The sequence below is a fragment of the Pempheris klunzingeri genome, chromosome 10 (genome assembly GCF_042242105.1).
Source record: "Pempheris klunzingeri isolate RE-2024b chromosome 10, fPemKlu1.hap1, whole genome shotgun sequence".
NCBI classification, from domain to species: domain Eukaryota; kingdom Metazoa; phylum Chordata; class Actinopteri; order Acropomatiformes; family Pempheridae; genus Pempheris; species Pempheris klunzingeri.
Window position 1 is genome coordinate 23,800,778 of NC_092021.1, and position 60,948 is coordinate 23,861,725.

Genomic DNA, 60,948 nt, shown 5'->3' on the forward strand with positions numbered 1-60,948 from the left:
CAGTAATACATGTATCCATAGATCAAACTCTAATCTTGGTGGTCATTATAGTTATTTTTTTTAAAAGAACGTTCTGTTTTTTAAAAACGTACAACACATAATGTACAACTGAATCTGTTGAGGTGTCATGGTCAGGTGTCCAAATCCTTAAACTTTCAGTCATTTGACGATCAAAAATAACTTATTTCAATTTAAGAAAACATAGAACATAGTTTCCATGTTTCCATGTAGATGCCTTGGCATGTCTTTTTTTCTGATATAACGATTACCAAAGATTACCTGGGATCAAATCACATTGCTGATGACAAAAACAGATGTCAATGCTAAGACCTGCAATGTGAATTCAACAGTGCAGTTCAAAGACAGTTGAACAGTGTTTTAACCTGCTGAAGACGTGTGAGTGTGTCCATTCAACCCCAGCACAGACCAGGTGGTGGTGCTAAAGCAGTTTTGCTGCATGACAACCAAAAGTTAGTGAAGAAGAAGGGAAACATTTGGCCAATGTGGATGGTGAACTTTCAGAGTAACCTGCAACTGACATTTAATTAGCATGATTACATTCAGCTGAATGAATTAGATCTGATGTAGCAGACTTAGATACACAGTTGCCAGATTATTAGGTATAAAAGTAAGGTAATCTAACACCATAATCCTGAAATAAACCCTCATGAGGGAGACTGATTATAAAATAAAACATAAGTAGTGGCTAATAATCTGCCTTGTGTGTGTCACTATAGCTACAGTATCTTTGTGGCCAATGCTGCTTTCTGAGTGACAGGGTTTAAATCACATCATTGATTAGATGCTCAGCAGGATTAGTTCATTCACAGTGAACAGATTATTATGTAGCTCGCTTGTTACTTTTCTTTAAAATCATGGAAACAAAAGTGAAATTTCAGGCTCAATATATTCCAGAACTTTTTAAAGGTCTTTTAAAAAAAACTTTTAAAATAATTCCAGCATTTTATTGACAGCATCGCTCCAGTGGATTTTTTTTTGTGTCCACCAGAGTTTGGTCATGGATGCACTATGGACACAAACCGCCAGCTGGCCTGCTTTGGGCAGTGTGCGGCTCAGTCTTGTTTCCGTCTCCCTAAAACAAGCATCTGGAGGCCCAGGGAGTGAATACAAGTGTGAATATATTCATCCTCATGCTGCTTTGTTAAATCTCTGGGCGTAAAGCCGTTGTACCCCCGTGCCCTCCCGGGTGACCCCCGAGGATCAGAGACCAGGTTGTCGAAACATTTGTAACATTTGGCCAAAGCAAATCTCAGGCTGCCTGTTGAATTGAAGCTCAGACCAAAGAGGAGGAAAAAAAAAATCCCTCTGGAACCCTCAAAACACTCCTTACACTGGACCAGGACCCCCCTCTCGTTCCTTATCCCTCACACACACACACACTCACACACACCGAGCATGGAGGCTCAACCCCTCACAACCTCCAGCAAATCCCCTTTATCTTTTCCCAGCCAGATGGGGCCGCTGGAATAATAGCCCAAGCCCAATGAGTTCCATTCAATTTGTCATGCCGTCTAAAGGAGCTTGTAAGCTTCCCATTTGCAGTTATGTTATAGTAACCATGGGAGGCTCTGCAGTGTTAGGACTTAATTACCTCCTAATAGCTGTTGTAGAGATAAAGCCCCCAGCCAGCATAACCTAACACTGTCCAGCCCCTGAGACACAGGGGCGTGAAGACTCCCTCCGCAGCCAGGATCCACATGGTTTATCATGTGTTAGATGGGCTGCACTGCCTAAATTGGCGACCTCTTCCCCCAATATGCACCTGTGCAGGTTAGCAGATGAACCACCGGGCTGGTCTGACTTTGGAAGAACTCCCCAGATGATCACAGCTGCCACTGTTTGTGAATTCCTATTTTAAAAGTACTTTCATTTTTTTTTTCTCGTGTGCCTTCATATGTACTTCTACTCTTCTACCCTGGTCTTTTTCATTTCAATTTCAATTTGTCGGTTTGTTGAGCACCACTTTGGTCCAGACCCAATCACCTTAATTCATCGACTGGAGTCCCATGAGACGCGGTGCAGAGACACTCATGGTTCCCATAGTTTGTGTAATTTGTTGAATATAGACGTGGAGCTCTTGTATGAGCAAACCTAACAGAGAATAAGTGGTGCTATAGTTTTAGGAAAAGAATAATTCTGCACATTACAGACATGACGGCCATGAACAAGGATAGAAGCAGGAAGTGAAGCTGCCTGCACTACATGCCTGTCAGAGCATGAAGATGGCAAAATAATGTACAGGATTCCTCACCAAATATCATAACATGATGACTTATCTGCTGCTATTTTGTTATAAATGTCCCCGTCGTGGGACTAATACAGGAATATCTATTCTCTATTCTCAGTCTAGAGGAGGAAGATGGACGCCCACAAAGAGGATTTAATTTTACACGTTCATTTCATCTCTCAGAGAAGAAACGTTATGCTCTGCTTAACCTCCTCTGATGTTTACTGCGTTACTCTTCTCACTGAATGATGGATGGATTTTCTCTGGTTTTCTTCACTTTTTAAGGTTTTGCAATTCTGCAGTTGTCATCTAAGCAAACTGCCCTCTTTTGGAGAATGGAGAGTCCTTTGTTGTCTTCTCCTTTTCTTTGAACATGAAGGCACCTGAGTTATCTGATTGGTGGGGAACAAGCCATGCAGATATAACGACTTATGAACTCCCAAACAGTATCTCCCACATAAGATGTGTTCAGATCTGCAGCTCTACTTTATAAAGTCTCATCAGATCAGATGCAAATTCAGGGCACGCTTGCAGTGCCACTTTTCTTTATTTAGATTATCACTAACTTCCTGTGCTGACACTCAACTTTGCCACTGAATGTACAGTAAATCTCAAGTGCAGGAGCTCTGTGTGTGAGTCCAACGAGGACACACTGTCTCACACACACACACAGTAACAGCAGTGGTGGTGGTGGCAGGCGGCATCTCGCGTTCCTCACCACAGATTTCAACAAAAGCGAGAATTTTGCTTCATTTCGTTCCAAGATTTCACAGAGAAAGAGATCGAGGGGGAGAGCCAGGACATTATTCATGTCTTTCAGTTCATCTGGCCTCAGCCGATCAGCTCCCCAGACAGAAAGAGAAACCCTCTCTCGTGTTTTTCCACCCTCCTCTCTTTTCTGCTTTTTTTTTTTGTTCCCTTTCTTTTTTATTTTGGAGGCAGATTAGCAGGATTAAGTATGGCTCACATATGCTCCTCCTCACTATTGGTATTCACTACGGCACCGGGCCTACTGCCACCCAGACTGATGGACAGAGAGAGGCAGAAAGAGGGAGATGATGGCAGTGAGGAGTGCGGTGGTGGGAGTCAAAGTTGGAAGGGAAAAGGAAATGTTTAAAAACACCCCAGTCCTCATACTTTGGTTACATTTGGTTCCCAGTTTGCTGGGAAACCAGTTTTCCAATCACTTGAAACTTTAAGAAAACAGCATGAAAGGATATTTTGGACAGTGATTTTTTTTTTTTTTTTTTTCGATAGAGCTTCCAAACTTTGGGAAAGCTCTGTTTCAGCATGACAATGGCCTGTGCACAAAGACGGCTCTGGTTTCTCCCAGTTTGGTGTGGAAGAACTTGACTGACCCTCACAGAGCTCTGACCTCAGCAGCACCTTTAGGGTGAGCCAGACCTTACTGGAGGAGAGCCTGAGACCAGGAGCAGAGGGTGTCCAGTTAATCCTCATGGTGAAGCTGGTTGTAATGAAAATAATCAGATTTTATACCAAATAATTTTAGGTTTTATTCAGGAAATAAACAAATCACACTAGTTTTGTATAATGTGTAACTGAAATAAGGCTGTTTCTGATTTTTCATATTCTTTTAACTCTTATTTTGTGTTTTTTTCTTTATTTTAAGTATCTATTGATTATGTTCAGCGCAGCAGTCTGACCATTCATGATATAACTATACTGCAAACTGCTGGATGGAGGGGTGAAACGCACCCTCCAGCTAACAAGTGCTAACAAGACGAATGAAACAAAGAGAAAATCATGTTTTTTTTTCTAAGATCCACATTTGATTTTCACGTGGGATGGCACAAACCCACTCATGTCAACTGGGTGACAACATTTAACATGAATGATTTGATGCTGCTTTGAATTTTGGAGTTGAAATATCAGTTTTCAGAAAAAATGCTTTAATGCATCACAGGTTAATTTCTAACAACTTTGTTTTGGGACCCCAGTGTGATTTTACAGGACATTTCTAAACCCTGACTGTGTTCTCAAAATAATTTGAGGGTATTTATATTAATTCTATTTATAACAAAAACTTGATGTATGTTTAATAAGCATGATAAGGCTTTTCTATCATGTGACCCCTCCTACACAAAATATTTGAACCTAGAAATAATTCAAAAGGTTTAGAAACTCTGTGGTTTTAGATCAGGAGATTTATTCCTTCACCAGCCTGTGATTGATCAGAGAAACCAATAAGTCCTCCATGATTCCTGATGGATGTCCGTAACTTCAGTGGCTGCTTTTTAAAAACGTGATCTCACCGTGAGACTGTGGGAATGTCTAATGAAGCAAGTGGAGGCTCAGACACAAACCTCCTGATTTAAAATGCCACTTTAAGCGCCCTCATTACCATAATCTTATTTAACGGGAGTAAACACGCAGACGGACAGAGGACGGAGAAAACAAGCAAATAACGGCGTGTGTGTGTGAGAGAGAGTGTGTGTGTGTGTGTGTGTGTGTGTGTGTGTGTGTGTGTGTGTGTGTGTGTGTGTGTGTGTGTGTGTGTGTGTGTGTGTGTGTGTGTGTGTGTCGACCTTGATTTAGTCTCATCCATGTGACACCTGACTGAAGGGGAAAATACCCGTTTCTGATTGGCTGCCAGGTGACACCTAAAAGCCCCTGGCAAACACTTCCGGTCAGCTGTTCTGAGAACTTCGGTAACCATGGCAACGGAGTTTAAAAAATATATATATTTTTTAAAAATGTTTCTTTTTGTTTTTGTTTTTTTTTAAACGTATTTAAATTGTTTTAAGGTTCTTTTTTATGACGAAGACCAACATTTCTTTAACTCCCATATTTGTTTTTGTAAATATAACTGAATGTTGCTGCATTTTCAGTTTTTATTTTATAGATTTTTCTAAATTATTATATAATATTCTGAGCTCAAATTTCAATATTAAAACCCACCTTTTTAATAAATCCATCCTGACTGTGCAGAATGAGCCTGTCAACTCTCCAACTGTTTATTCTCTCAGTGACCTCAGACAGGGAGGATATTCCGGGCTCAGTCTTAGGAAAACACTTGTAGAGGCAATTAGCGCTGATTGCGTCTGACTGCACAATCCAACTTGTCATATTTGCGGACAATGCCGCTGTCAGGTTGAGTTAGGTCCGAGGCTTTGGGCCCTTGTGCCGGCCAGAGGCCGCCGGAGCCTCCAGCAGCAGGCCACACTGCTATCGCTGGCTGCAGACTAATTGAAATGTTACGGATCATAACCGTTAAAAACAATTTTGCACACTTCATTAATTGACGTTAAAGATGCACTTTAACGGCAGCTGCTGGTCGACAGCGGGTAGAAACGGAAAACATCGTATTAACACGACAAACTGCAAGCAGGAAACATATTGCGCTGCTTATGAGGCTTCGACCCGTTTTTACTGTTCATTTGAAGGCGCGACGTGATTTTCTGGTCGGATGGACCGCAGTTTAACAACAAATAAATACATAATGTGAGGAAAAGGAACGAGTTTCCATCAGAATAATGGTGCAAATATTGTATAGATGAATAAAAAAATGCCAGGATATTAAATTTAAAATAATTTTCAGACATTTATTTAAAAAAAAAACAACAATTATTTAGTCACAAAACGAAATTAACTATAATTTCTGCACATCATTAAAACGGTCTGATTTATTGTTTTACTGTTCACGGATCCTGAGCAGCACAAACACATTACCACCCACTACTGAAAGGGAAAATACGGCTTATTCTGTGCGTAATTACGATAAAAATCCATCCAAACGCAGGCCAACATTTTCACAAGAAGGGGCCCTGAAGGAGCGAGTGTGTCTGATTTCACTTAATGCGGTGTGTTGATAATTACATCAGGCTGGAGGACCCTCCGTCGCCCTCCCTCCCTCCCTCTCTGCCTCCCCCTCGCCTCCCTGCACGGAGCTGATTGGTCGCAGGGAGGGAACCGGGACAGAAAGTGCGTTGTCCCGGTGACCCGGCCTCCGTGCGCCTCAGCCCGCTATAAAACCCCGCGGACGCACGCAGGCGTGCCAAATGGACTGTCAGACGCGATTTGGAGTAACAAGTGGATTTGACGTTTAGGTTTTCTCACCATCGCGCTTGGAAACACTCTTGGTAGGTGTTTGATTATTTGTTTTTAGACATTTAGTGACATTTGTGGCTGTTTTCCTTGTGCTTTATATATGCTGAGCCAGACGCAATTAGAAATAGAGGATAGGAAACCTTTATTCCTGATGCATGTTATTCTTTAAGTGATGATTCAATAACAAAATGATGGAGATACTTTTTTTTTTTTTTTACCAGAATAGCCTTTAAACAGGCAGCCAACTCAAAGCAACTTTATGTTTTTGGCTTAGTTTTTTATTAATAACTAAACTGGATCAGCACTCGTTGTGAAACCGCCATAAAGTGGACAGTCTTTTGGTTTTGCTGGTGGCATCACATGTGGATTTTTGGGGGTTCAGTGAATTAATTAAAACGTATTTTTCAGAGCACCGTGCTGGAACAGGATCATGGAGTCAGATACGAGCCGCGTGTCCAGCAGACCGTCATCTCCCGAAGTGGACGACATCTTCATATCCACCCTGAAGAAGTCTGTGCACGGCTTCTCCGGCGCCGTGTCCTCCACACAGAGCGACACTCCGCTAGACATGGCCGGCCTGCACGGCCTCTCCGCCGACGAGGACGACTCCATCTCCCTCAGGCTGGCCAAGAAAGACCGTAAACTGCTGTCAGAGGGCGAGCTGCAGACCATCCGCCTCAAGATCAACAGCCGGGAGAGGAAAAGGATGCACGACCTCAACGTGGCCATGGACGGGCTCCGGGAGGTCATGCCCTATGCGCACGGACCGTCTGTGCGTAAACTCTCCAAAATCGCCACCCTGCTGCTGGCTAGAAACTACATCCTGATGCTGAGCAACTCCCTGGAGGAGATGAAGCGGCTGGTCAGCGAGATCTACGGCAGCAGCGGACACCACGGCGGCTTCCACCCATCAGCCTGTGGGACTATGACACACGCGGGGCCCGTGCCGGGACACCCAGCTGCTTCCCACGCCCACGCCCCGCACCCGGCGGTGCATCACCCGCTCCTCCCGCCGGCTGCAGTCACCACCGCCTCCCTGTCTGCGCCCGGCATCGCCGCTATCACCTCGGTCAGACCCCATCACGGACTCCTCAAAGCGCCCGCTCCCAGCGCGGGGCCGCTGGGCAGCAGTTTCCAGCACTGGGGCGTTGGCACCGGGATGCCCTGTCCGTGCAGCATGTGCCAAGTCCCGCCCCCGCATGTGTCCAGCATGAGCGCCGTCACCATGCCGAGGCTGAGCAGCGACTCCAAGTGACTACAAACTACATGGAGACGAACTTTTGGGGTTGTCACAGACTCTCTCCCCACATTGTTACGCTTTTTATTTATCCTCGTCGCTGAATCCGTCCCGTCGACGGAGCCAGCAGAGACCAACACGTTGATTCTCCTCACTGGGACTTTGGGGTTTGCAACTAACTTAGTGTTTTATGGTAATAACCTCAGTTGTAACAGGTGTTTCCTCCCAGAGCTCCTCCAGCACAACGAGGCGTCCGCGTATTACTGGAAACCTTTGACGGCCCCGCGCCTCTCTGCAGCTGTTTTAAGATCAACTTTAGTGGCTGCTGGTTAATTGCCTTTCCCTCTGTGAGCCTGCAGGGGAAAAGGAACCAAAATCAAACCACATATATAGAGTGTAAATATGTAGATGGATTCCTCTGTTTAAATAGTCGCAGATATTATATATTAGAGTCTTGTTAATGTGTGGGAAGCCCCCCACCCCTCACATGTTGCACCTGCTTTATTCTGTCCATCTTATTCAATGCTTCTCTCCTTCTTTTCTCCCAAGTAGGCTGTCGCTCTCTGTCCGACGCAAACAATGACCACTTCTTTATTTTTTTAATAAAAAAAAAACTGAAAATGATATTTATTTACTTATTTTGGACGGGAATTTCAGATGACTCTCGGATTCTGTTGGGTTTTGAAATGTAAAATAAAGACGATTAATTGAAAAATGGAGAAAGTTTGGTGATTTTTTTTCTTCTCCTCTTGTGTGTGTGTGTGTAGCTTAAACAATAAAAGGATGAACCTGCCTGACTGAGCTCTGAAGCAGCACTGACACCCAGCAGATCACAGACACACTGAACACCAGCACTATTGCAGACAATAAACCACATCAAACAAACAGTAGTTTATATGCTGGATGGGTTAAAAGACGTTTTAGTCTTTAACAAATCCACAATTTCACCTAAAAACTGACTTTTATTATAATTTTGATGTTGAAACATAGGAGTTGGAGATGACGATGATGATATGTAGGACAGGTGAAAACACAATGACCTTCACTGAGCTTTGCTTCCATTAAAAGAAAACTGGAAAATTGTTTCATTTCAGGATTCTTTGCTAAAATGAGACATTTTTGTGATTATGAGCTTTATGAGTAAAATAGATTTAATAGAAAATCATTCTAGCAGCTTTTAGGTAAACAGAGATTCAGGTGTTTAGTTCTTCTGAGAAGCTTTTGACTTTTCAATAACTTTAATCTCAATTAGTCCCATATACACTCATGATGTTCATTTAATAAAAACAGACATTTATGTTTTATGTTGTGTAATATTGTGGCCCTGGAGGAACAAACTTGCTCAGAGCTCCTCTCTCCTGCTGGATCGTATTCAAATATCGCCAAAATCAGTGTTTGCGCTCCTTCACAGCTGCACACAAGGTGACTTCAGCTGGTTGGGAATCAGCTTGATGTCAAACACAAACCCAACAGTGTCACCAAACGCTGGTGATTTTTACAGGCACCTGTGCTCTCGTCCTGTGGTAAAGAGCCGAGAGACTGATACAATACAAATGCTGAATGCTTTTTTTTTTTTTATTTCCTGACCTGTAGGAGAAGAGAATGAGGGTGAAAAACTGGATTTGAAACCATCAGCTTTGTAAAATATGCGTGTAAACAGCCGCCAAAGACGCACACAAAAAGCTCTGCTGGCAAAAAGAAGCCAGTGATGAGTAAAGGCTGGTACACTTTAGGAAAAGGTAGCAGCTGCATAGCAGATTGTGCATGCTGTTGCAATGTTTTCCGAAGGCTTTTGAAGCTGGAACGATATGAACTAAATCTCTGAATATTCATGCACGCATTTGTTTATTCGTCTCATTACTGGAATTGAATTATTCAAAGTCCTTCAGCGTTTTGTAGGACGTTTCAGAGAGGAAGAGGTCATTTGGTGCAATTCGACAAAGCATACAGTCTATTTACAGGTGAACTATGAGGCAACCGTTCTTTAAAAATGTCTCCGCATGTGGAAACATAACATCTCAAAGTAATGGAGCAAAAAGATCAAATTCATACTTTATATTCTGAATTTTACTATTTGTTGCCAGTGATTTCTTCCTCTCCTGCACAGTCAGATGGATCCACATCAAGGAGATACTTTGAGCCATCACTGCTGTTCGTTTGTCCATTTGTTCTCAAGGCAGATGTGGCTCAAACTGTGCAAAAATACCACTGACTTCTGTTCGAGACAAAGCTTATGAGGCGGTTCTAATGTTAAACACTCATCAGCAGCCTATTGATTCAGCCTTCATGTCACACTGTACACGTTCTTGTCAAATGGCTTGTCGGCCCTCAGGTGTGTTTGGCTGAACAGACTTGGCCATGAAAAAAAAAAAGAAAAGCTAAACAATAGAATTTTTCTTGTTTTGATGAATTAAAGAGAGAGGGAGTGAGAGACTTTAATGCTCTGCACACACAGATGTTTCCAGTTGTTTTAAACAGATGTCGGCTCAGGTTGAAGCAAAGTAAAGAGGTTTGTGCATCCAGATCCCTTTTTAGAGCCTCTTTGTCAGTGTGAGGACATTTGCTCCTGTGATAAGTCCAGGTAGGCTACGGTGCCTCTCCTCAAGGTGTCAGGTGTCCCACACAGTCCAGAGAAGAGGTGCAATCAGGCACAATAAGTGGACACACCTGTGTGAGTGGACTCTAAAGGTGACAGCGGCAGAACCAGGACCCTGAAACAGAAGCAGAATAATTCATTTTAACATTCATGACTGTGTTTTCCTTACTGTGACATGTCGCGGTGTCTTCTGTGCCCACAAAATCTCGACACACCCAACACACACCTGGCTGTTGGTGTTAACGTGCCCACTTATTGGTTCCTCATATACCATAATGATGAACACCAGGCCAAGCATACAGCTGTGTTGAGAGTTAGCAACACATGTAGATGGTACATAAAAGCATAATCTGTAGGATAATTTGTTTTAGGACATCTGCTTTACCTCGGGGGTCTTAACCCCCACGGGTGTCACGTGGTGCAAATGTGTCTGTGCAGCACTCAGTTAACATCGATTACCAAGTATCATATTGAAGAAATAATTAGACCTCCCCCCTTCCTCCATGATTCACTTTCTTTAGTCTGAATTTCAACATCGTACTCTTAATAATTGGACTCTATGTAACTGTAAATTCCAAACTTCTCTGGTCAGGAAGTCCAGAAAAGCACGTTGTAGAAATGAGTTGCCAGTGAAAGTTGTTGCCATTGTTTTTCTCCTGTGCCGCCTCGTGGTTTTTAGATGCATAAAAGTTGAAATATCCTCTCTTTTCTCAGCACAAGGCCGGAGGCACACCACTCATCAACGCCACGCTTTGGCCCAGGCAGCCCGTTAAATCAGCCAAGAAGCTGGCTTCACTACCTTCACACGTCTGTCCCGGTAAGTGTGGTGGGAACTGTGGGACGATTGGAAGTTTCAGGCAAAAGTTTGATATTAGCAAGATTTAATCACAATGACCTACATAATCCAAGGTCATCCCATTGTTCAGATACTAATGGGTGAGCACAGGCCTGGAGTTGTTGTGACTCTCTCTTGTGGGCACGATGCCAATTACTCTGCCGATAAACAGGCTAGCTGGGTAGTTAGCTGAGAGAAGAGAGCTACGGAGTCCGTGTCTCCAGTTTTCCTCCTGTTAATCACATTTAATCGTCTGGTTGTGCACACAAACCCTCTCCACAGGTTCACCACGCTGTTTCGTGCTTTGCCAAGACAAATTTGAAGCAGTTTATCCGAGCTGAGGAGCACGTGTCCCAGCAGATACTTGATTTCTAGGATTTGTACAGTTTTACAGTATGTTTTATTTCTTTAGAATACGTGGTTATTATCACTTTATCTTATAAGTCAAACTTATTCTTCTTATTCTGTCTTAGATCAGCCCACAAAGACTCACACTCCCTCTTTCACTATGCTGGTACTGGCGAACAGCAGGTCACACACACACACACAGCACTCTGAGATGAAGGCTGCAGCTTAACAATGTTTTGCTGTTGTGTTTAGTTGTTATCAGCCCCTTTTTGAAACATGTGAACATGCACATTTAACTGCATTTGAGAAATATAGGGGTAGTTTCTTTAGTGGGCTAGTTCCATCTGAAGTTGTTAGCAAACCCTCGATCCGGTTGTTAAACCTTCTGGCTCACTAGCTGCTAGTCAGGAGTCATAGCATCCTGTTTGAGACGGATGAGGAGGAGCCCTGTGTAGCTTATGGCTGGAGTGACCTGGTGTCACTTTTTATGAGGGCCTGCACGGCATTTTGTCTCATCTCTCTCAAGCTGCTAATTGTGGCTTTCTCCCACTGTTTCCTTGCTGTTAGGCTGTTTAATCCAAGAACAATAATCTACAGAACTGCTCCAAAAACTGAAACTGACATTCTTCTTACCTTTTCTTTACACTTTAGAATAATAGGCTGCACATCATAGTGTGTTTATCATTATCATTAAGCATCATCATTATAATATCTTATGACTCCTCTTTTTTTTTTTGTCTTGGTTTGTTTTTGATGTCGTGTCGTTTTCGTACAAAAACCTGCGTGTGTGTGTGTGTGTGAGGCGTGCATGTGTACCTGCTTGCATGAACCCAAGTCAAAATGAAGTGTATTTTTCTAACTGAGAGTATATTATTGGTGTATACGTGCGTTAAACACTTGAACACTTTATGCACAGGTGCAATATCGGCCAACTGGACTACCTCACACTCACACATATTTATATTTAGCTAAGCTGAATTCGGCTGCTTGTTTCATCTCTATTATTTCATTATGTTAATTGTTTATATTTTGTTCTCCTAGATGTGTACATTTTATTTTATTCTGCTCTTTTTCTTTTAGTACTTCTATTTTATATAATACCTACATTTTTTAATATTTTATTCTATATATTTATTGTGGCTTAAACCGGGACCTGAGAGCATAATTTCGTACTACCCCATGTGTAAATGTGTGTTCCTTGAATCCTTAAAGGTATAATTCTGCACATATACTTGCTCCTCTGAAGGCGTATTGTATCTTTGAAGTTTCATTGATGAGTTTTAAATGTAAAAGTTATTAAACTCAAAATAACACAGTGATTAATAGATAGTAGTTACATTCATCCAGACAGCGAAGGTCTTTGTCTTTTGGAGACATTTTGGAGGATTTGACGCTCATGAGAAGGATTTTCTTCCGTACGATCACATAAACATGGTGCTAAAGTTAAAAGAGAAACTGACTGAGTGGCATCTTTTAAGCTCTGCCTGAACACTGTGGCCAGTAGCAGCTGGGCTTCACATGCCTGTGGCTGGATTTGAATAAACAGCTCCTTATACACTGTTGGTGGCATGCTGACTTATCCATTGATGCTGAGAGTCTGGGGTTGATTCTGTGACAGTTTAAATATTCATAACTTTGGACAGAAGGGGAGCATCAGTCTTACACTGTTGTAACTGGATTTAAACCTTCCCGAAAACACTGCACAGATGTACACTCTTTCACGTCTGCGCATGGTGTTGTGTTAGCTGAAAGGATTAAAGATTGGTGGGATGCTTCAAAGGTGGCGGAATAACAGAAAGAGAAACAGAGTCTATGATGGAGCAAAGGAGGAATAAGGGAGAGAAGATAAACAAACAGAGAAGCTGTCAGAGACAAAGGCAGGATTTAGCACTTACAAGGGAATAGATGGAGCTCTAAGGTGAATATGAGACCCCAGAGGTCACTCTTTCTCATGGGACTAATGTTTATTTCAGCACAGCCTCATCTGCTCACCCTTAGCCACCATTAAAAAGACTGTGATGGACTCTAACCCGCACAAAGAAACACTGACTGTATGGGTTCGACGAGCAACAAGTGGCTTTCGCTTTGTATCATATCTAAAGTAATTCTTTGACATTTTGGGAAATGCACATATTTCACTTTCTTGCCAGAAGTTAGATGAGACTGAGATCGATCCCGCAACTGCACATGTTTTACTTGTTTTTGCTCTTAAGTTGCACAAATCCAACAAACAAGATATAACGTGCTAATTCATGAGCTTCAGCGGTGCCGGTAGGTGGATGATGTCACTGTCAGACAAAGCTGTGCTCACAGTTCATCCATGTCCTCAGGCTTCATGCTAACTGACTGCTAGCTGTAGCTTCAGATTCATCCAACAGATATAAGAGCGGCACAGATCAACTGTTCCAGATACTTTTTACTTTAAGGAGCACTTTAGTGTTGTGGCTCAAAAGTCTGTTTACCGTTCCATCATTCGGATGCAGTGCCACGAAATTTTTACAGACAATCATGGTCCACAGAGGAGGAATCCTCAGGATTATTCATCAGTATTCATCAGGATCATTATAACTTTGATGATATCGTGACTTTTCAGACTCAGCTGGACGTGTTTAGATAAGACGGGGAACACAGGAAACTGTAGACTGCTGTAAACACTTTAGTTGTCAATGGTATAATACATGTAACATTAATATATATGTGTATGTGTGATGATATATGTATGGTAACATGATCCATTCACAACATGGAGGGCGCTTTTGCCTCTGCAATTTGAAGCGATTTGTCTTTTTTATACAATTATTTATTTCCAAGTTAGCAGCAGCAGACAGCTCTGATCCTGAGGTCTGGAACAGTCCACTGAGTCTGACATTAACAGGCTGGGAGATCATTGCTGGTAATGGGTCAATCATAGGTTTACAAATTGGACCAATACAGACCACCTATAGGCTTGGTTTGATTTGTAATACAGCAAAGTTTGGGACAGGGCAGTTTTGTCTGGTTTTCTGAATCCTTTTCAGTAAAGGATTGTTTTTATTTTGACGATTTGTGCGCGCTGACTTCACCATGTGAGGTCACGTTAAGAGGTGCAAAAATCTGAGGGGCTGGTTCTCCATATTTTATACCATTTTTAAATTCATCAGGATATTTCTGCAACACTAGATACTTCACCACCTAACAATGCTTTTGTGTGTGTCTGTGTGTGTCTGTGTGTCTGTCCAACAATCTATGGACAGCAGCAGATGAACTCCTCGATCGGGTGGATCAATGTGTTTAGTAAAAGCCCAGAGGGACAAAGACAGAAGGGAGTGAGAGAGAGAGTAAAGGAAAGCGAGAGAAACAAAGCGAGAGAGCAGAAGATCTATTGAGTGTGTTTTTTGTGGCTGAAGAATCGTCCCCAGTGGCTTTGAAAAGAGGGATAATCCTGTCAAGTAAGCAGACCTTTGGATATTCATGACTGGCCGAGCGGCTCCGCGGACTGAAGGAGGACACAGTCAGGATGGGATTAAACATCAAAGTGAATCTGAGGAGTAGAGGACTGGGACATGAATCAACCAATGCAGAAACACAGAGGTCTCAGAGGGGTGTGCTGGGGGCCAGTGGGGGCCAGTTGTCTGGTGTGTGGACAGCACTTTGATAAGGGCCTCCCTAAATGCCATTCAGTGGAGTGATATGATGTGGTGTGTGCACCTGCCCCCCAATCTGAGAAACACATACATAAGCATCAAATGTACCAACAAAATAAGTTCTCATTACCGTCGTCCTTCGGTCTGTTGGGGGGCTGACGAGGAGAGTTGTGGTGCCAAAACTGAGCATGCAATGATATTCAAGGTTTTTCCAGTTTGGTGTGGAAGAACTTGCCCGGTCTGCACAGAGCTGTGCCAAACCCCATCCAGCACCTTCGGGGTGACCTGGAATGCAGACTGTGAGCCAGACCTTATCACCCAACATCAGCGGTGCACCTCACTAATGCTCTTGTGGCTGAAAGGCAGTCAGGTTTAAAATCTGGTGGAAAACCTGAAAGTGGAGGCTGGTGCGTGGTTGTATGGCATTTCCTGCATGATAAATATCCAGGGAATAGAGTGTAAAACAACCCAGCTCAACATGCAGATCCAGATTTTACGGGACCATAGGAAAACGAGGAACATTGGCAAACTGTGCAGTGTTGAAATCAAAGTCCATTTCCCAGCTCCAGCTAATTTGACTTACTAACTAGTCTCACCCCTATTGTTCAGACAGATACTTGTGGGTACTTATGCACCAAATGGTGCCACTGGAGCCTAAAAGGAAAAAACAGAAATCGGCAAACCTCTGGGAAAACCAGGGAAATGCTCCCAAGACTCGTCTCCACACTAAAGTGATAGCTGGTCTCCTGTTGTGATGAACCACTTACTACAAAGGGGGCTTTATTTCTTGTAATACTGGCTCAAGGAATGCGACAGGGAGGGAGTCCACACAAGAGATTTACTTTAAAAAAGCACTGAGGTTAACACGAACAAACAGTGGAGCGTGTAGATCAGTACCGTCAGCAGTGAAAGCCACACGTGGATGTGTGGTTAATGTGGTGTGGAGGCGGTGGAGGTGCCCACCAGAAGGACAGTGATGCAGGGTGGACGTCAGCTGTAGGATGGGAGAGACGGAGTGAACACATGGACCAGCTTTCACAGCCTGAGAGCCTCGCTCAGCGTGATCAGCTGATCAGCTGATCAGCGTCCCATGTCAGCCAACTGCCTGCTCTGTGTGTGTGTGTGTGTGTGTTCTTACTAAGGGTACCTTTGGGGGACACATTATAATTGGGGACGACATGTCCAATTTCCGACAAAAACTGTCTCCAATTAGGGGAAAGCTGATTTTTGGGCCAGTGATTGAGGTTACAGTTAGACAAGTAGCAGTTATGGTTACAGTTAGGGTCAGTCTCCGCGAAATAAAGTCTGTGAGTCTGTGTAATGTCCCCAAAAATGACCTAATTAATCGACAGTGTGTGTATGTTGTGCTGATGACGTCCCATATGGTTTATTGACCACCTCACGCTCATGTCCCTTGGTCCTGCCAACACTGACTGCTGCTGGCAGCTGGGACGTTTGGACAAAGAAGCTCAACGTGACAGGATTCAGGGAACCTAGAGTGCTGTTGGGAAACACACACACAGGGTGTCCTACAGTTGGCTGAAGGAGTTTGAATTTATGCAAAGACCTTGACAGTTTCGCTTCTATTGAGGGAAATGGATGGATCTGTGCTTGCACCGTCACAAAAAGTCGATTCAGACAAGATCTGTATTCATATCTCTTAGATTCACCAAGAGCTGAAAACCAAAGATAAAAACAGGATGTGACTACATCTCTTCAGTACATTTTATAACAGAACATATCCATCTATAATAGATACATAAAAGAGCAAATAAAGACATATACATAGATTAAATAAGCTTGTCATCACTGGTTAAACTACTTTGGTCCTATAAGAGACCATCACCCCTTCAGCAGCCTTCATCTCCAAACCTAAAGCTGTTTCTGGTGACGAGAATTCAATTCACTTTACTTGTTTTGCTTTTATTCGTCCCTCAATGGGGCAATTTAATGCAAGTGAGCGTGTAAACGGAGATACACATGAATCTAAAAACACAAATCTATTATATTTACACCAGAATTACTTTACACATACACAAGAATTAAGAGCAGTGGCCAATCAATCCATGGCTTCACACCTCAAAGCTATTCTAGCTTAAGTCTGCTGACACAGTACAGAAATAATTATGTTCAATAAGTTCTCCAGATTAAACAGACAAAAAAAAAAACAGTGTTTCTAATTGGTGTCAGTGGTGACTATGTTAAGCATGAGTGACTGTTAGGTTTGGACAGTTAGGTTTATAGTTAGCAGAAACTGATGCTGACACACTAAACTAAGCTGGCGACCATTATAAACATTAAAGCTGCTGAACATTAACAAGTCAACATTGTAATTGTGAGCACGTCAGCATGTCGACGTCACTGCTGCGCTGACGTACAGCCAAGGTGTCTTCTTATCGCCAACATAGCCTGACTTATGTCTTACCACGTCAGTCTGACGTACTCAAGTCAGAAAATAACTTTTTGGGTTTGAGGTTAAGCCAGTTTGGTGTGATGGTAACTATCTCTGCCTCCACAGCAGCCATGTCACCATGAGATGTTTTAATAACTACAACCTCAATTTGTCAAGTTACTGAAGCCTGCTATCATGTTGCTCCGCAGCATATGTCTGCTCTCCGAGTTGTTGCTTCCCCAGGGGTGTTTCATAAATCAAATTAGCACCCCACTCAGAACGGCTGTCATCTGCTCTACAAGTAAACTGCACAGAAGTAAACCCAAAGTCTTTTCATTTTTACATCTGCATTTAATCATTTTATCGATAGAATCGTAGGAATTTGTGAGTCACGTCCACTCTCAGTGGTTAACAGCCCTCAGTGGGAGGCCAGTCATGAGTTTGAACAACATCTGTGATAAACCTGCTGCAGTTTAATCAGAGTGGAGGCTGAATAGAGAGGGAGAGCGGAGCCTGCTTCAGGCTGATCTCTCAGGTCTTAGTGGGGATTTTAATGTGCTGAGAGGCTGTGAGGAGCAGGAGCACAGTGGGAGGTGAATGAGCTGCAGTAGGAGCACGTTGTAAGGCATAGCAGAGAGATTCTGGGCTATCTCAAGGACAGGGGTGGTTGGGGGGGTTAAATGGGTGCGTATTTGTGTGTGTGATACGGGGTGTAGGCTGACAGATGTGTCCATCAACGCCTGAAAGAATCATCTTACATCCACTGCATCCATCTGCCAGCCTGGCGGAGCAAGATTTTGTGAAATCAGAACAATGTCTTCTTCTCTATTCATGAAACAAGTGGGAGAAAAGGTTTCCCACCATGAACTGATCACTTTAATCATTTAAACTCTGCCAGTGGGTGAAAACTCTTGTTGTGAAATTCAGCAAAAGAAAAAGACCCCAAAGAATCAAAACATAGAAAACAATGTTAACATACAGTTATTGTTGTTTTGTCATTCAAAGAAAATTCATGGTGAAATTGGGTGTTTAGGATTTTAAAGAGACATAGAAACAGGTCAAAGTTTAGCATTAAAAATCTGTGGTAGAAAGAGTGGTGGTCAATGGGTGAATGCGCCAAAGTCTGACAGCCCCAAAACTTTGCCAAAGAGGAGCAATTAGAGCCTTTTTCCTGGAAGTATCTTTCATCTCCTGGTGGATCCCTCGACACTCCCCAGTCAGCTGGGAGATGTGATCCCCGCAGCATGTCCAGGTTCTGCCTCGTGGTGTCTTCCCAGCCGGCCGAGCACGAAACATGTCCACAGGGAGGCCTCCAGGGACAATCCAGCCGGGCCGTGTCCACACCAAACGTGGATGAATTTGAGAACGCTGTTACATGCTGGGTTTTTAATTGTGGCTGATACACAGAACTACCGAGCCACGTCTGCCGAGGCTTAATTCATTCACCCGCATTTTCAAAGTGCAACTCGATTTTCAAACTAAGCACATCTCAGTATTTATTCAGAGATGTGAGAAAATACCACCTTTGGATGGATGACAAGAGACAAACATGCATTTTGAAATAGAGCCACATTGTGTGGATTCATTTGGGGAAAAGGACGAACACTCACACCTTCACAGATATCTGAACGTCTCACTGTATCCTGCAATGTAAGACCAGACACCCTGGACCAGATCCTTATTTTAGCTGCTAAATACCACAATCAGACCTTAAAGCATAATTCCTGATTATTATAACTTGTGTCATATGATTTTATAAGTTTTGGACATCATTTCTACAGCTAGAGGTGACGAGGTATTCTTGAAATCAATTGCAGAGACCTCAGTCCATCAGTTGTAAACAAGCAAAATATTTATTTGAAGGTTGAACAGAAAATGAGTGCAGAGAATTATCGTAAGTACGTCAAAGTTAAATCTTTAGAACAGATAGTTTATTGTTCGCTTTACTTTTCTCTCTTGTTTTTAGTGACGTGATAGATCTATGCTACTATACTGAAGTAAAATCTGTCGATAAAACATCCAACTTGAGACGATCCAATGTTAGATTTTCTATTGCTTGAATACTTTTTTGCCAATGGATCACAAAAACAAACCCCAGATTTTTTTTGCTGCGTTCTCTTTTCTATTTGGCAGAGACACATTCAGTGTCTGCTCTCCCTTCCCTCGCTAAATGGCATCACTTGCAGAAGTCTAATTTCTGGGACGCGTATCCTCATCCATCATACTGCTATCAGCTTTCACTTTAACAGTGACTTCAGTCTCGCTGCACCGCCCTCCATACAGACGGGGATAACCTCTGAAAACCCTCCCTTGGCCTTGTACTGCCAATAAAACCCAAAAAGAAACATCTCGACCCGCCCCCACAACATTTAGACTTTAACTGGGGTGCTCATGCCCTCGATCTCTCGGTGAGAAGAAGAAGGAGCTCTGTGTTTGACTTTGGACAAGGATTCCTGTGGAAGTTTAGTGTCTGTGAATCCATCATTGTCACGGTTAAATAGGATCGGGGGTTTTAAGGATACTTTGTGGGGGGACGGGTTAACTAACACTTTCCTATTAGCTGCCACCCTACAAATCCCTGGTGGCATTGTTTCAGAGAGGGACATCTGCTATAACAATAGACAGTCACTCTTGTTGTGTTTAGAGTCACTTTGTCTTGACTGCTGCAAAAGAAATCAATGTAAAACTTCACGGGAAACGTTTAAAGAAATATTCGATTGTCACCATATTTTCAGGCTTTTAATGTAAAAGTAACGACACATCTAGATTTTCCAGGAATACAGCTATCAGACACAACAAGAAGCAAGTAAACTGTCACTGGAGCACTTAGCAACATGAAATATGAATGTGGCAAATGTCCATCTGTATTTAAACAACCGTGAGCAACTGAGCGTGTGCAGCTATTGAGAGTGAAGCATTTAGGCTCTCTTTCACAAAGGGCCCGAGGGCTCAAACCTTACACCCCTCCCACCTTCATTATCCCCGCCGCACTATGATCAGCACCAAATGCCGACTATCCCAGGCCAGCGCTCACAAAGCATGCTGGGAAGGACAAAAGCAGACCTTCAGCCGATTGGTTCCACCTTATTAACAGCTTGTAATCTTCTCATGTCTTTGGCCAGGCCTCACAGAGCAGGAGTTAGGGCGAATAGACGAGTGTGTCCGCCGTCCCCGCTTTGATGCAGAGCAGCCTTTTCCCTCTGAAAAGTCCTGCTCTGTTATATTTCCATTGTTGCTGTTGCACCTGTTTGCCCGCAGGGACACATGGAGAAAATCAGTCACTGACAACTGTTTATTTCTCATTAGACTCTCTGCTCACTGGAGACAGGAGACGGTTTGGGATGTAAAGCCTGTCTGATTAGCAACTCTGCAAAAACTTGAACCAGAAATGTTGTCAATCTAAACAGGATCTTTGTGCACAATATGATAATATTTTTTTAAAAAACAGGTAGAAGTGGCATCTTATTAACATCTAGAGTCCCAGAAACCCGTCATTACTCCTATTGGCACACTTGGATCCACGGTTGTGATGTCAATTAGCTTTAGACGCTAGCCGTGGACTCAAGGTTAGGCAGTAATTCAGGACCTGCTCTTACGCCCCATGATTTCAGATCAATTCACTGGGCTTAAGTTGTCCACATTCATTCATTAATTTCACATGAAACAAATTGTTATCAGGAAGTAGCCCACAGAAAATTAACCTTGTGGCTTTTGCAGCCTGTGTGGCCTGGAGGCCTCGGAGCAGTTTCCCAGTTGGTGATTCTGCCTTGTTTGGTGTCCCGAAACAAGAAAATAATGGAGGAGGTTGAGGCATCCGCAGTAGTAGATCCTTTACATCCACCCGTTTATTGATTTATACAGCAGTACGCCTCTGGGCCGGATGCCAAAGGATACAAGGCTTGTTTAAACCACATTTCTAGAAGTTGCTCAGCTGTACTGCAACAAAGCTCGTTTCACCTTCATCATGTGGTTATTTCCAACTTCTTTATGTTTATTCCATCAACTAATCAAAGCACTTAAAAATCACCATATTTAACATTGTTACCATTAAATTTAACATTATAAATATATATTATATTACATACTAACATTACAAAAAAATTTTTAAAGAATGAAGTCTTTTCACTCATTTATAAGAAAACTATAAATTTGACTACACACAGGTTATTAGCCAAACAAGGACCTGCTAGCCAACCAGAGAAAAACGTCTTTTTTATGACTTCGTTTCATTCAGGCGCTTTTGAACAACAAAGCGAGACAGTCAGTGAAAAACAGATAAGGACCCAGAAAATAGCTGTGTAATCTTGCCAATTTGGAGAGCCTCCTTCAGACACTAACAACATGAGCAGTCCTCCCGCCGAGGCAGCAAACACATCGACACGCCATCAAGTGACGCACAAAGGAGCTCAATCAGACAGCTGATATAAATTGACTCCATTAAGACAAGATTGTGTCTGGACCAACAGCAGCAGCTTGTGGCTTGACTTAATTTGTGAAACCGTCTCTTTATATCCAGTGAGGTGGATTTATAATTATGCCAATTTGTTCTTGGCTGATGAGCCAATATTGCTTCCAAAAGGCAGCGTCTGCTCTGCCCTGGTGGTCCAAGCTGAGGATTCAATGTTTTCTGGGAAAAAATAATATGTGAACTTATCTGTGATTATTTATTCATATAAAAAAAACATATGGAAAATCAATAATACCAAATTAAAATGAATGAATATGTTGAAATGTAACATTTTTATTCATTTAGAGTGAATCTGGTGGACTCATTTTCTGGTAGGTGTAAAATCCAAGCTAAAAATATTAAGAAATAATCTACTGCTTTTAAAAAAGTCTGGTATTAATCAAGTAAAATTGATAAAAAGCACAAAACAATCGGCCTTATTTGTGGATTCAAAATCGTAAATACAAAGAAATCCAAGAAAGCGCACAAGGAAGTAAAGAAAAAGGCAAAATAAGAATGTAGTTTTTAAACCTTGTGTTTATTTCAGTCCTTTTGATGAATCCCAAAAGAGAAAAGCATTTATACCCATTTTTTCGCTGGTATCACTTCGGGTGTACTTTTCACCCTGTATTGGGGGATAAATTGACCCAGGAGTTTGGCCGAGGTGTCTTCCTGTCTGTCAGCAGCAGGAAACGTCTCCACACAGACGAGGCATTTAGCCCCCAGGTGCAGACCCACCATTAGACGGCCTTGCCCAGATGGATAGTACTCCTTCCACCATAAAGACACTAGTCTTCCTCCTGCCCTGAAGCCACCGGTGCTCCTGCCCTGGTCCAGCCTCATCAAAAGGAGCCTGGAAGCTGAGAGGCGGATATGCTGAGCTGCAGCCCCAAATCAAGCTCACTTTTCTTTCCCTTGTAAGTGGCAGATAAAAAAAAAAGTGGGGGAGGTGCACTTTTCTGGTAGACACCAGCTTCTTTCTTTCTCCTCTTTTCTGACTTCTGTATGTGTGGCTCCATGCAGGTGTCCTTTTTTTCCTCATGACATTGAAACCAGATCCCAAAATACAGTCAAAACCATCACAGCTTGTTTTCTTTCATTTCTCAGTTTATTACCTCTCATTGTTCGACAGGCACTAGAAATCAAATTGAGCTCACAGGCACGCACACAAACACACACACACACACACACATGCACACACACATTCATCCTGGCTGCCTGCACTCTGTTCTCCTGCAGGTGCGAGGGCCATCCGCCTGGCCCCTTTCATGAGGCCCTCCCTTTCCTGTCCGTCTGCAGCCGTCCATTCAGCTTCAATCACAGCACCAGCCGGACGCCACCGGACCACTGGCAGGGAAGGGAAGCGCCTCCACACACATCTTTCACTTGTTGAGCGACAAGAGAAGAGCGGCTGGGGAAAAAAGAAAGGGTCTTCCTCCCCTGCATCTCCTTCTGCTTTCATCGTAAACAACTTGCTTTCTGTTTGTAACGGTGCTGTCCTTCCCCTCTCCCCCCTGCCTTCCTTTTCTCCCGCTCAGATGGGCTTTACAAGGAGGGAGGGAGGGGAGGGGGGAGAAGGAGTGCAGAAAGAGGACGGCCAGGCTCACTTTGCAATGGGGTGATGCTGAGGTCTTTTTGTCGCTCATGAATGGCACATTTGAGGTTTCCAGCCTTGCTCGGTGCCCCAAGCCAGCTTCACCTGTGGTTGGAGTCAATTGGCCTGTTGTCTGCCGGGCTGGAAACGTGCCCAGCTCTCTGCCAGCCAATTTGGTTAGCATAGCTAATCAGAAATGAGCAACAATAACCACCTCAAAACCATCAATTAACTCCCACCGCACAATGATGCATCCATTCACTGTTTGCCAAAACTGTTCTCTGACACGATTAATACCCAAGTTAGTCCTGCTAATACCTGCCCTCACTTACATAACAAAGTACTGGTGGTTTTCATGGCTTCCAACTTGTTGAGTGACTGCAGCAGGACAATACATTCAGCTCGAAATGTTGTGCTTTCAATTAATGTCACACAAAGAAAAAGTGAAAGCAGTGTTTCTCGCGTTGTCGGGTACTAACGAGGGTCGACAGCTTCGCCGGCGGCTCTATGAGGCTGCGGTGTTCATTTGTTGGCATGTTTGGCAGTTAATGTTCACAGTTTTATTCTGTTGTGTTAGCACGCTAACCTGAAAACTTCAGTCAGTCATTAGGATTCATCCTCTGGGGATTGTATGTATAGTTTTTCATGGCTGGGAAGATATTTAAATCGATGACCAACATTACCATTATTTTATCTAGTCATGCAAATAACTTGTCAGAGCTTTGATAATGTTGTTTTTTGCCTTTATTTAATAACTAGTTGTACCCACTTAAGTCATTTTTCATTCAATACAATCTACAGTGGATGGATTGTTCTCTTTTGTGCTTGGAAACTGCTTGTTGCATTTACTTTTATTCTGATTATGTATAGAAAAAACAGCAAATATGGCGTTAGGGCACATGCCTTTTTAACCAGATGATCCACGTGTTCAATCTGAATTAGTAATTTAATAATAGATAATAAAACTAATTTAAAGATTTTAAAATATTTTGCTCAGATTTTCCAAAGTGTAATTGTAGCATTTTGACTTCATAGCAAAATGTGAACTTGAATTACTTATTTGATTAACTAAATACTCAAGTTCTTTTTCTTACTTTTAGTCTTCTCGCTCTTTATTTTCAGTGAAAGTCATTCTGCTGGTGTTGTCACCATCCACCAGTCGTTTCTTATTTAAGTGTCAAGTCAGACGTGCATGTGTGTGCTTCTAAAGAGCACATCATGCGTCAGGGAGGAGTTCAGCTGAGGTGGGGGTATGTGAGGGGAGCATTTATCTCACTTTTCCACTGTGTGAGCTGTCGTTCTCACCACGTGCAGCTGTGAAAATGAGATAAAACTGCGCTGCCGCTTTAGGAAGCTCTCACTCACTCCCTTGTGCAGCCAGAAACCTCTGAAGCGCAAAGGTAAAAACATTTGGTGACTCGTTATTGTGCTGGATGGCGTCTGTTTTCTGCAAGTGGAAGGGGGATCAACAGGTGGATGGAATGAAGATTTGATTTTTGCTGTTTGTGGATTTTTTTAAAAAGCAGAAGTGAAGTGTTTTTGCTTTGACTTCTAGACAATTTTGTCAAGTTTGACAAGTTTGTCTCTCAAACTTTATCTTTTGCTGAAATCTTTTAATAAAACTACACTGAGCTACAACTCTGAAGACCATCACACTTCTGAAGAGACTATGAATGTGCTGTCAAACCCAGTGATCAGGGCCCAGGAGCAGTCTCTAGCTCTATGTGGACCCGGCTCAGTCCAGGATTTACAGCACTGCCCACCAGGGTTCAACCTAAGCTCCCGCCTAAACCCTGTGCCCATGCTTGGCTTCCAGAGCGGCCAAAGATCGACCAAACCTCAGAGAGAGCTGAGCCCCGAGGAGCAGCAGGAGCTCCGGAGGAAGATCAACAGTAGGGAGAGGAAGCGGATGCAGGACTTGAACATCGCCATGGATGCCCTGAGAGAGGTCATGGTGCCTTACGCCTCCTCGCCATCTTCTGCCTCGTCCTCTCAGGCCCAGCAGCCCGGGGCTCCTCCAGGCCGCAGGCTCTCCAAAATCTCCACTCTGGTTCTGGCCAGGAACTACATCCTCCTCCTGGGTTCGTCTCTGCAGGAGATGCGGCGACTGCTGGGGGAGGTGAGCGTCGGGATGGGGGTGAACACTGGACCCGTTCCCCGGCTGCTGCTTGCAGGAGGGTGGCCCCTCATTTCGGGGCCCAGTCAGCTTCTCCTCACCCAGGAGTCCCTCCTCACCTCAGCAGCCTCCTCTTCCTCCTCTTCCTCCACTTCATCGTCCTCTGCTGCTAAATGCCCCCTCTTGTCTCCGGGCCCCATGGAGGCCTCACTGGCCCCTGTGCAGTGGAGCCCTGCAGGGGCAGCAGGAGGGCCCGTGTGCCCCTGTGGAGTCTGCAGACTGCCCAGGTTTAACCACTCAGCTCCGGCTCCAAGATTCCCAAAGTGAGGATTTCTGAAGAACAGACTTGATGACTTTTACATGTACGCAACATTTTTATATGAATTGTTATTTTTAACATGTTTATAATTATTTACTGTGATTATAGTTTGATTTTTTTACACCCACTGAATCTCTTCTCTATTTGATAAAGCAGTTAATCTAATAATGCCCTTTTTGTTTAAGAAACAATTTGCATTTTATCAGAACCTCCTTTGTCCCAAACAGAGAAACAATTGATCACTTTGATTCTTAGGAAGTAGAAAGTGTAAACTGTACTGACTGTAATCATGGTGTGTTTGATTGGGCCCAAATCACCTCTTATGAAATAACAATCAGAGCATCTTAAAGCTCTGAAAACCTCCTCACTTCCTTGCTATGACTGATGGGGTCCTACAGGCACTCACTGTTAATTACTAAAAGTAGTTTCTATGACGTGAGATCTGAAATATTTCTGTGTTTGTCTTTTTGTCTGTGCTCTTCTCTCTGGTTTTGAAGTGATGATGTATTTTCATGCACTAATTCCAATTCAGCAATATACTGTAAGAATCTGACGGCGGTTCTTCGATTCTTTGCTTGTTTCCGGTCTTGTAGTTTAACTAAATAATCAGTAGCTGAAAGCTTTTCATTGATTTGATCTTCACACCAGTGAGATAAATGAGTGAGTGATATTTCAACGCCACGATTTATTGATCCATTTATTGTTTTTATGCTGAACGGTGAGAGAAAACGACGCCGTACGCACCCTTTAAGTGGTGATGACGTGGAACATGGTGGAATTGCATCACGGAGAATCCACATGTGTGTTTATTGTCCAACATGCAGCTGTGTGTGTGCAGCATGTGAGTCAGACGTCCGTCCTCTCAGCAGGCAGCCTCCTCCTCCTCTCTCTGCAGCGAGTGCTCTTAACTGAGCGTTGTGTGAATAAACAGTCTGCTGGTTTTTTTACGTCACGACAATTATGACAGCGCAAAGTGTCACACATTTGTTTTTACTTGGAACTGTGGTGGCGAGTGTCATGTAAGAGAGGAATCCTAGAAGCTACGAACACGATGCTCTCCCAGAAATTACATCAGTATACTGAAAAATCATAGTTTGGATGAAATTAAATGAAATGCTCTCATCACTGAGCATTTCCCTGATACTTAATAATTTTGTGAGGTGCCAGTTATATTAATTTAACAACATTTCCTCATTCTCTTGTTAAAAATCATAATCTGGACATTATTTTATCTCTAAAATGTGTTTTCTGTTGCAAATGAGTCGTATATAAACAGAATTTCTGGGCGACTAAGATGAGCATGTAAAGACTAAACCACCACACCACTGATGTTTGTCAGTTTTGAACAAATCACAAATCACTGGAGCGTTCTGTGTTCATCTTGTGACCATCTCTTTCGCTTGCTGTCCCACAACGTACCAAGCAGCGATTCACTCATATAAGATGAATAGAGGAGCGTCTCTTTAACTTAATACGTCCATTGGGTCTTAACTGTTGACGCTGACCACATGCTGAGCTGAAGGGCTTCTTCCACCCTCCACGCCAACCGAAAATAGTGAAACAGTCCTCATCTCTTCACCTATTCATCGCCCCAACAAGCAAAAGATCAAAACCCACCCGTGTAATTACTGCTCCGCAGAAATAAGGCCTTTTGATTATTAGCCCCCTTTCTCTCCCCCAGCCTCAAATTCTTGATGTTTCTCTGTGTTGAGGAGCCGGGATGGGTGATTTGGCGCTACTCATTACACTCACTCCACAATATGTTCAAACGCCCAGAAAATGTGTCTCGCTGAATGGGGTTCACTCCTGCAAACTTGCCACCCCTCTGGAAGAAAGCAGGCAGCCTCATTCTGAGCGAGAATAAGAGGCGCCGGTAGGAGGGAGGATATTCTCGGCCATTAGCACGGCCTGCATGAATAATAATAATGAAAATAATCATAATCATAATGCTGATAAAATACTCAAAATAATTGCTACCCTGGAATAAGAGGATTATAGAGGGTAGATATGTGAATAGTGGCGAGTGAAAGGACAGGAATCTATTAGCATCAGGGAGGACAAAAGAGGAGCTGGATGCCATTAAGTGAGATTAAGCTAAATAAGGCTTGATTTTCTTCCAAGGAAAATGGAGGAAAGGAGAAGAGGGTGAGAGTGAAGGAGGAGAGGAGGGCGAGGGAGGGAGAGCCCGATTCATAGATCAAAGTAAGATGGCCAAACTTCACGTCTTTCATTTACATATAGCTGCTTTATCTCTGGAGGGATTAGCTACCTTGCTATTTTCTCCGGGTTGCTCTCTATTGTGGCACCTTTGCCCACCATCCATTTCCTCCTGCTCTCAGGATGGTCCAGCCCTTCTTCTTTTCTTTCTTTCTTTAAGTTTGGCTCCTTAATTTCTCCCTCTTCTCATTCTCTGCTCTGTCTCTCTGTTTCTCCAAGAGGCTCTCACTTTCTCGTGTTTGGTGGTTTCATTGTCGTGGCGACGCAGGGGTCTGGTCACTCTTTGTGTTAGCACTTTAACTCATCTCCATTTCATCACTGTTGTTCAATGGGGCGAGGAGAGCTTGTAAGACAATGCACGCGCACACACACACACGCACACACACACACTTCATGCTTCTTCCCCTCGTTAAAGGCATAGCACATCCAAAACCTGTGCTGTTGTATTCTGGGAATTCAGCTTTTTTCCTCTATAAAACCAGTTTAAAATTCCCTTTTAGCATAACAACACTGTGATAATGATCATTTTAACGATGGCACAAAAGAGCATGTGATTCCCAGTTAACATTCATTCAAGTTTCTACAGTAATATAAAGTAAATATGAATGAAAACACAATGAATCAAAATGCTCTTTTCCACTTATGTGACAAATTTAGGAATAAAAAGAAAGAAAAGTTTAACTGCTCAGCATGTATCTCGGTTTAATTTGATTCTCTTTCATTAATGGTGTTTGAAATTTGCACGTATTTGTTATGTTATATCCCAGATTGTGCACCAATGATCTGTTACAAGAAATAAGAAATATAACCCTATTAAGACTCTTTCTATCTGCCCGATGTTGACGGAGTAGAGTGTTCCAGTTGTTTAATTTAAAGGTAAAGGTTGTGCTTTTTTACCACGACTGTCTTGCCTGCAGCTCATGATCAAACAAAGCTCTTTTGCCTTTTTCAGATTCTAGATTAAACACATAAAGACAAATCACCTAAAGCTAATTTGAACATATCTAACTTAAAACAAAGTTGCCCTCAGCTAATAGTTTGAAACAAATCTTATAGCAAAGAAATTAACTTAAGTTCTGTTACATCTATGTGTTCATGCTCATGTGACCCCTCTGCTGAGAACAACTTTGTACTTTTGTACTACATTTGTTGAAGTTGTGTAACGAGTCGATCCTCCCTGATGTCTGAATTACTGCTCAAACTGGGATTTTTTTTCCCAGCGAATCAAATTAAAGGACCATTCAACCTGATCATCAGGCTATAACGGGACCCCTGAACAGTTAGCAGTGCACCTACTGTACAGTAGGTATGTTGTAGGAGTCAGCTCTTTTTGGTTAAACTTACCATAAGAATGGGTTAAACTGAAAAGTATGTATGAATATGTGAGAGCAGCTTTGATTTTCACTTCTGGAGAGTCTGGAAACTCTTGCTGTGTTTATTTTCCGGCACCAAAATGACCAGACTAATTCCTTGTATGTGTAAACTTACACTTTCACGCAAACCTTTCTGATATTTTTTACTTTCAAGTGCCAAAGCCCTGCAGTGGTCATGGGAATAATGACTCTCGGTAGGATGTCGGAAGACGGGTGACGATATTATATTACAGCTATAGAGGGAACAGGTTTGGGTGGATGGACAAGCTCAACGAAACATGACGCTGCAACACTAAAGACCACTAATCCAACTCATTTTAGCCCAAACCAAGATGTTTTTCGAAGTCATGGCTGTGTCTAAACCTAACTCAACCTTAACCATAGTAATGTCATATCATAAAACTGATTCATCTTTCCACAAATAACTTAGGGAAGTCCCCAAAAAAGCAGGTTGTCCTGCTGACAGAAGCATCAGCTCAGAAATTGTGTGTGTGATATTGGGGATAAACATCGGCCTTTTAATGAACCATGAACACAATCTTGTCTCTAACCTCAACCCTGCTGCCTCGTAGAAAGAAAATAAGTTTGCACAATTTGCAGATTCACTCGGTATCAACTTTCTTATTTCTCGTATGAGCGTATGAAGAAGAAAACACTCTGCTTTTGTATTCTTTGCTTCTACCTTCTATCTTTTTTTATGCATTGAGCACTTTTCTTTGAGATATATTGTAAGTCCTCGCATATACAGATTTCTCCCATTCAGTAAATCAGCTGTGCAGAACCAGCTGGGTGGACCTTTGTTCGAACACTTGCTGCCAAACTGCCTTCACGTGCAGCTGAAGTGCAGAAGTCGCTGCACATTTTGCGGTTAAGTCTTCTCGTCTATTTGGATTTCAGTTGCAGTTCAGTTTGTACCTTACCAGTCACTTTATATTCAAACATGTGTCTCTAATGTGGATCGTACGCATTGTCTTCCACTGTCCCCTCTCCTACAGCCTCTCATCTCAGAGTGTTGTTTGCCTCCGGCCTTTGTCGCACTGTTTCATAGCACTTAACCAGTCAACGTGGGGAGTCCTTGGCTTAGGAAGTCCTGAGCCATAAATTTCATCTTCACAATGAGCGGAGCACAGGGGCTGGTCAGGACCCCCATTTACTTTCTAACCCAGCTTTTATTCATTCCCTCCCTAAATAACATCAGGCCCTCCTGTGCTGTCCCACCCTGAAATTCCCGATCCCCTCTGTCACCCCTTCTTTCTCAGACCGAGCCGATACAACAGGGTTACTGCTGAGCCCGCCGGCCCGCTCATTAAGCATCGTGTTCTCTCCCACCCATTCCAGCCCTCTGTCCCATTCACGCCACAGTCCTCATTACAACTTTACAGGCCACCATCAGCCGTCACCTCATTACCCCTATCAACCGGCTAAAAGACGGGCCGAGATGGTGTGTGGTCACAGGAGACGTATTGTCTTTACAAAATCTGAAATTATCTATAAAGCTTTGCAAGCTTTTTGGCTTAAGGATGACATGAGGCCGGGTTTGAGTTGAATAAGTTGAATATTTTGTTTTCCGTGTTTACATTGCAGACAGTAAGAGTAAAATAATCATTAAAACACTGAGACGCATTACTGATAGAAATCAAGCTCTTGTTTCCCGGTACTCCATCACTATTAAATGTATTTATACATATATATAAGAGGAAGTGACAATCATTAGTTTATCAAAAATTCACTATGATGAAACTGTTTGGGGCCAGTTCGGTCTTTTTAGGTCCCTGAGAGTCCTTAGAGTAGGGTATCCCAAATATAGATTTGGTACTGCAACTCCAAAATGAGTCACTTGTCATCATTCCAGAAATAAATTCCCAAATCAAGCTCCCAAAAATTCAAACTTTAAGGTGCTATCGAGCAAATTAGTGAATGTAGCTTTAAGTAACCCCCAAAATCACCATTTTAATTAATTTTCGGGCCCCTTTGGCCACTGAATTAAGTCACTATAAACATCATGCATCTGCTCTTGTTTTTTCAGACGGATGTGTCATTAATGCTCAACAGATAATACAGGTGTCAGCACTGTTTGATGTAAAAAAAAAAAAAAGTCTGTACTGAGGGTGAGTTCTTCTGATTATCCACTTGGACCCTGGAAACCTGATTTTCTCCAAGCTAGTTTTGGGTGCTGGGGGATAAAAGCCTATCATTTTGAGATAATGATAAAATGGGGTTCATCATACGTTTGTGTTATTATAAAGTGTCTAATTATATGGTGATACATACGTGTTACTACAACAGTTGTTTTATTTCTCAGAATCTAAATTCAGTGCTGTTTTGAATCACATTATAGCTTTTACTGTACTAGTCTGTCCTAAACTTTGTCTGAAGACTTGATGACTCATTTATCAGGGTGATTGGGTATATTTCCAATCTATAGAGCACAAGCGAGCTCCTTACTCTGCGGATTGTATCGTGTGATGCGATGCCACACACTGTGTTCTTCTTTGTTGTTTGCGTCCATGACCTCACACTGCATCTGTAACCTCTCACATGTGCTAAATGCTGACCAGCTGGATTTCACCACCTTCAAAATAATAGATAGTTAATATTTGTTTTAGTGCTTTTTAAGTGCGTTTTAGTTTTTTTTTAGTTTTAGTTTTGGAGGAATACGTTTCAGTTTTACAGAATGGATTGGTTTGGTTTGGTTTTAATTGACAAAGTGAAGCTATAATAACCTTGATTATCATTCAGCGATAATGTAACTTGCCTCTCTGTGAAATGGACAGCAGTTATAGAAAGTCATTAATGCAGTTTGAAAGTAAGCTAGAATGAGTGAAAACGTGGGTATGGTCCTCTCAAATGTGTGTGTGCGAGTGTGTGTCGCTGTGGTAATGAACCCCTGGCCCTCGGTTTGCCCTCTGAACCCTCGGTGGCCTTGGAAGCAGGAATTCCAGTTAACACATCACAGATCAGTTTTCTTTTCTTCTTGTTTTGTGTTTCTGTTGCTTCTCGCCAATCGTCGGCTGGGTGTCGACGAGGCCTGACAGCTACCGGCCCTCTGCCTCCTCTGTTTTCCTGTCTTCTTTCTTCCCTTCCTTTCTCTCGCGCCTCTGTTTGGGCTCCTCTTTCTTGCCTCCTTTTCTGCTTAATTGAGTTGTTTGGCAGGCGGGCTTGTCAGACAGCGCCGTCTATGTGGGGAGTCTGAGGGGCAGGGGGGCACCCGCCATTGTGCACCCGGAGACGGGTTAGTTTTTCACCGTTACTGCTGCATGAGTGCACATGGCCCAGATAAGGACGGGGGAGATGGAGCAAAATTTTGGAAATATCATCAATGTCTTCTCTATTTTTCCTAATATTTGATCATTTAAAAGGAAAACTGCGTCTGTTTCAGTCTCATTTTACTACAAATGTTGTTACAAATCACGTGGCACAGCAATGCCATGTCATTAAAATTACAATTTGAATTTATTTCAAGTCTGCATCCGTCATAGAGATCTGGACCATCGAGAGACAAGAGAGTGTCCTCAGTTTTAAGTGCTCAGCAAACCCATAAATATCTCCTCCATACGAGAGTGTAGAGTGGTCTGAAGAAGGCAAACACTGACTGTGTGTGGAGTCATCAATCATCAGGACAGAGGAGAGGAGGAGAGACGCAGAGGAGGATTCTCATGACACTGTTTTTTTAGGTTGACGACCATGTTAGTTATGTGATCCTGTGGCGCTAAAGTGACAATATAACACAATATAAACAAAGTAACTCATCCTAGCAGCTGGTTGCAGCCATAGCGTGTTTATTCTGTAGGGTTTGTTCATATAACGCACTCACAATTCAGTTTATTGCCAAGTAAAAGTATTTTACCAGTGATTTCGCATGTTGTAACCTGTTTACATGCCTGCAGCCATGTGCTTCATTCATGTCAGTGTAAAAATAATTGAGTTCTGAAGAAGCACCAGGTTTATTTCATTAAGTTTATTTTAATGTATTACAATCCACTGAACTGAATTGAATTTAATATCTTTGATATTTACAATATAAATAAGGTGTAATGCATCTTGTTTCAGGCTTTAAGTTATTATATTAGTATGTAGCCTGGTGTGTTCTTCTCTCTGCTCGCATGTTTAAAATGAAGTTCACTCTAAAACACAGCACTGAAGTATACCTGAAGTATACACAGGAATAAATCAGGATTAAAACTGGAAATATTTCAGTATCTAACAAATAATTCTAATAAACACATCATCAATCAGTACGTCACTGAAGGTAACATGGTGTAATATTACATTCATCTCTGTGCTAAACTTAAAAAGACTCTGGTGCTGAAACGTAACATCACTTCTATTGTTTTAATTGTTTTGTTATACTTTAATATTCTTGTTGTGTGTATTGTTTGTATTTTGGGACGGCAGGAGAAGCACAGTTCTTCTCCTCCCTCAGGGTCGATGAACCTGTCCATCTGCTCACACACACACCAAAACAGACAGCTAAGGGCAAAGGGGAGTCTTTATGTGTGTGTGTGTGTGTGTGTGTGTGTGTGTTATAAATATGAGGTTTTTGAAAGGTTGGTTGTGTAGTCAGTTTACATGGTACAAGGTCTGGACCAGAGCCACTAGACTTCAGCTCCCTCCCTGAGGCTGCCACACCTCTCCTTACTTTAACACACACACACACACACACACACACACACACACACACACACACACACACACACACACACACACACACACACACACACACAGGGCTGATCTGACAGCTACACCCCAGCCAACACACACACACACACACACACACACACACACACACACACACACACACACACACACAGACACACTTGTGCCATCACACAGCCGTTCTCTTTCTGCTGACCAGCAGAAACCCTGGACACCTCAACCCAAGGACAGTGTGTGTGTGTGTGTGTGTGTGTGTGTGTGTACGTCTGTGTATGTGTGTGTGTGTGTGTGTGTGCGTGCAGGGGTTTCTGGGAGCCACAGCTCACTCCTCCTCTCCTCCAGCCTGCTGGAATGCCAAAACCAGCCGGCAGGGTCAACACAGGAGTCAAAACACTTCAGAGGAACGAGGAGAGGCCAAGCAGCGTCGTGCATTTTTATCACACAGGTACATGATTTTGACCCATTGAACAATAAACCGAAATGACTTTACTTTGAAGCCCGGAGAAAGCTCCACCGTAAGTTAAACGGGGGAGAACGTGTGTTGGCTGCGCCGCCTTAGAGGTCAGTAATGACGGAAAAACTCACCTGGATGCACTTGAACACTGATAAACAGTGTGTTCGTCTTATGACTGAACAGAGTTTTCAACAATCATACGAGGAAAGCTCCTTTACAGAGGAGCATATTTCAACCATGATGCAATGCAGGCACAGTTTACAACTTTGTAAACAGCGTCCTTGAAATTGAAATGAATCCCACCCTGATCTGATGAACTGGACTGGACCCAAACTGAGGGAACAGGTGCATGTGATTCGTTTCTTCGAGTGTCTTGTCAGTCTGGACTCATTCTGACAAAACAAGAGCAGCGTGGACACTGATTCTAGTTCAATACATAAAACATGGACAGAGTTCTGGGGTTTGTTTGTGCAGGTTTTAAGTTACACTTGCACCATGGCTCTGAGGATGGCAGGTTATGCAGTCGGTCTGTTGTTCAGTCTGACGGTCTGTTGATTCGACCTTTTCGTCTAGTAAAACATCTCAAGACAAATCCTGACTCCACTGGTCAAAAAGTCCACTTGTTCAATACATCAGTTAATGATAGGCCACCTCTAAAAGTCAGAATCAGCTCTTAAGCTGCTGATGTAAAATAATGAAACTCCTTGGTTAAGACGAGGGAACGATTGTCTTGCAGTTGAAAGAATCCAAAGGTTGACTGTCAGTAAGAGACGGGACCTGATCTCCAGTTTCAACAGAAATCCTCCTACTCTAGCCTCAGAATTGCATTTATAATATGAGCATTTTGGATCAAAATCAGTTCATTTCATTTTGAATTGTGGATTCATGCAAGCAGGAAATAAAATGGCTGCAGAGCATTCACATACTTTGACACAAACTTTGACAGTGCTGACCTTTGAGGTGGCCCGTAGAACCCAAGGAGCCCAAAAGGAGGAAAACTATTATTTTGGCTGTGTTTTACCTGCATGACCTCATCAACTATTGACCACAAGGACACTCAAATAAATCTTAATCTGCCATTTTCTGGTGTGACCAGGCTGAGAAGAGCTTTTTTGCAGCGTTATACCGAAGTCATGTGTCCTACTTTGCTACTTGTAGTTTTAATACATATAAATAAGACATTTTTATTTGTTCAGAAAAAAGAAAGGTAGCATGTGGTGTGTTTTGATCGCACATGTTCATCTGTGTTTATGCCCTTTGGATGTTGGATTTGCGTTCTGTTTCTATGAGTTTATACGAATGTGATTGAAAAATAGAAACACAACTAATGGGTGCTGAAGGATTGCAGGGCGTGTGTGTGTGTGTGTTTGTGTGTATGAATGTGTGTGTGTGTGTGTGTGTGTGTGTGTGTTGGGCAGTGTACCCACCATCCTGAGTCCTCTGTTGGGAAGGGCACGGTCCATTCCTCCTGTGTGCAGGTGTCATGGCTGGACCTCTTCATTTGCATACATTTGCATGCTGTCAAACAGAGCTGCTGCTGACAGCTTCCAGAGCCGACTGTCTTCCTGGACCCCGGCCCAATCCTGTCGGCATGGTTACACGGCACGGTAAAGCGTGGCGCGGCAGGCTTGCGGCCAGGCCGACCAGCCTCCATGAGAGCTTCAGGGAGACGTCTTTCAGCAGACAGACATCAACTCACACCAACGACCTCCAAATGTCACTGAGTGAGGGCACGTATGCTGATATACAGCAATACAGCAAATAACAGGAGCTACACTGGCAACTAAAAGTCCTTTTTGCATCACATGCGTGTCAGAAACAGGAGGAAATGCCTTTTTTTTTAACAGCTCACATTCTTTTCTGTTGACTTCTCTGAAATTCAAATGGATGCTCGAATGAGAAGGAGGTGCAGAGGTGGAAAAGGGAAACTGTGTCTGTCTGCACAACCCTTTCTCTTAGAAATGAGATCGCACTAGATTGTTTTCCCAATTACTTTGTTAGGTACCAGAGTCATATGAAGGTTGTTGGCATTTTTCTACCTCGTACCAGATGGTCTTTAACCTTAACCATGCGCTGAGTGTCTAAACATAACCATCAAAAAATGTTTTAACATTTTGCTGCTGCTACAAGCGGATAGCGTCAGAAAACAAATGAAGTGCATTTGAACATTTTAACTGATATGTTGAACATTTTGCGACTTTCCAGATAACAAAAAAAAAAACATTTCCTCATTATGTCAGTAGAAAGCACAGTCTGGGCGGCATTAAGCGTCTTGCAAATAGTAATATGTGAACATGATTTATGGGAGAAAGGGTTGAATTGCAGGAACAGCGAGCAGGCAACTTATTGAGGGATGTTTTAGACAAAGATTACTGCTAAATAAACATAATGTGATGTAATAAATGTGCTGACGTAACACTCAAACTGCTTCCTGTGGGTGGGAACTATAATTCCCATATATGGAGTAATGCAATGTAGATACAGTAAGAATCCTGACTCTTAAAAATGTTCTCAGGTTTCTAATAAAGCTACATCTGTCTGTCAAAACAAGTTTTTTATTCTAAACCGGCAAACAAGAACAGCCAAACTCGCTCAGAGCCGTCCTGATATATAGAAAATAATAAAGATGGTGGATATGCAGTTCTATCGTCGTATAACCCCGATCAACACAAATCATTCAATGCAAAGAGTAACGTCTTCGTTAAGACGTCTACTGGAAGAGGAGCGGCAGGATTTGGTCTTTCTTTCTTGGACTCTTTCATCAGCGCTTTCTCTCCCGTGTCCGCCCTCCCCCTCCCGCCAACCTTAAAAATTAAAAAAACAAACTGAAGGTGAGTCCACTGTCCAGTCTCCCCCTCTAAAATAAACTGCCCTTTACCCCCCTCCTCCCTCTTCCTTCTGTCTCCATCCATTCTGCTTTTTGGCAGTCGTGCCGGGACCTTTCAGAATGACTTGTTTGGCCCCAGATTTCTGGACATTAGGCGCCAAGAGACACAGAAGCCAAAGAGTCAAAACGGGCTCTCTCTTCAGTTCCTCCCGCCCTCTCATCTCTGCCTCCTCGGCGGGTGTTTGTCATCCCCTGCTGAGCCAAACAGACGTGTGTTTACCAGTTTACTGTAGCTGGCCGGGGAGGCTTGTCGGTGTGTAGGCCAGCGCTTTGTCTCTCACACTGTGAAACACAACAGCAGTTAGACTTCTCCCTGACAGCATGCTAATCGTCTGATTTAACTCTCCCATGTTTAATCATGAGGGGAAACGAAGGCAGAGAGAGGGAAAGAGAGAGATTATGATAATTGGTTGAAAGTTCTTTTGTGTTGGATCCCATCTGTACACTTTTAGAATGAGGTGTCACTTTCAACATGTCTGTTTCTTTTCAGTGCAAACAAACACAGAAGACTGTAGCTTGATATGTTCAGATGTGGAAAACAATGGAGGCGATTTTCACTCTTGTATTTTTGTCTGAAATATAATGATGTGTTCGTCCTTGTGAGATGCTGCTGTGCAAGTAAATCTATCAAGAAGTTATTATTATTGAGTATTGTTGAGCATTCAAATACAGTATATTTGTATGGAAGCTGATGAGGGACTAGATTAAAATAATAAAAATGAAAATTTGATTACTGTCCTCGTATACGTGTTCTATGACCATATTAAAATCAAAATATTTTCAAACTGAGTACATTATTTAAAGGTAATTCAGTTTGAAAATTAAAATGCAATATAAGCAATCCTGATTTTCCACTAATGCAAACAATATGTAAGTCACAATTAAAAAATAAAATGCAATTTCCTGACAATTTGAAAATGAAAATGAAAAGGGCATTTTAACTGACCTTGACCAGCTGCACAGTGGAGAACAGTCAAATGCAATAAGGGACACAGCGCCCCCAGTCTATTGCATTTACATTTACATGTCATCACACTATTTTGGTGTCATAATAAACAAGAAAATGTCATCTGTTAATCCTCTCACCGAGGCGGATCTTAATTTCCATCTTCCTCTGTGGGCGGTGCACCGTAGGCTACATACCATGAACCTTACTTCTGCACTTATTGTGTGATGTGGCTGCGTAGGCCTCCTCCGAGAGGCTGCAGAGGCTTTGGAGCAGCAAAATTCACCCCATCGTGACAAAAACAAAGCTTCTCCCTCCTTCCACCGCTAACTCTACCAGGAGTCAGCACTCTGACTGTGATTTGTAACTGTCAAGGTAGTTCAAGAGTAACCTGCAAATGTTAATAAACCAAATCACAAGGAAGTGATGTCCTAACTGAAGGCCCACCTCAGTGCATATTGAATAGTATCCACTCAGTTTTTTCCATTTTCATGTTAATATGGTCACAGAATAACACATAAATATGTGGAAAATTATAAAGCTTTGTGGAATTGCCTTTTCATTTTCAAGTTTACATGATTATTTCAATATAGTCTCCTAAATTCTTGCGTGGAGTTGCACATATAGCTACTTGTTTATTAATCAAAATAATACGTTTCTATGGCTATTTTCTGTGTACTGAGTACACAAGAGTCTGGTTATAGCCGGTGGCAGCAGAGACGGCGTAGTGGCAGTCTAGTGGTAGAGCTTGGCATCGTCGGCATAGAAGTAGAAAACGAGGATGTGGAAAAAGAGGCATGAGTCATGTTTCACTGCTTATTTAAAAAAATATGTAACCTCCTAAATATATTTAACAGGAATGCATGTTTCTTAAGGTGTGTTTCCACCAAACGCATAGCCAGATTATTTTCATTTATTCGCATTATTCACACGAGTAAGCACAAAGACAGGAGAGCTGGAGCTAATGCTTGTGCTGCTTGTGCTAACTGGAGCTAGTGCGTAAGCTAACTTGCGTGTGGTGAGTGGTATCATTGAGCTCCATGTTTGATTCAGTTACTGACATGTTTGACAGCGTCATTCACGCCTGCCTACCGTGATTTCACGTCTTCTTGCGTCTCTTTGCCTCTTTGCATTGACTTTGTATGTAATTTGCTCGAGCGTTTGGCGGAAACACACCATCACAGGAAGACTGGAGTTGTTTGCTTTTTGTTTATAATTTTCACACAAACTGTAAGATCTGGTTTTAAATTAGTCATGTTACCCGTCTGGTTGTTGTGAAAACATTACAAAGCCCTAAATAATGTACTCGGGTTATGTTAACCTTGTATTCATGTTTAATGTAACCTAAAGTGAAAAATAGAGTTTGGTCAAAAATAGGGATCCTGAATTTAGAATGAACGTCAGGTTTGGAGATAAATTATCTTTCGGGATGCTGCATCCTTTAGTGGTTGACGTGATTGTTGAGGAGGCAGCAGCACCAGTATGGGAGTCAGAGGGAGTTTTAGTGCAGAACATGTGAGATTTACAGACACTACAGTGTGACGGGCCGCCACAACAATCCACTCTCTCTGTGACACAAACAATGGTGGGACTGTTCAACCACAGACGTACAAGTGTCCTGGCCATCTGTCTGCATACCCCCACAGTACAAACATTGTGCTGCACACACACACACACACACACACTGATGCCACCCCCAAAACGCACAGCCACTCCACTGTCATACATGTGCAAACTCATAGTGTAGAAATATCCATCCTGCCGAGTGATTTACATACTAAAAACTTCATCACTTTGTGTGAGCGTTTCATAGTATCAAGTCTTTGGTATTTATTTATTAGTGTATTTATTTCTAACCATTATCAGCCCATACTGTGTGTAAGGCTAATGCTTTTCACTTTTCTAAACATTCAGTCGATTATAATAATCAATTCAACAATAACAATAATTAGTTGATAATAATTAGTTTCATATTATTGTAATTTGAATATCTTTTGGATTTTTTTTTTTTTTTTTTACTGTTGGTCGAGCAAAACAAGCAATTTAGACTCTGATGGGAACTTTTATCGACAATTGGTAAAGAATAATCAATAGATTGATTGATTTAGTTGTTGCTTTATCTCGTTCATAGAGAAGTTGACATTATAACAATGACCAATTGGCCCATTGCAGCACAAAGTAATTCTCTCTTCTCTCCTCCAATAGCAATGACGTCATGAAGATCAACTAAAAGCACACTCAGGGGGCATCCCTGAACACACACACACACACACACACACACACACACACACACACACAAAATACACAAAGCTTTAAATCTAAAGGGACTATATATGTTGTAGGGACAAAGGGTGTGTGTGTTTGTGTATGCACACGTGTGGGGACCAGCAGAATAAGATCGGGTCACCATACAGTCTCAGTGACAGTTGAGTACTGAAAGGCTTCTGCAGAAAAGAGATGCCTCTGTGTGTGTGTGTGTGTGTGTGTGTGTGTGTGAGAGAGAGAGAGAGAGAGAGAGAGAGAGAGAGAGGGAGAGAGAGGGACCACAAAAAGAGAGAAAGAATAAAGAAAGTCTGTGGCTTTCAGACACATCCTAATTCTCTGTCTGAGGCTTCACATTGTGTGTGTGTGTGTGTGTGTGTGTGTGTGTGTTTCTGTCTACATGCATGTTATTCTCTTTACTTTCTTCAGCCTGAGCAGCTACCAGAGGAACATTTCAGGCACTCCTAAGATTTATTCATTATGTGTGTTGAAAATATGAATAATTGGAAAGGAGGGCTTCTTCTTCACAACTTATTACTGTACCTATGGCTGAAGACAGACACAACACACACTCTTCATCTTTTCAGTAACAAACAAAGAGCAAAAATCATCTCCTCTGCAAACTTTCTGTTCAAAATAACTTCATAAGTGACCTGGATGTAATTCCAGTTTTATACGGGTGTTTGTAGTTTGTAGTAATGGAAATAACGTAAATGCAGACAGTGTTGTGAATATGATTAAGGCACAATACAGCCCAATCATGTCCGATACATGAGTCTCGTGCCGTGGTTTGTGAAATCAGCAGGTGAGATCAGCAGCTGGACTCTTGCTAGTTTAAAGGTGGCATCAGATTTCTTTCTCCCTCAGTGACTGGAGTGATGATCGATAGCGCTGTGTCCTGTGCAGTCACAGGTAGCTGAAAGTTCAATTCCAATAATCACTGATAAACGTGTTGACCACGTTTGGTGCACTATGGGCTGTACTGAGTTGTATTGTTGTCAGTGGAAATCTGCAGAATCATTCAAATCAAATGCATAAGCAGCCGTACATATGAGGAGTGAAACACTTTTGTAGCCTCCTCCTGAACTTACGTATAAACTCAAATAAAAGTACGTCTTCGTCAGTGGGACACACAGAAAGTGTCATTCATGCTGGTTTTGACTAGTGAACACAGGCTGGTTTTGTGTGTGTTTGTGCGCGCATGTGTGTGTTTTGTCCTTATTCAGTGCGTCACACAAAGACAAAGACAACACAGCCCGGGAGACGAAACACACACCTGCATCCAACGCCACAGAGGACACACTCATGTGACAGTCTGAATGGTGTCACTTCTTTCTTTCTGTCGTCTTTCTCTTTCTGTGTTTATTTCTTTATTTCTTTACTTGTGTGTGGGACTGTGAGCGAGAGGCTCGCCACTATAATCTGTGCAGCAGCATACTGTATACAGAGATGTCCCTGTGTTCAGTATGAGAGACAGTTGGCGGTAACAGTGTAATTCACAGAGAGTGCTGTCACAGTGAAGGAAGCAGAGGCACATTCACTGTCTAACAGATGGCTCATACATGCTGCTGAGTCTGAAGACCCTCTATTCTCACACTCAGACGTTTCAAGGAGCAGCAACTGTTTAAATGCTTGTTTGTTTTACACAGAAGTGACAGAAAACACGTTTCCAGTCGGAACATTTAGTTTAATTAGCACTAGATAATAAATAAAAATCTACAGAAACAGCTGGCTTTGGGAGACATAACCACAAAAAAGTATTGAAAATCATAAATCATGTGTCTGTCAATTTGTTTTTTTTTTTGTTTGACAGTGAATTTTATCGGTCCTGCCCAAATCTATATAACATCACGTTCAAACATTTCCTGCAGCTACAAGGCCATAAAGGAAAATGGCTGAAAGCAGCTTCAACACTAAACGTCACTCTGTTTTCTTACAGAGATTTATTTTTAGGCATCTGAAAGCACTCAGTTAAGGTTAGAGCCATATTGTGGTCATCAAAACAGGTAGTAAAGCCTTTTGCTTGATATACTCGGCCGCCTGGGTGCTGCTCCTGTGGTTAAAGATATTTGAACATTTGAAGTTTTACGACCACACAGCACAAAAGAGCAAATGTGACATCCCCGAGGAAAACAATGATTTAGCTGACAAGGTATTTCTGGCAATGCTTCTCTGTCCAATCGGCCCTTTTGTTAATTTCACACGTTGGTCTCTGGATAAACAGCCAGTAAAAACAGTCACAATGGTGATTTTACATACATTTCAGAAACAAGTCTCAGTTGAGTTCTGTCAGATTAATGCAAAGGCTGCGACAGCACAAGGCTGAACAGACAGAGAGATGCCTGCCTTCTGTGATCACTGTAATAGACCAGTAATCATCTCAGTGCACAACTCGCTTTAATAAGCTAGAAAACACTGTAGAAGAGCCAGTTTGAACCTGTTGAGGGGATCGATCTCCTCGTGGCAGAACAGATGGAATTCGCTATCAGATAAAGTGAAACTGCATCAGAGGATTCAGTGAGAGAAGCATTCAGTTTGGCACCACACCTGGTGCCAAACATCGCAGGCTCACAGCTCTTCCCATAAATGTGCCATAAGGAGCATTAACATAAAAGTTACCTGAATCTGAATGACAAAAAGCAATCACTTAGATAGATGTATGAAGCCAGCTATGTCGTGTTTGGTCTCTTTTTGCTGTGTTTCTGTATTTTCATCATTCAGGTGCTCTCTCTCTCCCTCTCTCTCTCCCTCTCTCTCTCTCTCTCTCTCTGCTGAGGAATGAATAAATCTCCTAGCAGCTCTACATTTACATCTTCAGAGAGGTAAACAACAGACTAAAGTTCACAGAGTGCCGTGCAGAGCGGCGCTGAGCTCCGTGTGAGCTCTCTCGAAGTGATGCTGGTCCAGGGGAAAGGCTGCAGCTCCGTTCAGTCACTGATCTGAATAATGTTTTGTGAATGAGCTGAAAAATAATCGTGCATAGTTACACATACTGGGGATGCCGGTAAAGCATCCCCATCACTTGACCGGCAAACCACGTTCTAAAACTCCAACCACAAAACAAATACTCCTTCAAGAGTTGAGAGCTTTTAGATTTATTTTGCTTCCCCGGCCGAAAGGAACAGCTCATAGTTACATAACGGACTCATCAGCCAATACAAATACATTTACGGTGGGACAAAGCAGCGGACTGGTTTGAGAAAGATGGACCTGGACCTGAAAGTGATACCTGGATCACCTCTCAGTGCTTTTTTCAGCCACACATGGCTCTGCGGATGGCACTGCTAGCTAGCTTGGTCGGTCCACCAATTTGGTCCAGATTGAAGTATCCTGGTTCCCAGAGGATGAATCCTACTGACTGTGGCGATCCCCTTGAGGTTTATATTTTTGGCTGTCTGTGAAATGTCTCAACAACTTTTGGATGGAGCCATGGTGGTGCGAGCACGGTGACCCAGGCCGCACTCGTTCTGCACACTAAGCTGAAGAAGAAGCCAGAGTAAGACCAAGTGAGGTTTGTGTGATCCTCTGACCTTGGAGCTGACAGATCAGCACTTGCTCTGTGAAAGACAGAATAAGACTATAGAGACCCATGTCTGGATATTGTTTCCCAATTAGCCAGAACGGCAGTCATTTCTACAGAGACTGTTGCCAACATCTGAAACAACAGCCAGTGTATTTAGCAATTAGCTGCAGCGCGGCCCAATGGGAGTGGGAGTGTCCTGGCAGGGGGAGAAAACATCAGGGAAGGACCAGGAGACAGAGCAGGGTAGAGACGACTAATTTCCCTCAGGACTCAGATGCACACACAGGCACAAATGCATGAATACAAAATATATACGCACATACGGACACACACACACAGACATACACACTCCACCTCTTTGCATCTTTGATAAAATCCCAGAGGAGTTCAGGGTTGGAGCTACTAGCTGCAGACTGAGTGTTGACCAGTATGTTGTTCTCAGTGTGTCGTGTATCTCTTGTCTAATGAGGAGGTGCCAGTCCCACCAGTTAATTTACCAGAAGACAATCACACACTGACTCACACTGACATTTATAGGCAATTAGGACCTGCCTGAGAAAAGTGTGTGTGTGTTTGTGTCTGTTTGTCTTTGTGCATCTGTGCATGTTTGTGTTGGTGTGTGTGTGTGTGTGTGTGTGTGTGTGTGTGTGTGGTAAGTGCAGCGATTAGGACAACATTTTTATCAGTTCAAAACTGACAGAAGAGCCCTGCAGCTCATTTTGTTTGCATACAGATAATGGGGAGACATTATTTTAATTGCATCTTAACTTGTAAACATTAAATTATGTGTATTTAACAAGGCTTGTAACCAGCACAAGTATCTATGGGATCATTTTCACACCCAGAGACACACTGAAATGACATTTTATCTCACTGACATGGAGTTGGCTTGTGTATTCATGTAAGATATGTACATCTGATAATATGATAGTTTTGGGAAGAATTGCTGCAGAGCATGTCAGTGATAAAAATGCAATTGCAGGTGAAGTTGTGCAGAAAAATGCTGCTGTTCATTAGTGATCTTCATTCCTATCTCCTAGAAAAGTCTACATTTCCTCAAAAGCTGCTTATCATCAACATTAGTTTCATTTCATAAAGACTATAAGTTCAATCTCATATCAAATTCCCATTCACAGTTTCTCAGAATTGTCCTGTTCAATAAAGTTTTGAGGGTGAAATAGAACAAGTGGTTTGTACCTTCAGTCCTCAGATGAACCCATAGAGTCTCTTACAGCCAGTCAAACAGTGCTGAGCGCCGGAGAAGCGATTGCTTGGAGGATCATATGTGATGTAATGCTGCTTGCATCATACTGTATCTCCCCCAGCTGATGACAGTCAGGCCTGTTTCCCCTGCCAGCACATCCCAGCTGCTATGAGGCAATGTAGTCTGCCAGGCACAATACGGCGTGTCAGCCCTCAACAATGGAGAGCTTGTGCTCCCTGGATGGCATCATTGTCACAGCTTTTTTTTCTTTTCTTTTTTTGGAGGGAGGGCTTTGTGAGTTGTTGTTGTTGTTTTTTTATTATTGTTGTTTTTAGCTACATGTCTCCAGCCAGTTATTAACCCTTGCATTGTTGGCTGGGAGACAATAGATGCAGTGCGTGATGATGCACGGCTCATGCACACACTGGATGTGGGTCACGGGAAGGAGAAGGGGTCGGATGCTGTCGTGGGATTGCTGCAGAGAATCTGCACTTCCAGTGATGCCAAACCAGGTCACAAGAGTCAGACACTGTATGCCAAGATGAAGTTTACTAAACCGGAGCTGGAGACCTCAGCTGGGCTTAAGGCCATAACTTATAATTCTAGCTAGCTTACAACTTTTAAAACACAGTCATCCTCTCACAAATGAAAAATTAAGTTCATAAGAAAAAAATCTTGTAGCATATCCACACGTTTTTTAGCTTTTAGAAAACTTTGCTGACTATTTTCCTATTTATGTTACAGGTACACTAATTTAGTCTGAAACGTGGCTTGACACAACTTATTTTCAAAGTTTGGGTCTACCAATAAAAACAGTGTACTCGTAAATTGGCACAATCTGAAACATGCCAGCATTGCTAAAAAAAAAAGGGACAGAAAACCCACACAGTGAGACAGTAAGCTGTGTGATATCATAGCAGATAGAAACGAGAGTGAACACTACAAGAAATGAGCTTGGTCACCAGGGAGGATCATGTGGTGGGAGGAACAAATGTCTCAATAGGTAACAAACATGTTAGATGAGTTGTGCCTTAATGGAGCTGGATCTGGATCTGTTGGATAATTATGGGCGTGTTACTTTGAGTAATGAGCCTCTCTGCTACATAAACAGGTGATCGCCTCAGGCCAGAGTGTGTGCAGCCTCTTCCCCTAAATGATTCATTAAAACTTGAGAGAAACAGTCGTACAAGTGTGGATTTAAACTCATTTAAGTTTAATGATGCAAGCACACAGGCCGAAACCTGATACTAAACTTGTTTATTTATATTTTTGTGTCTCTGTATATCTCAGTACATCTTACAAACGTCAGTTGTGAGATGAAGATTACGGTTAAAACAAAGCCTGAATTATTTATCAAAGAAACCTCTGAATTTCCTCAATCAAAGTGTTTCAACAATCAAAAGATGCCACGGCTTTGCTTTAACGGAAGTATGCATTGTTTTCAGCATGAGTTTCTCTTTTCTAATAGATAAATCATATGCTAATAGACTAACAACAAGCTGAGCCGTCTCTCTCACTGACTCATGATATGGCAGCCTGAGGCTACGTTCACTCTGCAAGTCTCAGGGTTAGTGCAGATTTATTGCTCAGGTCTGATTTTTTTTTTTGTTTTGCTGTTCAAATTATTTCTAAATGTGGCCAATATCAGTGTGAACTGGTCACAGTCCTGAACTCACCTGCAAAAGAGCTTTAAGAAACTGTGTCACTCATACAGCTGAGAGGCCACCGAAGTGTCAGGGTTCATGGTTCTTAGTTATAAATGATGAGGATGAGGATGAGGATGAGGAGAAAGAGAGCCAAATTTCCTCATGGAGGTGTGTGTGCATGTGGAAAAGGTGAGGGGGGAAATGACAGTAAGGGGACCTTCGTCATCATAGTGACAATAATAGATAAATGGTTAAGATAAAGGAACCATCATTGTCACGTACCATCATAAAACAGGACGTTTTGCTGACTTTGTTGATGATAATATCACCTGACATCCTCTCAACATGATTACTGTGGCTGCTAGAGGGCTTTAAACAGATGCTGATTTGGGCCACTGGATGAAACAACCTAAGGCATTCTTCCTGGAGAGCAGTCATGATCAGATCCACATCGGTACAGACACACTGATACCGACCTGCACCAGTACGATCGGCCCAGTTGGACTGAATATGATTTGGACCCGATGGATCTGGTCCGACTGGAGACGCCCTGCAGACCCATGAAGAAGAAGATGTGTCCTTACTTAGTCTTTCAACCTCACACAAGTGTTGTCAAAAAGTAACTCCTGTTCTGCCCCCCCACCCTCTGCTCCCCTGATGTAGAGTTAAAGTCATAATCCCTCCCCCCCTCCCCTCCCCTCTCACCCCTCCATCTCACCAGGTCCCCTGAGCCTTTGCCCGTCCTCATTAGCGGGTATTTTTCCCATGTTTGTTAATTGTGTCCTGCTTTTTGCACCACCTGCCCCTCCCCCCTCCTTCGCCCTCTCTCTTCCTCCTCCCCTCTCTCTCTCTCCCTCTCTCTCTCTCCCTTGCCTCCCCTGCTCATCTGTGCTCTCTAACAGCCACTAATTGTCATCATAAGGATGCATTCGCTGTCACAACTGGAGAACAGACTGCAGACCGACAGTGTGCAGCCTGGCTCCTCTGGCCCCCGGAGGCCTCTGCGCTGGTGTCTGGGGGCCCGGAGGACCTTTGTCAGGCAGGAAACCTTCCTTTGCAACTGTAGTTAATGAAGACAGGGTGAGAATTTTACCTGGCGGAGAGAGAGAGACAGAGAAATAGAGATCTCAGCATAGGAAAACTGAGAATTAGCTGGAAATGAGAGGACTTTATAAATTATGTTTCTAAAAGACAAGACTACAGCAACAGAGCATTAACACATAAGTTCACTACTCAGACTCTGACCACAACTTCTGAAGAGCCCCATATGTTTCTTCTATTTTCCTCCAGGCATTTTCATTAGTATTCAATTTAAAACACCTCTAAACGACGTCCCACCCCTGATCAAACCTCTGTGTCTGTTTGCATCCCCTCAGTTTTCTGCACTCACGCTTCTTCACATGTGTGTAAAGTTAGAAAATCATGGTTCCACTCGCTCCCTGTCTGAAGTATCTCCATGTTTCAAGGCTTCACTTATACATGATGCCATGTTTTAATGACCTAAACATCAAATGGAAATATTCTCAAAGTCTTGTGCATTATTTCATGCACATCTCCCCCAAATCCCACCTGATGTAGTTTTTTGGAAACTTTTCTGGTAGAATTTTACATGAATTGAGATTTGTTTTTCTAAGAATTGAGCATCTTCTGAAGGCAAATATTAATGCACATTCAACCAATTCCTGCAGTAGTTATTAATCTGTAAAACACTTTTCATTTTTATCACCACAGTTGGATTTTAAAAAGGTCAAAAAAAATTTAAATCAAACACAAACTTCTGTGTAACTACGGTGGGAAGGACACGTTTTGCCCAACGGGTCGCAGGGCTTTAAGAACAGATCCTAAAGTTATTTTTACTGTCACCTGGAACTTAAAGCAGACTTTATATTTAAAAAGAAAATCTGTGGCATAGTCATTCACATTTGACTTGAACAGTATTTCTAACCATATTTTTTACTTTGTGTAAAGCTGACATTTAAGATGGTGCAGGATTTTTCTTTAAACTTCATCTAATAAGTGAGTCCACAGATCTGTGTTTGTGTGTCTGCATGCATGTTTGTGTCTATGTGTGCAGGCGAGCATGTGTCTCCACACACACACATCTTAGCGCATGTGTGCGTGTTTGTGTGCAAGTGGGAATATGCGCTTTGTGGCATGTGTGCCCTCAGCATGGGGCCATGGCGGCCCCGTGCCGGCCAGCTGGAGGCACAATCTGTTGAGGGGGTCCGCTGCTCAGTGGTGGGAGGTCGGCCGGACCCACAACGACGCCCCGACCATTTGCCCCAGCCTCCCCTCTGACCAGGACGTGCAGTTTGGCAGGCCCAGCCAGGGACTGACAGCTCTGCACAACCCAATCCACAAGACACCGTGGAGGAGGAGGAGGTGGAGGTGGAGGAGGAAGAGGAAGAGGAGAGAGGAGAGGAAATGGAGGTGGTGGCAACTTTTCGGGAGGGAGGGAATGGGAGACTGCTCACAGCAAGGCAGCAAAAGCAGCAGCAGAGCAAAGTGCAGGCACGCCGCCAACTGCAGAGCGAAGTAGATTAAGACGGACAGGAAGGCAGAGAAAAAGTTTACAGTACAGACAGACGAAGGAGGGTGGAGTGGAAGAGAGGAAGGTGAAGAGAAAAGGGCAGAGAGGGAGGTAACGAGAGACAAAGGAGAGAGGAGGCAGAGTGGGAGCAAAGAGGATGCATTTGGGGAGGTGGATGAGAACAGAGAGAACAAGGAAGTGTGTTTGTTGTGTTCGGACATCTGTTTGAAAGCTAAAATTAAGAAGAGATATTTTCTGCCTTCCATCTTTCTGCAGTAAACTAATCCTGATGTATATATATATATATATTTTCTAAGTTACAGACAGCTTGAAGTCACACACAGCGCCCTGACATGGGCCTCTGTGGGCTTTTATAGAAAACTAACAAAATATGGGACAAACTGCTTCCCGCCCCCCAAACAGGTTGTGGGTGTGGTGTTGATGAGACACTTCTAACGTTGCAGTCACTAATATAAGAGAAACAGCGCTCTCAGCATGCCTTGTTTTTCTAATTAATTCTGGGTTCAAGCAGGATAGAAATATAAATTCAATTAACAGCAAATACACAGTTAGATATGGAGGAAAAGGTTTTGGCTGTCCGGTAAATGCAGCTGTGCATTGATTCCCTCTGAACGAACATGATGACACATTGATGAGCTTTTGCAGAATACTGCTAACTTTAGCTTTTACTGCTAGCTGGAGTTTGGCTCCACCTCAACCGAGTCTTAATCCTATGAAGATGTGAACCACGGCTAACGTCAAGTCTAGTCAGGTCTATTAAGCCATATGAATTCTAAACAAAGATGTGATAGATAGATAGATATTTGTTATTTTAACGTCATCTGACAAAATCAGAAAGTTAGAGACGACTAAAGGTCGTCTTCTAAACTTTACTGGCACGGAGCCGCAGACTCTCAGCGGGCAGCTTAGGCTGTTGTTTTACTACATACACACACTGAAACATCACGCTGGAGTTTTAACATTACGCTGCTTTGGAAAAACTCCATTTTGGACGGAGGAAAAACTTTTTGATACAGATGTCTTATTATTAGTTATTCTAACTCCTTAGTTATCAGGTCAAACTAGTCAACTCAAGTTAATTTTACTTACATATATATTAAAAGGGCTTTACAATCTGCACAGCATACAACAACCTCTAAGAAAAACTCCTCCTAAAAACATGTTCATGGGTGAGACTAACGCCCATTTAGCAACCAAAGAAAACTAAAATAAAAGAAATTGCAAGTAGTGTTAAACCCAATAAAACTGTGTTTTTTCTAGCTGCCACACTGAAATGATTTTTCCAATTATTTGCTAAATGTCAAAATAAAGTTGTTTTATTTAGTTATGATAATAAACAAAAGTTATTGTCACAGACAAACAGCCCAACAGTTGGGAACCATTATGCTTAACGTTCCTGTGAGGATCATTTGCAGGCAGGATGTTTTAAATTCATAGTTGGATCACAAAGTTAGAATTTAAGAAAAAACAAAGACTCTCAGTCAGATTGTTGTTTAGAGTCATGTTTTGCCGATAGCATCTTCAACGCTAATGTTCTCATCAACAAGTCATGTCTTCACCTACTGTGCTGGAATACTTTAAGAAGAAGTGGCCTAAAGGGCCTTTTCCCTGAGCTGTGTGTGTGTGTGTGTGTGTGTGTGTGTGTGTGTGTGTGTGTGTGTGTGTGTGTGTGTGTCTTTGCCAGCCTGGTTCGCTGCTCTCTCTGACAGTTTGATGCAGGGCACCGAGGTTACATCTGAGGGAGTGTTTTTAGCGGTCACCAGCCTACAGAGGGGACGCTAGCTGGCACCATCTGGTCATGAGATCCAACGTTTATCTGGCACAGTCTTGGCCAATGTCCATACCTGCTTGTTCTACACACACACACACACACACACACACACACACACACACACACACACACACACACACACACACACACACACTAGCTGGGGGTCAAGCTACCCTAAACGACAGGCTGAGAGCAGATGTCCGTCAACCCTCCCAGTCCAGTTAATTAAGCAGCATCACAAACAGCAATGAGACAGCACACACACACACACACACACACACACACACACACACACACACACACATACATGCACAAGCATACCGTACATGCCCACAGACAATCTAACGGCTGTTTGTCCTTAGAGGAGGCATAGATAGCAACAAAGGCAGCGTATACTGTGTGTGTGTGTGTGTGTGTGTGTGTGTGTGATATGAAACATTTTGTCACTTAAAGGCTGCAAACAAAGATGAAAGTGAGAGTTACTGGAGCTTGTTAGAGCAGGTCTGAGCCGTCAGCCGTGACTGTGTGAAGCTGGTTTCTCTGTAATATACTGTTGTGTTATATAGTTGTTACACTTTCACAGACTGACTGCGGCGGCTTTGCAAAAGGTTTTAAAGGTTTTAAAGGTTTTAAATGGAGGATTTTGATCACTGCCTAGCTATTAGCTCTTTTGCAAACTCAGGACAGAGGTAGAAAGAGCACAGTATGGTTTTTTATTATCATTATTCACTCTGTCTTTGATGAAACATGATAGTTCAGACACCAGCAAGCAGATTAAGTTTGGCTTTTTTAAGTTTTGCCATTTCATGTAGTCAGTAGAAACCATTTCCATCCACCTGTGCATGTTCAAGGGGGATGTGGTGGCGCTTGTAGGCAACTTCACAGTTTTGATTACCAACATGGGGCCCTGCTCCATGTTCCTCTCTCTTCACAACAACAGAATGAGTGCGAGAGGACATGATCTCATATTGCAAATGTGGTAAAACAGATGATTCACATTCAGTTTTGCTGAAATTTCAGAACTCCACGTAAAAGATTTGAACTGAAACGAATCTGTCATCATCTCTCAAGAACGCTGTACACATTATTACCTGGCTGAAACTAATGCAGACTAACACGACAGTCCTGTAATGAATTCCCCTTCGTGAAGGTTATTATGTCTTGTGGAGGTGCTGATCCAACTGTATGGTGATTTAGTCTGTGCTGCTTTTGAACTGTGCTGCAGTTTTGATTTAGTCTATTAGTCTATATTTAGAGTAGACTGGACACTTAGGGACACTAAGACTAAAACATTATATTAATATTAAAGAAGCTACCGCTGTCACACTTTTCTCATTAGACTCATCGCCCACATTTGATGTATGAGTGCTGTTGCGCTGGCAGCCTGGACTATAGTGGACTGTGGCATCATATCAAGACTGGTGAAGGGCCTCAGTGTTTCTCCCGCTATTGTCATCCCAGCAAGCGGTGGGGTGAAGTGAGGGATTGTGTGATCCAATGAAGCGTGTTGTTATCAAAGACTTCAGCTCTGGTCATGAAGCTGACATCACCCGATTGCCTCAGTTTGGAGCTGCGCAATGAACAGCAGGTCACTGAGGACGGGAGGGAGAACCCCGAAACCACCGCAAAGCCTTGTTTTGTTAATGACCGAAGCCTTCGTCCTCTGTTTATCAGGCCAGTGGTTGCTAGAAAGCCATTTCTTTGTAGCAAAAGAAGGCAGTTAAGCCACCGCTTCGTACTGAATGAAAGGGGTTTTGTTGATTTCAGATCTGTTACCCTGTGAGCAGAGCCGTACACTGAACCCTTCGTGTTTGGACTCAGAGTCAGATTTAAGTCACAAAAATGAGGATTTGAGACTGGACTCAGACACGACCCTCTAAAGACTTGACTCGGAAGGCAAATAATCCCAGTCAAGTCAAGTTCTGACCTGGTAAAAACCTGGAACAATATGATAGTAAGACAGCAGCAAACAGGCCTCACGTGGCTACAAAGGCTGAATGTCTATCAGGCCTGTGCACTGGAAGCACCACAGTTTAGAGATTTACTTGCAATTTGAACCATACCGATCTTTTTAGTCATAAATGCATGACCCGTTTGGAGAAGTGTAAGTTGAGTTGTGTAGTTTTAAACAATCCCTGATCCTACAGCAGTGTTGAAAAGATGGATCCACTGGCAGGTACCTGAGAGCTGATGCATTAAAATCAGTATCATTTTGCAAGTACAGTCTTTTGGGGCTTCACATGAAAAAGAATTGCTCCCTGTGGTTTTCTCTAATCTGTCTCGGCGTACGCCTCAAAGGAATATAATGATATCACACCTGCACTGACTTATCTTTGCCGCTCTGCTGGAGAGAAACAAGGCAGCCACAAACACACAGGCTGAGCGAAACACAAGTTTCACTGTGGATCAAGCTGCTTCCTGAAGTGGGACTCTGCCCTCTACTGGTGAAAACCCCAAACTTCTATCAAAGTAAAAAGCTGCTAAAGGTCCCGTTCACTTTTCAGAGGAGCTGCATGACGGAGACAAGGTTCACTTAATGAATTACTAACTTGACCTACAGAGTCTTTTAGTCAGCGCTCAGTAAGTCAGCAGGAAATTAACAGAATGCAATTCAACCAATATGGGCGATAACATTTCTGACAGTAAATGAATGAACTCGACTCCAATTTGGCTGTTACTGTATTTCAGAGAAGTTCCTCTTGTCTTTTGCAAGTGTGTCTCTTTTGTTAGTTCTCACTGCACACGGCAACCAAAACTAGTTTACCCTCAAGTCTAATTTTAACCGTGTCAAATCAAGACTCTGTTTTCTGTGTGATTGAAATTATTAGGAGATGAAATTCGAGAAAAACACTGTTGTTTCCCTTCTTTATTCACAACAACAACGTGCAAAATGAATCACAGAAAAACAACTAGATTGATTATGAAGAGTAAGAACCTTCCAAAAGGAAAAATAACAGACGACGACGACGAGACTCTGTCTGTAAGCATGTGTAGTCGAAAGCTTAGCAGCTTGTTGTTCTTGTTGGTCTTTCTGCATGATGTTTTTGTTGCTGTTGTTTTTCCATGTTTCACCACGTTGTATGTGACATTATGCACAATCCATTCAGTCCTATAACACAAGCCTCCTAGTGATCACAGCCAAATATCTCCAGAGAGACCTTGTGCTGCTCAGGCAGAGACCTGCCAGCAACGAGCAGCATCGGGCTGGCGAAATGGTAGAAGTGGTTCCCTTTGATCACTTTGATTCCTTCAGAGTTGCACAAGGCAGCGTCAACAGATTTGAAGAGGGAAATCGGTCGCTCGTTGCCTGCAACATGAGGGCTGGCCTTCATATCCACATCATACATGGTGTGACCTGGAGGAGAGCAGGCAGCAAGAGAGTTGTGATCAGTTGTGGAGAGCACAAGAAGGGTCATTTTTACAGAGATGAAGCTCTGACCTGGACTTTTGTGATTAAAGTGAAGTCATTTCCCAGTATGCATCGTTTGCTGGTCTGGACTTCAGACATCTCGATCAAAACTGGGCTGATTTCGATTGACAAGTGACGCTTTTTTTTACGCCTTAGGGTTACGTGTAGCTATCGCTCCAGCAGAACAGCAACACATGTGAACAAGAGTCTGCAGCCACGCTAGCTTCTCTGTGCCAACATCATCAGGACTGTGTGCACCAAATTACATCGCAAATCATGCAGCAGTTGTTGATTTCACTCAACACACCAAATTTGGTGAGATTTGAGATATTTAAACGATTCGCCCTTTGGAGATTGTGAATTTAAAGACAATCCACCCAAACGTTTATAGCACAAGATCCAAAGTGGTGGTTTAAACTGGTTTTGATGACCTCTTTGGACCAGTTTTGCTAATAATATATATATATATACTTTCCCACTATTACTCTGCTCACATTACTCATGTGGATGCTGTTTGCTGCAGCAGCTCCCTCCGCCCTCCTAACTTCTTCCTCATTTAATATACTTTTGGTTTTCTTCATTTAACCCAGATTTAACACTGAATAACATTTACTTATTAAGGGAGGATGAGTTCTCTCAGCAGAATTGCTGCTTTTCCGGCTCTGATGTTTTGAGAGCAGAGACCAGTTGCTTCACTGTCGTGTCTCTGCCTTCTTTAGACATCTACGTGATCCCATAGTTCGTTCATGGACTGTCGTCTGCCTTGTGTGTTACTCTGGATGCTGCCTGTGTCTTTACCTTTGATGATGTGAGCAGTGTGCTCGTCATTGCAGATAAATGCAGCATCAATGGGACCCTCGATGCCCAGCTCCTCCTTTACAGGCTTGGGGTAGCCGTCCAGGTGGGTGTGTGGCTCCCCAACTTTATAAACAAAGATGTGCTCATCCTGACACAAAGGAAGAGATCGTACATGTTGTGTGTTTTAGCCTTGAGGAAAAGGTGTTGGAGCTATAAGATGAGTGTGTTCTTGCCTCCGTACTTTACCTTGATCATGTAAAGGTGGTCCTGGTAAGAGAAAACAGCATCCACCTCGCTGTGCAGCTCCTTGAAGGCGTGCTCGATGGTGTCAGCCTGCAGTGTGTCATTGCCCTCATCTTTACGGAGGAAATGATGGCCTGCAAGACAATAGACTCGCTTAGATGCTGCAAAACGCAAACGCGGTAGTAAGGCTGGAAAGTCACAGTCCAAATGATCCCCACTAATCACCTGCAACTCCACTACTTTGTAGTCTCTCAGCCAGCGTGGCTGTTGGAAGTCTTACTGATCTGAAACTAATCCTAATACCTCCCCAAACCTAATCTTTATTTTCAAAAATAAGAGACACAATCTGAAAGGAAACCACAGAGAGAAAGATCTGGTTCAAATAGACCAAGACGACCCTGAATGGAGCTGATAAAGACGAACACACTCAATTCTTCAAAGATTATAACTCAGGATCCAGGTCAAGTTTCTGTACCGACTCAACCCACACAGACCTCCACTGGCTGGTGAACAACTGGTGTTCAATAGGATCTATTTCATTTAGCTGGTGGAACACTTTACTGTATTTCTCAGTAGTTTGATGTTGTGGCTAAAATACGGCTCAGCTGTTTATACAAAATATCATTAGTGTTAGATTTTGGCAAGAAAATATGAGTGTTTGGACTGAGGAGAGGAGGATGCTGGAGGTCCACTGGGATCTGCATCCAACCCGTGTAGTAGTTTAACATTTTGGGAAACACACTTCATGGCTTGGAGTTAGATGAGAAGATCAAAACAACTCTTATGTCTGAGACCAAACTATGACTTCAGCTTAGTTTGGCATAAAGACAGCTCAGTAATAAACATCAATATTAGTTTGTGACTTTGTTTGCGGTTCATTAAGAATTGTTTTCCGGCACATAACTCTCCATAACTCTCCGCCGCCTGATCCCAAAGCATTGGGGAACCATTTCCAGACCTCACCTCTGAAGGCATACATGTTTCCAGCGCTGTCAGAGGTGATGGCGTCCAGGTGGACGCGGCTGCAGCGCTCCCTCTCCACGGGGTCGCTGTCATCGCCTGAACAGCAAACATAATGCTGACGTTAAATATGGATTCATAGCTCTGTCTGTGCTCAGCATGGCCTCCAAACTGACTCAAACATGCTCAGCAGAGTATTTTATCATTGCTTCATTAATTTGTAACATCGCTCTTAAACAAATGCGACGTTGATGGGAACTCTGATGAGCCTTCGTGGCCTTTAAATCACATTTTAATGTGCCTCTGTGTCAGATTCGGAGGGAAACTCTACTGGATTGCTTTTACATCCAGAAACAGACTGTGTTCAGAGATAAAAATAGATTTTTGGAACTGGAAGGAGTGAGTGACCTTCTGAAACCTCGCTTCCAAAATATTTATCACATTTGGTGAAGGAAAAGACAGAAGGTGGATCAGGAAGTCATCACATGTGAGTTTAGATACCACTTCACTGACACTAACATACTAATGGCTTAAAATATGCTTGTTCTTTTTGGTAATGTTTGATTTGAAGGCGTCACTTTGGGCTCAGGGTCATTGTGACAGCATTTCCCATTGATTTCAAACCAATCACATCGATTAATGCAGAGAATAATCAGCAGATCAATCCACAATGAAAAGAATCATTAGCTAATAGTTCAAAATGAGCTCGACCTCAACCAACTGCAGCACTAAAATGCACCAGCAATACGTAATAGTATTTAATAGAACACATAATAATGCAGAGGACAGTTTTCTGATTTCAATACTTGAACTATATTTTGCTGATTATCTGTAAAGCAGCATTTTATATCTATTTTAATCGGACAGAGGAGTCATCAGTCATCAGGTCAGCTGATAATGTAAACTGGGTCATCTGTCACACAAACAGACTCAAGGTCCATTCACGTTCTTTCTTCCAGAGCTTTTTATGGATGAACTTCTGGAATATTCTCTCTCTGAACGTTTCACCCTCTGCAGGGATACAGGGACTCAGACTGATATTCAGGAATACAGCGCTGAATGATTTATCACTTACTAAACTTGGAGCATCTCATGAAGTAGTCGCGCGCCTCTTTGGGGTATTTGCCGTGCACCTCACCAGTCTTTGGGTCAAACTTGGAGAACATGTGTCCGTGGAAGCAGTAAAAGTGCTCCATAAAGTGGAAGGCAGACGTGCAGTTTGGCATGGACTTGAACTCTTTCGCTTCCACAGCCTTGGTTCTGACGTTGTAGTGGTAGACGTCGTGTCCTACGGAAACAAGAGATATGTTTCAAAGTTATTCATTAGTACTGAGAAATGGCCTCAAGGCTTTGAGGTTGAAACTGAGCATTATCAGGCTACTATATTTATGAAAAGATGTGCAGAAAAGGCCAGGCCAAACAAAGCAAAGACCCAAAACTAAAAGTGCTTTATGAAGCAATTTCTTTAAAGAAAATTGTTAATTTGCATCCAGACAAGAACCCTGAAAGAAAAACATATTCACAATAAACATTTTTCACTTGATCTGACTCACTTATCACTAAAACAAACCCCACAATACAATGAGGAAGCTGAGGAATGTGCACTGACCCTTGAAGAAGATGACCGAGTCTTCATCACACTCTGGCTTGGGACACCCCACAGCAGCATCCAGGTGGTCGGGGATTCCAGGGAAGACTTCGGAGATGTCCTTGGGGTAGCCGTCCTCCAGCTTGTGTTGGTAATAGCTGAACACCTTTGTGTCCTGTAGCAAAGGATCAGCAGATTAGACTATCAAGTAATTATGCTTGAACAATTAAAATACAGATAAGTAGTGATGACACACTCTTTTTTGTTTTGTCTTATGTGGCTGAGCCATTACACAAAGTCTTACATCCGATTACACGAGTAAAAAGTTCATTTTGAGCAAGATAAAAAGTCTTTTTCAACAAGGTCACTGAATCTGAAGACATGAACCTCTCTTACTAATGAGTGCTCTACGGTGAGATTAGAAAATAACAAGCCGATACAGTTGTTACACACCCTGACAGCAGCTGAAAAAAAATAACCCAGTGAATGTCTCTAATCTCGAACGTGTTCCCTGGAGAGTTAACTTTTACGTGATATGATACTTTTAATCTCAATTTTGATCTTAACATGGAGAGACTTTATAAAACTGGACCGTACCAAGAAGAAGAATATGTGATCGTGATCAGAGGGGCTGTCCTCGTAGTGCATGCGGAAGGCAGCGTCGACGTGGCCCAGGTGGTGATGGTCATCCAGCTCAGCAAAGGACTCATTTGACAGCTCAGCTTTGCCATGGAAGCCCTTGAACAGATGGTCGCCTGATTGGAAACACAGGACTCAGACTTCAGATGGAAGATACAAACGTTCTTCTGCAGCTCGTGAGTCGAAATTATTATACAAAAAGCAAGTCTGACTGACTTAGTGCTCTGTTATCACTTGACTCGTGCTTAAGTGTGATTTGTTTTGGGGACATTAGGAAAGCAACTTCCTGCTGTATTGAGGTAAAGCCTAAAAGCCTACCTAAAGCCTGCCCATGATTCTACAATAGGGAGGGATTTACCCTTGAAAAAGTATGGGATTCCCTCTTCGTTCACTGCAACGGCGTCCATCTCAAGGCCTTGGCAGCGGTCAAGATCAGCTGCAGGATGTCAGGAATGTAAAATCATGTTTTTAAATGAAGTGTTAACATTCATAACGAGAAATATCTAATGGCTGACTGGTGAGGATGTGAAACTGGTGATGCTTTCTACCAACTCACCGTGTGCGTGAGCCTCTTGCCTGGTTAAACAGAACAGAAAAAGAAAATCATTGTCATTTCAGATCTGCTGTTTGAAAGAGCTGCTTCACATTTAGGATTTTAGATACAATTCATGAAGAGCAGCAAAGTAAAAATCCCCCATATTATAGTGTGAGAGTGTGATCATGGTTGAAAAAGTGTTGTAGCAGCTGTGTTTACACAGAAAAACATTTAACTGCAAGTTAAACTGCAACCAGCAGAAATAAAAACTCTAAAGAATTAAGTTTCTGGTTAAAGGCATTAATGCTTACGGGTCAGCCCAGGCCAGGACCAGGGCCAGGCAGAAGCACAGGACGTGGGCAAGCAGCCTCATGGTGAGCAGTCCTCTGGAGAGCCGGACAAAAGGTGCCTCGGCTGCTGCTGCGGCAAACATTTATATTGTTGTGTGGCAAAGGTGGGCGACATCATGTGGACGCCCACGAAGACGCCCACAGTGTTTGATGTGCTCCACCCCACTCATCCCACCGCTCAGACCAGACCAGCTACCAGGAAAGTGAGTGCTGGAGAGATTCACAGAATTTAGATTGCTCCCTTTTCACCATAAAAATCTCAAAAACACTTCAAACTGAAGCAGCTTGCTGAAGATGTTTATGCAGCGTTGATTTCCACTGTATAATAAAATGTGATCATTCTTAATAAATGTAAAGCCATAGAGCAGCTGCAAATCTAAATGTAGAAAATGGGTATAAATGTAGTGATTGTTACTCTAACAAAGGCTGACTGACAGTTTATTTTTTATCATTTTGCATGATAGTATAAAGCAATAATCAACAGCTGCTAAGAAATATATTCCAGAATATTCCAGAAGTCAGATCCACACCCTGGTCTAACTCTGAGAGGTAACTAACCCAGAGCACCGACAAGAATAAATAAAAACTGCTGACCAGTGCACTTCTCAGTCCTCAAAAACTACTGTTGTGTAACGTTTTTATGGTGAATATTAACAGAGTAGTAATGACTTATGAAATCAAGAGTGGACTTCTTTGTGGAGCACAAGCACACGCCGGTGTGCATTTTTAATATAAAACCTAGTTCTTTATATGCATCCTATTAGGTACAGTTATAAATTATGAAGCATTGTGAAGTAAAGTTTGGACCCTAAGAGAAGTCTGTGAATCTGAAGTGGATGGAAAATGTGTAGAAATGTGAAAAAAAAAAAAAAAAGAAATTATGAAATATCAGTATTTTCTTATCACTCAACAACTCCCATAAGGTTTGGGGTGTAGAAGCTGCCAATAAAATAATCATTGTTGAGTCTTTTTCGAAGTATATTATTTTCAGACAGACTGATGGAAATGCTGACACAAATGAAAATGAAGCCAGTCTGCAAGAACAAAAGGCTCCACAGAGATTTCTCCAGCAGCAGCTTTCAGCACGAGGATAATGTTTTCAGATATTCTAAC

General features: G+C 42.6%; 3 protein-coding genes across 4 annotated transcripts; 2 read left to right on the forward strand and 1 right to left on the reverse strand.

The window, feature by feature from the left end:
* Positions 1 to 6,267: 6,267 nt before the first annotated feature.
* Positions 6,268 to 7,571, forward strand: olig2 (oligodendrocyte lineage transcription factor 2). Its single transcript, XM_070838564.1, is given in 2 exon segments — positions 6,268 to 6,352; positions 6,727 to 7,571. Coding segments are annotated over 2 exon segments (930 nt in total).
* A 17,476-nt stretch (positions 7,572 to 25,047) lies between these two features.
* olig1 (oligodendrocyte transcription factor 1) lies at positions 25,048 to 25,831 on the forward strand. The gene has a single exon (XM_070838685.1). It carries the CDS (start codon positions 25,058 to 25,060, stop codon positions 25,829 to 25,831), a length of 774 nt encoding a protein of 257 aa, XP_070694786.1. The 5' UTR covers positions 25,048 to 25,057.
* A 28,607-nt stretch (positions 25,832 to 54,438) lies between these two features.
* hpxa (hemopexin a) lies at positions 54,439 to 59,858 on the reverse strand. Of its 2 annotated transcripts, XM_070837764.1 has the most exons (10): positions 59,797 to 59,858; positions 59,507 to 59,526; positions 59,309 to 59,386; positions 58,909 to 59,066; positions 58,333 to 58,486; positions 57,799 to 58,011; positions 56,727 to 56,822; positions 55,767 to 55,897; positions 55,521 to 55,668; positions 54,439 to 54,668 (listed from the first exon to the last, which is right to left on the reverse strand). In XM_070837764.1, exons 1-10 carry the CDS (start codon positions 59,856 to 59,858, stop codon positions 54,439 to 54,441), a joined length of 1,290 nt encoding a protein of 429 aa, XP_070693865.1. The 2 variants fall into 2 exon arrangements, with proteins under 2 accessions (XP_070693865.1, XP_070693864.1); XM_070837763.1 differs by lacking the exon at positions 59,507 to 59,526 and having other exon boundaries at positions 59,309 to 59,398; positions 59,798 to 59,858.
* Positions 59,859 to 60,948: the final 1,090 nt, after the last annotated feature.

What these genes read in the sequence shown, in the direction of transcription:
- hpxa (XM_070837764.1), bottom strand. Translation starts at nt 59,858, where the DNA reads ATGAGGCTGCTTGCCCACGTCCTGTGCTTCTGCCTGGCCCTGGTCCTG. An exon ending in AATCCCATACTTTTTCAAGG is followed by an intron (nt 59,067 to 59,308) that starts GTAAATCCCTCC and finishes GTTTCCAATCAG; the next exon opens with GCGACCATCTGTTCAAGGGC. An exon ending in CATGAGATGCTCCAAGTTTA is followed by an intron (nt 56,823 to 57,798) that starts GTAAGTGATAAA and finishes TTTGCTGTTCAG; the next exon opens with GCGATGACAGCGACCCCGTG.
- olig1 (XM_070838685.1), top strand. Translation starts at nt 25,058, where the DNA reads ATGAATGTGCTGTCAAACCCAGTGATCAGGGCCCAGGAGCAGTCTCTA.